Below are 71373 nucleotides of genomic sequence, written 5' to 3'. Positions count from 1 at the left end.
ACCCCCCGTCAACTCCCCCTCCCTTGAATTATTCAACACCCCACCCCTCAGCTCCACCCCCGGGGAGGGGAGTCCCCACCATACCACTCCTCCTGCTCCAGACCACGCCTCGTCCCCTGGTTCCCACGACCCCACTTCCAGTTCCCACGCTTTCGGTTCCGGGGGGGGGGAGCGTGGGAACCCCGATCCACCCCAGTCCCTACCTGCCTTCTCGGCCGCACCTGTCACCTGTACCCCGCGGCAGGGGGGTAGGCCCCTTGCACAGTGGTCCCCCATCCCCCAGCAGACCATCAAAGAGCTCTGCAAGGCCAAGAAGGGGTTCGGGATGGAAAGTGAATACTTCCGAGGCTTATTAAAAGCAACCCTCTCCTCCAAAAAATATGTCCCAGCAGACATACGAACTCTCTTCTCCTGTTTAATTACCCACGGAGAATTCCTCATCTGGGAGTCCAAGTGGAAGCGGGAGATCAGAGAGGTGTTACCTGACCTCTAGACCAATGCAGATAGCTCTAGGGATGAGGATGGGGCAATAATATCGCTAGACCACTTGTGCGGGGAGGGGGATTGGAAAATGGGGACCAAGCAGGCGGAAAAAATTCCCAGAGAGGCGCTGCAAGTCAGCACTAGGGCGGCAGAAAAGGCGTTTTTTAAGTTAAGACCCAACGGTACGGTTATTAACTTCTTGTCCCTAAAGCAGGAACCCCTAGAACCTTTTGTCGCGTTCGTGGATCGCTTGCATTACGCGATGGAGGCTCAGGTCCCGGACGAGAGGCTGCGAGAGGAGATGCTTGCCACAGTTGCGAGGCAGAACGCTAACGACGCGTGCCGGCAAGCAATCCTCAGTCTGCCCCTGGACCCTGAGCCTACCCTTCAAAGCATGCTACAAGTCTGTGCGAGGAAGGTGACAGTTCCTGCTAAAAACATTCCAGAGACTCCTAAACCACCAACAAAGAGAGTAGCCTTCGTTGAAGCCGTGACACCGCCAGCCACCCCTTCTCCAGATCGCCGCCCTACAGGAGCACCCCCGAGGGGACAACAGCACCATCAGGCCTGCAATCTATGTAGGCAGAAGGGACATTGGGCTTCCCAATGCCCGCTGAGGGACGAGTTTTTTAGGTTTAAACAGCAGCGACAAGAAAAGAGTGCCCCCAACTCGGGGGGAAAACAAAAAAACTGAGTCATCAGCGCAGTCCCTCCCTGCGCGAGGACATAAATATGGTGAGTTCTATAACATCAGAGGAGGGGAGAGACGACTACCTGCAATGCCCACCTGAAAACATTTCACTGGACTTGACACACCAGATTATGGCTGACAAACCAGCCTATATGAGAGAAGATGTGGATTTCATTCCCACTGCTTGGCTGGGTCGAGGCCCGAACCAGCCCAAGCCGATACTTAACATCGTATCTGGTTTCTCCCCATATAGGTTGGCCCTGACTGAGGCTCTGCACCTAAGGGACAGCGACTGGCACTCCATCGCTGTCGACACAGAAGACCCAGGAACCTGGAGGAACCTCCACAGTAAGTACATCATTCTTGGGGACACAAAATTCACGCCTCTCGAAGTCACTATTGCACCATCCCTGACATCCAGGAACACCGAGCGATTAGTGGTGTGGCTGCACTGCCCCCATCCTCCAGTCTTCCTTCCCAAGGGCCAAATCATCGCCCAAGCCATTCCAGCATCTGGGCCTCCGGCACACCCTGAAGATCTATGGAAGAAGTCAGCGAAGAAGAGCTACCAGGTGTGCCAGGCCCAGGTCATAGGGAAGGAAAGACCAAAGCTCTCCTGCTATATGCGGAAGGATGGGGAGTACAAACACCTAAGCGGTCTCCTGGATACAGGGGCAGACGTGACAGTCATTCCCGCACGGGATTGGCCGTCACGCTGGGAATTGCAAAACGTGGCGGGGAAAATTCAAGGTGTAGGGGGTTCTCAATTGGCAAAGCAATCAAAAAACATCGTAAAATTTGAGGGGCCGAACGGACAATCAGCCTATTTACGCCCGTTCGTATTAGATTACACGGAACCCTTATGGGGGAGAGACCTGATGGCCCAGTGGGGGGCCACAATTAACATCCCGACCCCCCAGGTTTTTCGGGCAACAGTCACTGAAGAGCGTCCTACCCAGAAACTTAATTGGCTCACAGATACACCAGTGTAGGTAGAGCAGTGGCCGCTCAATAAACAGAAATTAAAAGCGCTTCGGGAGCTCGTGAAGGAGCAACTCGCCAAAGGGAATATCCAGGAAACAACATCCCCCTAGAATTCCCCTGTCTTTGTCCTGAAAAAACCTGGCAAAGACGAGTGGCGCCTCCTTCATGACCTTCGCGCCATCAACAATATAATAGAAGACATGGGTCCTCTCCAGCCAGGGATGCCGTCCCCAACGATGTTACCAGAAAATTGGGAATTAGCTGTCATTGACATCAAAAATTGTTTTTTCCAAATTCCCCTACACCCTAATAACGCACCACAGTTCGCCTTCTCGGTTCCTTCCATCAACCGAGAAGCCCCAATAGAGAGATACCACTAGAAAGTTCTTCCCCAAGGCATGAAAGTCAGCCCAAGCATTTGCCAGTAGTACGTCTCTTCATTACTGTCCCCTGTGCGTGCAGCCACCGAGGGCGTGATCATCTAGCACTATATGGATGATATTCTTATTTGTGCCCCCAACAGCGATCTACTTACACACGCGCTTGAACTGACAACCAGTGCGTTGGTTGCTATAGGGTTCGAGCTGCGAGAAGATAAGATTCAAAAAATGCCACCTTAGAAATACCTGGGTTTGGAGATAAACAAGCGGACCATTGTTCCGCAGAAATTGGCCATAAAAAATTCAATTCAGACTCTAGCCGACGTGCAACAGCTGTGTGGGTCTTTAAATTGGGTGAGACCCTGGTTAAGTATTAACAACGAAGACCTAGCCCCTCTTTTCAATTTATTGAAAGGGGGGGAAGAGCCTAGTTCTCCCAGGGAACTCACTCCAGAGGCCAAAGCTGCTTTGCAGAAGGTTCAGGAGGCAATGTCTGCCAGGCAGGCCCACAGGTACGATCCGGGCCTGCCCTTCAGATTCATCATATTGGGCAGACTGCCACACCTCCACGGAGTCATCTTCCAATGGGCAGACACCCTAGGAAAGGGCAAGGATCAGGACAAAAGGGACCCACTCTCCATCATAGAGTGGGTATTCCTGAGTCATTCACGATCCAAAAGGTTGACACGGCCACAAGAGCTGGTGGCAGAGCTAATCCGCAAAGCGAGAACGCGGATTCGGGAGCTGGCGGAGTGTGACTTTGATCACATCTACATTCCTTTGAAATTGGAATCGGGCCAATTCACAAAGGCAATGTTGGAACACCTGCTGCAAGAGAATGAATCATTGCAGTTTGCACTGGACAGCTACACCGGAAAAATTTCTGTTTTGAGACCGGCCCACAAAATTTTCAATTCCGAAATCCAATTCACTCTGTCAACAAAACAAATTCAGAGCAAAAAACCCTTAAAGGCTCTAACAGTTTTTACAGACGCGTCCGGAGGGTCCCACAAGTCAGTAGTGACTTGGAAAGATCCTCAAACTCAGCAGTGGGAGGCAGATGTTGTTGAGGTGGAAGGATCCCCTCAAGTAGCTGAGTTGGCCGCAGTCGTTAGAGCTTTTGAGCGGTTCTCTGAACCTTTTAATTTGGTAACTGATTCGGCCTATGTAGCAGGTGTAGTGTCTAGAGCACAGGATGCAATCCTGCAAAGTGTCTCCAACGATGCCCTTAACAAGTTGCTCTCTAAGCTGATAAGGCTAGTCTCCCACCGAGAGCAACCGTTTTATGTGATGCATATCAGGTCACACACCGACCTGCCGGGGTTCTTGGCGGAGGGCAATCGGCGTGCCGATTCCCTCGCTGCCGCCCCCGCACAGCTGGCGCCGCTCCCGGACAAGTTCCAGCAAGCAAAGATCAGCCACCAGCTTTACCACCAGAATGTGCCTGGTCTGGTCCGGCAGTTCCATCTAACCCGGGACCAGGCCAAGGCCATTGTGGCCACATGCCCGTCCTGTAAGTCGCTCCCACTACCATCGGTGAGCGCAGGGGCTAACCCTAGGGGTCTGAAGTCCTGTGAGGTGTGGCAAATGGACGTTACTCACATCCCCTCCTTCGGGAGGATGAAGTACGTCCATGTCTCCGTGGACACCTTCTCTGGAGCAGTTTTCGCCTCTGCCCACACAGGGGAGAAGGCCAAGGAAATAGAGAAACACCTGATACAAGCCTTCTCCATGCTGGGCGTCCCAAAACAGATAAAAACAGACAATGCCCCCGGGTACACGTCCAAGGAATTCGCAGGCTTCCTGCAGCAATGGGGAATAGAACATAAAACTGGCATCGCCTATTCCCCGACAGGTCAAGCCGTGGTAGAGAGGACTCATCAAAGCATCAAAAGGATGCTTAAACAACAACAGCCGTCAGCTAAAAATGAGTCCCCCCAGGTTCAGTTAACGCAGGCCCTTTTTACCATCAATTTCTTAAACTGTTCCTTCGAGTGCCTCAACCCCCCCATCGCGAGGCACTTTAATTCCTACGAGCAGAGCAAGGTCAGGGAAAAGCCGCCAGTTCTCATTAAAGACCCTGAGACCTGGCGGCAGGAAGGACCCTATGACTTGGTCACCTGGGGACGGGGGTACGCTTGCGTATCCACGCCCTCAAGCCTGAGATGGGTCCCTTCCAAATTCGTCAGACCATATGTCCCTAAGACCCAGAAGAGAAAACCGGACAGTCCTCAAGTTGGGTACGCCGCCCTCCGACGGCGGAAAAGGTCCCCCTCACCTGGTCCCCCCTCTTCCCTCCCTGGCTCCTGGGATTCTCTGTTCCCCTTTGAGTTAGACCTCCCCTACCTCGACTATTAATTTCAGTTGCTTTCTAAAAAAACAGGACTTTTGCTGCTGCTGGGACTCATTGTGTTTATTACAGGCTTTAGCGTAGTGATGAACTAGAACCCTTGAACAAGGAAGGGTTCCAAGAAGAAAAACTTCCTGAAGAAAACAACATCTAGTTTCAAGATGAGCCCAGAAACTGTGCAGCCCCCGTTTAAAGACTTACTTTATCCTCTTCACCTTTCTTTCTTTTTAAACAAAAAAAAGGAGGAGATGTGGAGTTGCGTTATGTATATGTTTTATTATCCCTGTATTATGTATTGGTTTATTCCTTTGTACCCCCGTGTGCAACTTGGTTTATCCCCAGTTTTCCCGCCTTGTCCGCCCTTCCCGCCTTCCCAGTATCTATCCATCACCCTGAAAGAGGCATTTTACCCCCCCCGGGTGCCTTGTCTATCACTCGGTGCCCCTTCCCATCCATCCAGAAGCTTCTACTCAGGGCACCGGGTGATTGGGCGAGGACCTGGGGCTCCCTCCATATCCTTCCCCCATTGGACCCCACCATATCCCCCCATCCCGGAGCCACCCCCTATCCCTATCCCCATTGGTCGTTGGATACCCCTCCCTTACAGTTTATAAGCCAGTGCAAGCACCTTGTGCTTGTTCCTGTTGGCTGGCACCGTTCTAGGACATTTGGCCCCGTTGGGCTACAATAAACTCGGACTTAGCCCCCAGCAGGATCCGCTCTTCATTTACCACCGCGAGGCTTGCTAGCGCTGCTCGGGACCCACAAAGGCACTCTCCAAACCCCAGCTGGGAGCGGCGGAGGGTGCCTCCATCGCCCACTCTCGCCCCAGAGAAGAGCTAGCCGGGGCTGAGACAAAGGGAACCGGGGCGGGAGCGCGGCACCTAGGTCAATTAGACTCCTTTTCTTTCTTTTTGTTGGATTCTCCAGATTATCATATAAAGGGACTCCTAACCCTGGACCTGCTTCTTTCGGGAGTAAGAAAAAAGATGGTTTTATGATTCCTATTGTGCAGCTGCCCGTCCAATCTCCCGGTAACTGCGTGTAAGCTGCTTGCCCACAAATCCAAAAAAGGTTCCCTGGAGCTTTCCAGAAGCTTTCATCAGTTACGTGCGGAAGTTCCCAATATTTTGAGATGGAACGTATTCCCTGGAAGGGATTTGTCCCTTTTTCTGCGCATTCGAACAAACGATATCCCTCATGATATATGCATCCTCTTGCCCTTTTGTTTAGGCTCCAGTACCTGTTGGGTTCTTGGGGGACCCATCAAATGAGAAAAGGTGTTCCTTTTGTTATTAAATACCTTTTACAGGCTATCCTGCCCACCGGGGTGCGAAACTGGTTTCCTGTCCGTAGGATACATTCTTCTCCGATTATATCACCTTTTAATTCCCACTTTTCCTTCTTTCTATAGTCTGGTAACATCTGTTCTTCCCCTAGCAGATTAATTCCCAAAACCTCTCTTGGTTTGAGGCTTATGCCTTCCCAAGGCCACACATCTGACATTTGTGTGCTCCCACACACCCAGCACTTGGTGATGTTCAACTCCTTACTGATTCTTTCTATTAAATCAATAAATAGATTCTTATTACTTAAACCTTCCCACTCTGTGCTACTGGTTCTTATGTTTACTTTCTTTTCTTTGATGATATCTATTTCTCCTTTTGTTTTCTCCTTTCTTTCAAAGCATAGCCAGGTATCTTTCATGGGACACTCCCCCAGGAGTCTTTGCCTAAACGAGGCTGTGTTCCTAGTGATCCCATAGATCTTCCCTCCCTCTTGGCAGGTTTCCAATTGGGACTGATTGTAGCAGGAAGGACTTAGATTACTATGCACTCTGATTAGAGACTCTAGATTCTCCCCGTTATATAAAGGATGGTAACACTTAATACAGGAGTCTATTCCTCCCGTGCTATAGAGGCACATCATTATTATCATTAGCACCTTTAGGGTGGATTGACTCATTCCTCTCAGGAGTCCGGTAGGAGCCATTTTCCTCGACCTCCCCCGGTCTTGCCTCCTGGAATGATTTTTGGTTTTTGCTGTGCGGGGGAGCTGAATCTTAGAGTCTCTCTCCCTGCTTCCCTCCCGTCCTCCCTCTTTTTGGAATTTTGTTTCTCTCTTAAGGGGTGCTTGTCCCAGGAAAGATATATGATATACCTTTAAGGAAGTGGAGCTGTCTCTTGGGGGGTCTTGAGATATCAGTAACAATTAAACATATTAAGGAAACCTATACACTTTTTTGCTTATAACTATTTCAGTCTATAAAAATTATACTGGCAGCAGAAATTACTGATCTGGTTTCACTGTTATTAGTCCTTAGGCGTTTTTCTCAGTTTCACCTTTAAAGTTCCAGCGGGAAAAGCAGTCCAGGCTGGGGTGGTCCCTGCTGGATCGGCGTCTTCACTCGGGGGTTTCACAGGCCCTTTGACTCTCGAGATGTGTGTCCACCCTTTTTCCAGAGTTCTGATGGCTGTATGGGTGGTAAGCAGGACTTGATATGGTCCTTCGAATCGGGGAGTAAGAGGAGCATTATTCCATGATTTAATTAGGACCCAATCCCCAGGATTAATTTTGTGGGTGCATACATCTATAGGAGGGGTCTGAGGGAGATATCCTTTTTTCCTGAGTTGTTCTAGTGTTTTCACAATGGTTTCTAAGTACTTTCGGGAGGCTTCTTCCCCCTCCACATACTGAGCGGTGCTGTAAGGGGAGATTAAAAATGGGAGGCCAAATAACATTTCGTATGGAGACACCCCTAGATCTGCTCTAGGGCGGGTTCTTATTTGCAAGAGCGCCAGAGGGAGACACTGTACCCAATCTAGGCCCGTTTCTAGAACCACTTTTGTGAGGGTTGTTTTGATGGTTTTGTTCATCCTTTCGACTCTGCCGGAGCTTTGGGGGTGCCACGGGGTGTGTAACCTCCATTTAATGCCCAGAGCTTCGGTGACATTATGTAAAATGCGGGCTGTGAAGTGAGGGCCTTGGTCAGAATCGATGTTATTGATTAGCCCATATCGGGGGATAATGTTTTCTAGTAGAATTTTCACTACTGTCCCTGAGGTTTCATTTCGGGTGGGAAAAACTTCAGGCCAGTGGGTCAGATGATCTACAATTACTAGGAGATGTTTATACCCCCTTGCTGGAGGCATTTCCGTAAAATCAATTTGGACATTTTGGAATGGTCTCTCGGCTAATTCTCTCCCTCCTGGTACGGGTTTTCTCATTACTTTTTGATTAACTTTTTGGCACGTTACACACCCCTGAGTGACAGCTCTCGCAATGTCATACACCCCTATGCACACATAGTTTCTCAGGAAATGATCGCAGAGTCCCTGGGTTCCCCAATGGGTAAGTTGGTGCATCTCAGCTAAAAGTCTCCTAGCTAGGGCCTTACATATAAACTTTCTCCCATCTGGGAGACTCCACTCTCCTTGAGGTCCTTGTTGTAATTTTAAATCCTTCATAGCTTTCTGTTCCCGCTCAGTGAATATTAGTTCCTCCTGCAGAGTACGCCCTTCTCCGCTTGTTCCTGTCGTACTGGTTAGTTTTAGGACTTTAATTGATTCCTCTGGGCCTTGGGCCGCTCTTTTGGCAGCTAAATCTGCCGCCCGGTTCCCTCTCGCTTCTAGGGAATCACCCTTTTGATGCCCCTTCACATGGACTACTGCAATCTCTTCAGGTGTTTGCAACGCCTCTAGGAGGGATTGGATAATTTCCCTATGGGCTAAGTCCTTCCCTTTAGAGTTTAAATAGCCCCTTTCTTCCCAAATTTTGCCAAAGGTGTGGACTATACCAAAGGCATACTTAGAATCCGTGAAGATGGTTCCGCACTTTCTACCTAGGAGTTCTAATCCCCTCTTTAGAGCGTACACTTCACATAACTGTGCTGACCAATGCGCTGGCAATTTCCCTTCCTCTAGGACCTCTAGATCTTTTTCACCACACACTTGTATTATTGCATAGCCCGACATTCGTTTCCCGTTTGCAACCCGTGATGACCCGTCACTGAAATATATTTCTCCTCGTTCTAGAGGTGTTTCACTTAGATCTGCCCGAACCTTTGTCTGCAGACTAATGACATCTACACAATAATGTTCGAAGCCCGAGGCTGGCTCCCCTGACAAGAACTGGGCTGGATTTATTACCTTGGCGGTTGTTAATTCTAGATGGTCTGAACTCATTAATATAATTTCATACTTTAATATCCGGGCATCAGAGAGCCATTTATGTGCCCCTTGGCTAAGGGTACCCTTGATGTCATGGGGAGTATATACCTTAGTCTTTCCTTGGAATGTCAGTTTTTGGGCTTCTTCCACGATAAGGGCTGTGGCCGCAATGGCTTGAAGGCAGGTGGGCCATCCCCTGGCTACAGGATCTAGGAGTTTCGATAGGTAAGCAATGGGCTTCTTAGAGCCAGCCCATTCTTGGGCTAATACCCCATGCGCTATCCCTTCATCTGTATTAACAAAGAGATGGAATTCTCTCTTTAGGTCTGGCAATCCCAGGACCGGGGCCGAAATAAGTGCTTGTTTGAGCTCTTCTAGTCTTTCATCATCCTTCTCAGTCCATCCCAATGGGTCCGGGAGAACTAATTTCTCGTATAGGAATTTGACCTTTTGGGTGTAGCTGTCTATCCATAATTTACAATAGCCGAATAGACCTAATAATTTCCTGATGTCCCTTTTTGTTTTTGGGGCTGGAAGGGATACTATTCCCGATATTCTCTCAGGACTCAGTTTCTTGTACCCCGGTCCAATTATGTGTCCCAGGTATATTACTTGGGATTCCATGAATTGCAATTTGCTCCTTGATACCTTGAGCCCAATTTCTCCTAGATAATTTAATAATTTTATGCTGGTTCTTCGGACCCGCTCTTGGTCTTCTCCAGAGATTAGAAGGTCACCCACGTATTGGAGCACCTGTACTCCTTCCTCAGAGGTGAATGTTTCTAATATCTTTTCTAGAGTTTGCCCAAAGAGGTTAGGAGAATCACAGAAGCCCTGTGCCAATCTGGTCCACCTCAACTGCATCCTTCTATTTCCTTCGATGTTTTCCCATTGAAAGGCAAACCAATCTCGACACTCTGTGGCTAAAGGGCAGGCCCAGAAAGCATCCTTTAAATCTACAACCGTGAACCAGGCATGATTATAGGGGATCTTACTCAGAAGGGTATAAGGGTCTGGTACAGTGGGGTGTTTTGCGATGGTCCTTTTGTTAATTTCTCTGAGATCCTGCACCAACCGGTATTTCCCTTCCGCCTTCCGGATTGCCAGGATTGGGGTGTTGTGTGGTGACATACATGGCTCTAAAATTTCTTCTTCTAACAGGGATTGAATGATGGGCTCCAAACCCTTTCTATTTTCCATTGATAATGGATATTGTTTAACTTGCACCGGCGGTCCCTCAGTCATTTGTACCCTTAAAGGGGGAATGTCTAACTTTCCGTACTTCTCCGCCTCAGCCCAGACTTTTGGATTAATTTCTCTTAAATCTATTTCGGTCAGCTTGAACATTTTTACGATCATTTTGCCCCCTTGCGGAATAATTCCTATCCCTAGTTGGACTTGAAGGTCTCTCCCCAACAGGTTGGTGTTTAAATCTGGGAGGTAGACCAAGTCCACCTGGCTTATTCGAGAGTTCCCTTTAACAGGTACTTCTTCTAAAACGGGTGCTAAAAAGGGTCGGTTCTCTGCCCCCACGAGCTCACAGGTCTTATTCCCGATCTTTATTCCACATGGAACTTTATTGATACTAGATCGGTCTGCCCCAGTATCTACTAAAAATTCAAATTCCTGAAGATGGGGACCTACTTCTAAAGTTATCAAGGGCTCAATATGATGGTATTTAAGGTCCCCCAGTGCATAGAGCCCCTGACACCCCTAGTCTCCTCCTCTCAACACCCTCTCCAGAGCTTCCTGCTCTCTCATGATTTCCTCATCGCGGGCGGCCTTTTTGCACTCCCTCTTGATATGTCCATTTTCCCCACAGTAATAACATCTTAAATCTTCGGGTCGTCTAGGTTTTACACGTCCCTGCGCCGCAGGGACTTTGTGTCCTCCTGATGGATTCGAACTCCTCTCTTCTCCTGCTATTTCTTTCCTTATCCCCACATTCTCTCTCGCCACTGCCACCATCATACGTGCCTTGTTCCTTGTCCTCTCTTCCTCCCTACGCAAATATACCTTCAGAGCCTCCTTCAACAATTCATTAATCCCTTTCTCCTGCCAATCCTCCAACCTTTCTAATTTCCTTCTAATATCTGGCCATGCCTTGGACACAAATTGAACCTTCAGCAATACTTGGCCCTCCCGATTTTCTGGATCTATGTTAGAGTATTGTTGGAAACTTTTCTTCAATCTGCCTAACCAGGCAGCAGGGGTCTCATCTTTCTCCTGGCAGCAATCAAAGGCTAGCTTTGAATTAGTCCCTTTTGGCACGGCTTCTCTAACTCCTCGGATCATTAACGTCCGGTATTCTTCCATGCTTCTTCTGTCTTGCTCTCTATTTGGGTCCCAGCCCGGATCGTCTGCTGGTAATTTACGATCCGCAGGGATCCCTGTTCGGTTTTCTCTTTCCCAGATTTTCGTTGCCGCTGCCCGGATTAACTTCACCTCCTCGGGACTAAATAGTATTTTTAAAATGGAGGTGAGCTCCCCCCAGGTGTAAATATTGGGGCCCAGGAATTGATCGATTTGCTGGGATACCCCAACTGGGTCTTCTACCAGATTACTCAGTTCTTTTTTAAAACTCCTCACTTCTGAGGAGGTTAACGGTGCATTTACGTATCCTATTCCCCCAAGGACTCCCCCCATTGGGACTTCTCTTAGTGGGAATAGTTTGTCCGTCCGGGAGGCCCGAGATCGGGTATTACAATACGGGCCTTCATCTAAACTTTCTCTTATATTCTCCTGAGAGGACCGCGAGAATGATGGTGTCTTGGGTCCAGTTCCGTCCTGTACCACAGCCTGGGATTTCTCCCACTGGGGAGGAGGTCTAGGGACTACTCCTGGAGAGGGGGACTGCTCAGAGCGAGCTAGAGCACTTAGGGTATATGGGGGAGGGACTAGAGAAGTAAGTGGGGTTTGGTGCGGGGAAACTTGGTTCTGGCTCTCGGGAACCAGGGGGACAGAGGTTATAGGAGTAGTAGGGGGTGGAGGTAGAGAATGGGGAATCTGGGAAGGAGGAGATATTATAGGGATAAGGGTCAGAGCGAGGGGCGTCTGGGGTGCAGAGGGAGTCACCTGTGATGATGTAGTAGACGGTGACTGGAGGGGTTGGGATTGCGGGACTTGAGGAGGTGACAGGGGGATGGAGGTAGGGTTAGGAGGAGGTGGTAGGGGAATAGGATCTCGGGGTGGCGAGGGGGTTTCTGGAGCAAGAGGAGGAGGTAAGTGATCTAGAGGGTCCCAGGTTTTGCTTTTTCCCTCCCGTTCCTCCTCTGCTTCTTCCTTATTCTCTTTCAGTTTACATATTTTTGCTGGCTTCGTACCAGATCTTTCCCTTTTCCAGCAAGCTGCATACTCCAACTGCTCTCTATCTGGTTCGGGCTGTGTGCTTAATCTTTCTCTTAACTGTGCACACATCCACGCATCCGTCGACCCGAACCATGGCCATTCGATGTCTAGCCTTGGCCAAACCTCCATACAAAAATACACCATCCTGATCCTATCCAAATCCCGCGTCACCTCATTCTTCTCCCAATCATCTAACATCCTCCCGAGGGGGCTGTTCAGGGGAATGTTTTTAACCCTCTTTATCTTCTTTCCGCGGGAAAGCTCTTTACCGCCACACTGTCCCATTCCGAAAAAAACTTAACGTGCCCCTACCCGAACGTAGAACAACTGACGGGCAACACAAACCAAAACTAAACTTATTCCTCTTATAACTAAAATTCAACGAAAAAAGTCTACCTCCTGTGGCCTATCACTGACCGGTCCACAGAAACAAAAATCCGCAGTCCCCCTTTCCTCTTGGGTCCTGGCCTAGAGGCCGAGTCCTAGCGGAGTCCGCAGTCCCCCTTTCCTCTTGGGTCCTGGCCTAGAGGCCGAGTCCTCCTCGCACCTCTCTCAAGGCCCCCACCCCAGGGAACTGCCTGCCTACTCCCTCCTCGCACCTCTCTCAAAGCCCCCACCCCAGGGAACTGCCTGAACTTAACAAAACCTAGGGGTCCCTTCCCACGCCTTTTCCCTCAGGCTGGGTCCCAGCGGCTACCCCTAGGGTCGGGAGGCTTTTGGAGTGGGGTCCTAACGGGCTAATCCCCCCCACCAGTCCTCAACCCCCCTTCCCAGAAACCTGGAGCCCGATCCCAACGGGGTCAGCGCTACCCCCTTTCGGCCGCTCCCAGGTCCTGTCCTATGAGGCCGGGTCCTAGCGGAGGTCCCGGGGGCCTACCCTGGCCCCTACTCCCTCCCCGTACCTCGTGAGGCTCGGTCTTAGCGGGGGGCCCGGGGTCCTCCCTCCCTTCACCTCACTGCCACTCAGGGAAGCCGCCACCCGGCTAACCCTGAAGGGAGACGCCTCACTCGCCCCTCTGGGCCCTGGATCGGGCCTCTTGCGCTTCCCCCCGTTCCCGGCCGGCCCCCTCGCGGGAGTCCGGAACCGCGGTACTAGGAGGTCCCACTCGTTTCGGGGGTCCGAGCTGCCGGCCCCCGTCTCATTCACTCACACACTCGCTCGTCTCCCGTATCCCGCCGCCGGGGGGGCTTACCAACCCGGCGCTCTTCGGGCGTCGATTCTCCCCGTAGGCCGTCCTCCGTCGTCCGGATGTGGCCAGCGGTCCCATGAAGGTCCGAGGAGGATGGCCAGTCCTCTCCGGTTTCCGTAGGCGTGGCCGATCCCGGACGAGCCCCCAAAATTGTTAAAAATAAAGGGCCAGGAGACCTTGTGCTCCTTTCTGGACAGGCCTTTATTTAATAGGAAAGCCTATGGGGGTGGGAGTGCGGGGTTCGCGATGCCTCCACTGCTCCCAGACGAGTCTCGGGACGTATCCCGTGAGGGCGCAGACTCCGACCCTGACGGAATCGACAGGCTCGCTGACCCCTCCTCTGGGACGTCGACTCGTCTGGGAGCAGCGGAGGCGTCGCAAACCCTGCACCCCCACCCCCATAGGCTTTCCTATTAAATAAAGGCCTGTCAAGAAAGGAGCACAAGGTCTCCTGGCCCTTTATTTTTAACAAGTACAGAGCAGTACGGACCAGTACAGACCAGTATAGACCAGTACAGACCAGTACAGACCAGTACAGAGCAGTATAGATCAGTACAGACCAGTATAGACCAGTACAGACCAATACAGATCAGTACAGAAAAGTACAGAGCAGTACAGACCAGTATAGACCAGTATAGAGCAGTATAGACCAGTACAGACCAGTACAGACCAGTATAGACCAGTACAGACCAGTACAGACCAGTACAGACCAGTACAGAGCAGTATAGACCAGTGCAGAGCAGTACAGACCTGTACAGACCAGTACAGAGCAGTACGGACCAGTACAGACCAGTATAGACCAGTACAGACCAGTACAGCCCAGTATAGCCCAGCACTGCCCACTAGCAGCCTGTAGAGTCCAGTATAACTCAGTACAACTGGCACAGCCCACTATAGACCAATATAGTACAGTATAGCCCAGTATAAGAAAGTAGAACCCAGTACAGCCCAGTATTTTCCCCGAAGGAACCAAAACCAGCTGGTTCAGTCTGAGGAAGGGGAAGAGGAACCAAGAGCAGCACGTGGCAGCAGGGGGACGGCGCGGCAGGAGAAAAGAGGCTTGGGTGTCCCAGGGGCCCCCCAGACTCCGGGAGTCTGCACCGAGGCGGGGTGACCCAGCTGTGTGGACTCGTAGCCCTGCCAGCCCCTCGGGGACCCCTAAATCCGTCTGGGCAGGGGCCTCCCCCACCTACGTCACTGGGAGGTGGGTGGGGCAGTGGTGACAAAAAGCGATACCCCAAACTTCCCGTTTCTAACCCCAAAATCACCCAAAGCAGAGGCAGTGGCACAGTGGTAACTTGACGGGGAGCAGGGGGGTGGCCAAAATCCCTGGGGGCTGGGGGGCAAGGGGTCCTTGGGGTGTGTGGAGGTTCTTTGGCCCTAGGGGAGGTCCCTGGGCTCTGGTGGGGGTCCCTGGAGTGTGTCTGCCTGGGCTGTGGATGGGGGTTGGGGGGTCCTCTGTGCCCTTGGTTCCATGAGGATCTGGAGGATCACAAAGGATCCTTGGATCCACAGCGTGTTGAGGAATTTCTCATGGAACAAGGACATGCTATCCTTGATGCTGTTCCTTTGCAGGAGCTGGACAACCCTGGCCTGCAGATTACAGAGTTACTTTAGTTACTTTAAAGTACTTAGGACATCCTTGGAAAGAGAATAAGCCTTGTACAAACACAATAGCCAATGCTGGTTGCTGAGTAGTATATGAAAACTATCACATACTATAACCTGATCAGATGCTTGTAGAATAACAGCCAATCTATAAGTGAAAATAGCAAATAAATATTCATTGGTTACCATAACATAATTTCATATATTATGTTAAGCCATGAATGTTAATTTGCTATTGTATTATGTAAGGCGATAAAGGCATAAAACATGAAGAAAATAGACAATAAAGGAGGATGACATCAAGCCATATTGGTTTGGGTGTCATTACTCCAGCTGGTTTGCCGCGCTCCCGCCCCGGTTCCCTTTGTCTCAGCCCCGGCTAGCTCTTCTCTGGGGCGAGAGTGGGCGATGGAGGCACCCTCCGCCGCTCCCAGCTGGGGTTTGGAGAGTGCCTTTGTGGGTCCCGAGCAGCGCTAGCAAGCCTCGCGGTGGTAAATGAAGAGCGGATCCTGCTGGGGGCTAAGTCCGAGTTTATTGTAGCCCAACGGGGCCAAATGTCCTAGAACGGTGCCAGCCAACAGGAACAAGCACAAGGTGCTTGCACTGGCTTATAAACTGTAAGGGAGGGGTATCCAACGACCAATGGGGATAGGGATAGGGGGTGGCTCCGGGATGGGGGGATATGGTGGGGTCCAATGGGGGAAGGATATGGGGGGAGCCCCAGGTCCTCGCCCAATCACCCGGTGCCCTGAGTAGAAGCTTCTGGATGGATGGGAAGGGGCACCGAGTGATAGACAAGGCACCCGGGGGGGGTAAAATGCCTCTTTCAGGGTGATGGATAGATACTGGGAAGGCGGGAAGGGAGGACAAGGCGGGAAAACTGGGGATAAACCAAGTTGCACACGGGGGTACAAAGGAATAAACCAATACATAATACAGGGATAATAAAACATATACATAACGCAACTCCACACTGGTTCTCCATGGGACCCTCTTCAGATTGGCAGCAACAAGGGGTCTTGATTTTCATACCTACTAAACATGGATTAGGAGATGCTGGGGATCCATATCAACTGGGGATTGATGATATCAATCTGTAAATAAGAAAAGTATACAGGACAAAACAATTCCCTCTGTACCCTTTTCAGTATAGTGGGTTGACTTTGAATACACTTGTGCAATCTGTCTAATTAACCACTGAAGAATTGAAGACTTGAATTATTTCCATGGGCTTGTCATGTTTGGGTGTTTTGAAGAAATATGAATGAGCCTTTGCCACTGAATTTCTATACTGAAGAGCTCAAGAAAGAAGAGGCCTCTGGAGTAGTAAAGTTCATCACCAACCTCCAAGGTGCTGAGGATTCATCCCCATCAGAGCAGGAATGAGCAGAAATGGGCACAGCTTTGGGGCTGCCCCAGCTCTGGGATGGGCCCTGGGCCTGGAGCAGGAGCAGCTCTGGAGGGCCCCAGGGCCGGGGCTCTTGTGCTGGCCTGGGCAGATGGGATGGCAGGAGGGGCTGCAGAGCTCTCAGCACCTCAGGCAGAGGGGAGCAGGGCAGCCAGGGAGCTCCTTTGGCCTTGGCCAAGCCCCTTCCCCCATGGTGGGGCTGAGTCCTGGCTGAGCTGCAGCTGCTGCTGTGCCCTTGGCAGGGGCTGAGGCCGTGGGGCAGTGCCCAGAGCAGCCTGGGCTGAGCAGAGCTGTGGGGCCAGAGCCGGCTGGGCTGTGCTGGGGAGAGGCCCTTGGTGCTGCCCAGAGCTCAGGGCAGCTGGCAGAGCTGGCAGGGAGCTGGGCTGGGCTGGGAGAGCCTGGCACAGAAACCATCAGTGTCCATCTCAGCCTGGCTGAGTGGGCAGGGGCAGGACTCAGCCCAGGCCTTGTGGGGCAGAGCCAGCACCCGGGCAGGCACTGAAAACAGGCAAGAGCCCGAGAGAGGAGGCTGCTCTGTGCCCTTGGGGCATGGACAGAGCAGGGAGGGGCACACCTCAGCACACACCTCAGCTCTCTGATGGTCCCAGCACTGTGCTGGGCCCTGTTCCAGACTGGAGCAGAGCAGATGCTGATGGCACAGGAGCCCTGCGGGGCTGGCTGGGACCTGCAGCTTGCAAGGTGCTCTGCTCTCCCTCAGCTCCTCTCTGAGAGATCCAGTCCCAGCTCGGCACCTCAGGGCACAAGTGGCACTGCCTGGTCATGGGCACACAGCTGATATCTGCCTGGAAAGGGACACAGGTATTAGTACTTGTACATTTCATAATATAGAAACACGTTTTTATTATCTGGGTCGAGTAGTTTTAAGAAATGACAAAGCTTTCTACCAGGAAGAGAAATTTCCTGGATGTGTAATGATGGCATAATTAGAAGAAATACTGATATTTCCTCCATCTTGTGTCACCAATACTCTCTTTATTCTTTCCTCTCCCTCTTCCTTCAGGTGTTTCCAGCTCTCCTGTTGAAATGGCCATATCTAAAGACATCACTTCACGAGGTAGAACTATGTCCTTCCCATTGCTCCTCCTGCAGCTTTCCTCCTGAAGCTTCTCTACAGTCATTGAGCTGCAGGAAATTGCCCAATGTTTCTGAAGTTCAAATAAATATCATATTAGAGAACATCTCAATTGGTCTTATATCCATCACAGACTTATATTTTCTTATGTCTTTATCAAAAACTGTTCCTGTACAGAAATCCCTTATGCATGGGTAACATATCAGATGCTGCTGGGATATCACAAATAGCTGAGGGAAGAGCTGTGATGCTTATTAAACTGTTCAAATGTTCAACTTGTGTTTGTTGGCAAGAAACCTTTCTGTGCCTCTGAGTGTCACCATCCCTGAGCCCAAATGACACAAACCTGATGAGTTGTGGTTCCCACTGCAGGGGCTGCACTTGGACCTTGGCTCTGCACAGGAGAGCTCTTCATCCACTTTCCCTCTTTTCCTCCCTCTGGCCATGGAGGGAGCTCCTGATTTCAGCCTGTGGCTCGGGTGTGCAAAGAGCAAATCTGGGCAGAATCGGGGCAAGGAGGGTTGGGGGGACCTTGGGATCGGTGCTGGGCACAGAAGGTGTTTTCCACTGCTCTGAGACTGCCTGCTGTGCACAGTGGATTTAATAGCCAGCAGAGGAATGACTTTTGCACTTGATGGAGCTGTGCCTTCCCCAGGCTTTGTTGGCTGGCAAGAAATGAACATCCCTCTGTGTCTGGGGCAGCTCCTTCTCCAAGGAAAGCAGGTGGGAGTGGGAGCCAAGGAGCTGAAACCTGCAGGTGCAGCCTGGGCTGGAGGGAGCTCAGATTTGCACAAGGCTGCTCTGAGTGCCAGGGCTTGGATGGGGGAAATGGTGGGGTGGGGATAGGGACAGAGTCTGATGGATTGTCAGCCGTAAAGGCTCTTGATTTTCATATGAATTCAAACTGCATGAGGAGGTACTTGGATTCTGTGTCAAGTGCAGATTGCACATATCAATGTATTTACAGTAAAAAAAAAAAAAAAAAAAAAAAAAAAAATCCCAACTTAAACAGGACCTAAAATATCTTTTCTCATTGTCTTTATAAAAATAATATTTTGAACACACTTCTGAAATATCTTGTATTAACCACAAAGGATTTGAATACTTAAATTATTCCCAGAGGCTAGGCTTGTTAAGGTGTTCTGAATGTTAATGAGCCCTGGGCCACTGAATTCCTGAACTGAAGAGCTGAAGACTGAAGAAGCCTCTGGAGCAGTAAAATTCAGCAGCAGCCTCCAAGTTGCTGAGGATGTCAGCAGCCCCCACTGAGGCCATCCCTGCCCAGAGACCCTGGGGGAATAGGCAGGCAAGGAGAGCGTCCCTGGGGCTGGGGCAGCAGAACTCAGAGGCACCAGCAGCTCCATCTGGGAAATGGAGTGTGGGATGGGGTGTGAAAGCCCTGCCTGGGCTGTGCCAAGCAGGACAGACAAGCCTTGACCCCCATCCACTAAAAAAACTCTCTCACAGAGACATTTAATAGGAATTGCAATTATTTGTGTACTTTGAGTTGGATGTACTGGAGAAATACCAACAAGAGATTCTCAGGAGGTCAAAAGAGCAAAACAGCCTTTACTGGCAACTTTAGAAAATCAGAGAAAATTTGGCAAAATGTTTATTTTTATATTCAATGAACAAAAAAGCTTCTCAAAGCATTAACTTGGCCCATTCATATTGACAAACTGTTAGCTCGTTCAATTTTAAGTTAATCAAAATCCTCAAGAGGACAGAAATAGAAGTAGACATTGAGAGAAAGACAAATTAGATACAGAGAAGCACACACAGAGTTACCAACTCCTGGAATCCAGCAGTGTTGAGATGGAAATTCTAAGAGGAGGCAGAGCCAAAATGTGTGCTTGCCTTGTGGTCAGCCTTAAATACCCCTTGGTGTTACTGGGCCCTTCCCCCAGGTGGGACTTGGGGTCATTTGGTCACTCAAGAGCTGGGCTGGGGCTCCAGAGGTGGCTGTGGAGCATTGCCTGTGCTGTGCCAGGGACTGGCAGACACTGCTGGGCTGGGATAGAGGCTCTGGGGGGATTGGGGTTCCAGGGCAGGGCAAGGCTGGACCTGCCCATTCCTGCCCCCCACATGAAATGTTTCCAGACAACAATCTCCTTCAGTCTGTCGTAACAGGCAGTGTTGGAGGTGGAGCCCAAATTATTCCCATGGGCACCTGGATGAGGACCATTATTTTCCATAGGAAGGAAAGCCCAGAGCCCCAGTGTATGGAAGGCAGGTGAGAGCCTCACTAGGCCAAGGCCAGCCCAAATTGTCAGTAATGGCAAATTTTGCCTGGGAGCAGTCTTTGGAGATAGGGAATTTTGGAGGTGGAAGCCAATCTCAGCCATGTGCACCCTGAGAAGCAGGACAGTTCTTTCCCTTAGGAAAACACAGACCCTCTCCAGATGGAAAGTGACCTTCATTAAACTATTGCCCACCAGACTTGTCCTGGCAATATTCCAATGGGAGAAATCCCTTGATATTAGGAAATTTGGAGGTGAAATCCCAGTTATGGCCATGGGTGCTTGGAGGAGAAGGACAGTTCTTTTCCATAGGAAGGAAAGCACAGAGCCCCAGTGTTTCATTAGCAGAACAGAAGAGACCCTCAACATGCCCAAGTCAGCTGGATCAGTCAGGTGCCCCCTGGGAGGCCAAGCCAAGCCTGTTCCATGTTCCCTTCGTTTTATGGGGACCTGCAGTGTCATAATGCCCCCTGGGTTCCAGAATGTCCCGCAGTGTCACAATGGTCTCCATAGTTATACAAGCCCCACAATGTCACTTCACTTCTCTGTTCCATGAGGCCCACAATGGACCTAAGGTCCCCGGGGGTTTGTGGTGTCACAATGGTCTCCTTTGGATCCATAGTGTCACAATGGACACTGATGACACAAGGCCCTCCAGTGTCACCCTGGAGTTTTTTGTTCCATGCAGCCCTGCAGTGCCACAAAAGCCTCTTGGTTTCACGAGGCCCCACAGTGTCACAATGGTCCTCTTGGTTCTGTGGGGACGCCAGAGTCACAATGGTCTCACTGGTGTCATGAGGCCTCACAGTGTCACAATGCTTTGCTTATTCCATGGGGCCTCACCGTGTCCCAATGGTCTCCATGATCCCATGAGTCCCCTTAGTGTCACAATGGTCTCCTTGGTTCCATGGTGCCCCACAGTGTCACAATGGTCCCTTGGTCTCACAGGGCCCACAGTGTCACAATGGTCTCCTTGGTTCCATGGTGCCCCACAGTGTCACAATGGTCTCCTTGGTTCCATGGTGCCCCACAGTGTCACAATGGTCCCTTGGTCTCACAGGCCCCACAGTGTCACAATGGTCCCTTGGTTCCATGGTTCCTGTGCTGGTGCATTCCCCCCTCCCCTTCTCAGCCCGCCCTGCCAGCTGAGAAATGCTCGCTGGGCCTCGGCCTTGGCCAGCAGCCCCTGGGCTCAGCTCCTCTGGAGCTCATCACAAACACGCTCTGCTCCAGGCACTGCTGCTGCCCAGCCAGCTCCTGGCTGCTTCAGGAGCAGCCCTGGGAACTGTTTGTGTTCCCTCAGTGGCACAACATCCCTGTTCTCACCCTGCCAAAGAAAGCTGCTGATGCCAAGTGTGGCCAGGATGAAACATGGCTGGGACTGCAGCCCCTCTCTTGGGGCCCTACAAACAGTGCTCCAAAATGAGCCCTTGGAGCGCTCCTGAGCCAGCGACTCCCTCTGAGTGGGGCCTCTCCGAGCTGGGAACTCTCCCGTTTGCTGCACTCAGGGATCCCCAACAACGAGGGAGTCTGGGCCGATCCCCCCACTCCTCCAGGCTCAACCCTTCCTTGCTGGGGAGATGCCAAAGCATCCCCAGGGAGCATTTCCCTGCCCTCAGGGGAATTTCTCACGGGTGCCCTGCACTGACTCTCTGTGTCTGTGTGCACACAGGAGTGCCTGTGCTGGGGAAATGTGGCAGAAATGCTGCTCCCTGAGGGGTCTGAGTGCCTTGGATAGCTGAGCCAGTCAGGCCTGTAAGTGAGGTGAAATCACAAGGTCTAAGCTAAGTTAAATGCTGGTAAGAGTTGTTCTTTTGCCAAGTTCCAATGTTTAATATAAGTTATCATGTAAGTTGAATATTGTTAAATGCTATTCCTTTGCTAATTTGCAAATTCACGGGTTATTAATTAGGTTAAATACGCTTAACCTCTGTTCTTTTGCTAAATTGTGAAGTTGAAGGTATCAGTTTATGTGAAGGTATAGGTTACGTCCTCTTAAGTTTGAATACAGTAAAGCTTTTAGGCCATATTCCTTTCATCCTTGCCCTCACTGTCCTCGTGTCACACACACACAGGGACAGTTCTTGGTTCATTTCTGGTTTGATTGCCTGGATTTTGTCCGGTTTTGTTGTTGCTTTGTTTTCTTGCTGTGCCTGAAGTGTCCAGTCAGGAGCAGAGTGACTCTTGCCAAGGAACTTTGTGCTGCTGTCACTTTAATATTAAATCTGGTTTTTGCTGGGGATTTTTCAGCACTCTCAAGCCCTCGTTGATGCCAGGCTGAAGGAGCCCTGTCCCAGGCTCTGGCCCTGGGGGACACGGGGACGCTGCCGGGGGGGTCCCTGTCCCCCTGTCCCACCCCCCATGGCTCCAGCCCCCGTCCCTGTGTCAGGCTCTGGGGTCGATCTTGTGGAACATCCTCTGGGGGAGGCTGCGGCGCCAGGGGCGAGGGGGCCAGGGGGACAGGGGACCCCGCTGTGCACGAGCAGCGTTGGACTTCTCTGGGGGGACCTGTGAGGGGGGTTGGGGCAGAGTGACCTCCCCAGTGACTTCAGAGTGTCCCTGTGATGTCACTGAGTGCCTGTGATGTCACACAGGCCCTCTGATGTCATATTTCCCCTGTGATGTCACACAGCCCCTGTGATGTCTCACAGCCCGCTCTGAGATGTAACAGGCCACCTGTGATTTCACACAGATGCCCTGTCATGTCACAGCCTGCTGTTTGAGGTCCCAGTCTGCTCTGTGATGTCCCAAAATCTGTCCTGTGATGTCACATCCCAGCCTGTGATGTCACAGACACCCTGTGATGTCACAGCCAGCTCTCTGATGGCACAGCTACTTGTGTGATGTTATGCAGCCTCGCTGTGATGTCACAGCCTGCTCTGTGATTTCACAGTCAGCTCTGTGATGTCACAGCCCACTCTGTATTGTCTCAGGCTTCTCTGTGACATCACACAGCTGCTCTGAGATGTCACAAAGCCCTTATCTACGATGGCAGTGTCTTCTCTGTGGCCTCACAGCCAGTCTGTGATGTCACACAGCCAGCCTGTAATGGCACAGCTGACTTTGTGACATCACAACCTCCTCTGTGATGTCACAGCCTGCTCTATGATGTCACAGCCTGCTCTGTGATGGCAGAACTCACTTATCAAGTCACACAGCACCTCTGTGTGCTCACAGACCCACCCTGTGATGTCACAACACCTTCTGTGATGTAACACAGCCACCCTATAATGTCACAGCACACACTCTGACCTCACAGCCTGCTCTGGGATGCCATAAAAGCATCCTGTGATGTCCCATCCTGCTTTCTGATGTCACATAATAGACCTGTGATATCACTCTTGACTATATGATGTCACAACCTGGTCTGTGATGTCAAACAATCACAGAATCACAGAATTAGTGGGTTGGAAGAGACCTTTAAGGTCATAAGTCCAACCCACACACTAACACCGCCTTAGCAAAACTATGGCACTGAGTGCAACATCCAGTCTTTTTTTTAAACACATTTCATGATGATGACTCCACCACCTCCCTGGACAGACTATTCCAGTACTTTATCACCCCTTCCATAAAAAACTTTTTCCTAATATCCAACCTAAATTTTCCTTGGTGTAGCTTAGGACTGTGTCCTCTTGTTCAGTCACTTGCTGTGAGGAGAAAGAGACCGACACCCACCTGACTGCAACCACCTTTCAGGGAGTGTAGACAGTGATAAGGTCACCTCTGAGTGTCCTCTTCTCCAGGCTAAACAACCCCAGCTCCCTCAGTTGTTCCTCACAGGACTTGTGTTCCAGACCCCTCACCAGCCTTGGTGCCCTTCTCTGGACATGCTCCAGCCCCTCCATGTCCTCCCCAAACTGGGCGTCCCAGAACTGGACACAGCACTTGAGGAACAGTGCCAGGACAGGGGAGGAATGCCAAGTACACCAGTGCCAAGTACAGGGGAAGAATGACCTCCCTGCTCCTGCTGGCCACACCATTCCTGACCCAGGCCAGGAGCCATTGGCCTTCTTGGCCTTCTGGGCACACTGCTGGCTCATGTCCAGCCTGCTGTCGACCAGTGCCCCCAGGTCCCTTTCTGCCTGGGCACTGTCCAGCCACACCATCCCCAGCCTACAGCAGTGCAGGGGTTGTTGTGGCCAAAGTGCAGGACTTGGCACATGGATTGATTAAACTTCATCTTGTTGGACTTTGCCCATCCATCCAACCATTCCAGGCCTCCCTGCAGAGCCCTCCTACCCTCCAGCAGATCCACACTCACATCCAGCTTGGTGTCATCTGCAAAGATGTCCTTGGTTCCAAGGGGCCCCTGAGTGTCACAATGTCCCTTTGGTTACACCAGGCCCTACACTGTCACACTGGTCTCCTTGGTTCCATGGGGCCTCAAAATGTGACAATGGACTCCTTGGTTCCATGGGATTTCTCAGTGCCACAATGTTCTCATTGGTGCTGCAGTTTCACAGGGGCCCCTTGGTTCCATGGGGCCCCAGGGTGCCACAAAGGCCCCATGGTCACATGAGGTCCCACACTGTCACAATGCTCTCTGTGGTTCCACAAGTTCCCTCAGTGTCACAATTGACTCCTTGTTTCCACGAGGCCACACAGTGTCACCATGGCCTCTGTGGTTCCACCAGGACCCAGTGTCACGGGGACTCCCTGGTCCCATTGGGCCCCAGAGCACCACAATGGAGCCCTGGTTCAATGGGGCTGCACAGTGTCACCTTGGTCCTCTTAGTTCCACGAGGCCCTGCAGTGTCACAATGGCCCCAGAGTGTCCCAATCATCACAGAATGACATAATCAAATAGGCTGGAAAAGACCTTTGGAATCATCAAGTCTAACCAATGCCCTAATACCGCCTTGTTACCCAGACCATGCCACTGAATGCCACTGGAGAGGGACAGTGACTCTGCCACCTCCCCCCTGGCCTGCCCATTCCAATGCCCACTCACCCTTTCTGTGAAGAACTTCTTCCCCTTGCCCAGCCTAAACCTCCCTTGCTGCAGCATAAGGCTGTGTCTTCTTGTCCTGCCCTCCAGCAGATCCACACTCACACCCAGCTTGGTGTCACCTGCAAATTTGGGGATGGTGGGCTCGATCCCCTCACCCAGATCATCGGTGAAGATGTTAAACAGGACTGGGCCCAACACAGATCCCTGGGCGACAGCACCAGAGACTGGACACCAGCTGGGTGCAGCACCATCCCCACCCCTCTCTGGGCCCAGCTTCCAGCCAGCTCTTCCATCTTCCAGCCAGGAGGGAACCTGCCCAAGCCGTGGGCTGCAGCTTTTCCAGGGAATGCTGTCAGAGACAGTGTCCAAGGCTTTGCTGAAGTCCAGATGGACACATCCACAGCCTTTCCCCATGCCATGGTGGGTCACCTGGTTATAAAAGGAGATCAGGTTGCTCAGGCAGGACCTGCCCCTCTTAAATTCACGCTGGCTGGCTCTGACCCCTCGGCCATCCTGTGGGTTCCCTGTGGTGGCTTTCAAGGTGATCTGTTCCATAACCTTCCCAGACACCGAGGTCAGGCTGACAGGCCTGGAGCTCCCCACATCCTCCTTCCAGCCCTTCTTGGGGATGGGCTCACACTGGCACCTCCAGTGCTCTGGGACCTCCCTGCTGAGCCAGCACTGATGGTAAATGATGGGGAGCAGCTTGGGGAGCTCATCCACCAGCCCCCTCATCCCTCTAGGATGGATCCCATCTGATCCCATACACCTGTGAGCATCTGAGTGGCTCAGCAGGACCCCAGCTGCTTCCTCCTGGATTACAGGGGGCTGTTCTTCTCCCTGTCCCCATCTACCAGCTCAGGAGAGCTCTTGTCCTGAGAACAGCCTATCCTAAGATTGAAAATTAAAAGAAACAAGATGTTAAGGAGCTTGGCCTATTCCTTATCTTTAGCTACTATATTTTCCACTGCATCCAATAAAGAGTGGAGGTTCTCATTATCCCATAAATTGCAACTGAGTTATTTGTAGAAAAGTTTTCTAATATTTTTCACAGAAGTGGCCAGGTTAATCTATTATTGAGATTTCACCTCTTTCCTCTTTTTTCCTGCATGACCTAACAACATCCTTAAACGCTTGCTAAGTTGCCTGACCTTCTGTCCAAAGTTGATGCACCCTCTTCTTTCCCCTGAGTTCCCACAAAAGCTCCATGGGCAGTCAGGGCAGTCATTTTCCTCACCAGCTCATCTTTTGCCACACTGGGACAGTCTGCTCCTTCCCCCTTAAGATTACTTTCTCAAAATGTGCCCTTTGTTCCTGACCCCTTTGTTTTTAAGGGCTTTTTCCCTTAAAAATATCGGTACCTGATTTGGTACTCCTCAAGTCAGCATCCTAAATAGGCCAAAGACTGCCCTACCTAATTCCAGTGTGGAAGTTTTGTTGCTGTCCCTCCTTGTGTCACAGATCATTGAAAACTTGATTATTTCATGGTCCCTGTGCCCCAAGCAGCCTCCAACCCCCACATCTGCCACCAGCCCTTCTCTGTTTGTGAGCAGCAGGAGACAGAGATTTCCTTGGGAGTGGAGTGTTACAAAAATTTGGTAAAACAGAAAACTCCTTAACACCAGTGCAGCATTAAGAAGCAGCATTCTTTATTCAGCCGGATGCACGGGGGATAGCTCCTCCCAAAGCCGAGCTTGCTGAGTACAGGAAAGTTTCTGTTCATGTTCTATATTTTGCACACATATTCATTGATTGTCCTGGACTAAACACACATCTGATAATCATTTTTCCAGAATCATTAACATATTTCCCCTCCCCATTACCCATGCTGTCTTCTGTCCCGGGGATCTTCCCTGGTGGTCCCTGGTGGTCGTGGACCCCAATGTTCCCGTGGGCCTGGCTGAGCTGGCAGGACACTGAGGCTGGTGAACTTCCAGTTCCCCTTCTCCCACAGTTGGCATTGTGTGGTTTCCATAGGCCTGGGGAGTTGGAGAACAAGCTCCAGTTGTCAGCTCACCTGGTGGAGACAATTCATCATCTGGTGACATGAGGTCACAGAGTGGACTGTGACATCACAGAGTGGACATCAAGCAACTACAGCATCATTGACTGTCTCTGTGACATCAGATAAGAGGCTGTGACATAACAGCAGACTATGATATCACAGAGTGACATCAGAGACCAGCTGTGTGACATTAGAGATCTGGCTGTGACATCTCAGAGCAGGCTGAGACATCCCAGAGGGGCTTTGTGACATCCCAGGAGGGCTCTGTGAGGTCACTGGGTTGGTCACTCCGCCCCAGCCCCCCCTCACAGTTTCTCCCAACAAGTCCAATGCTGTTCATGCCCAGCGGAGTCCCTGTTCCCCAGTATCCCCCCGGTCCCCCTGGAGCCACAGCCTCCACCCAAGGATGTTCCACAGGATCCACCCCAGAGCCTGACATGGGGACAAGGGGCCAGGGCTGTTTGACCAGGACATCAAGTACGTGGATTATCCAAGTCCCTGTGGCCGGAGTTGAGTTCCCCAGGGCAGGAAAGATGTCTGGCAGCTGGAGCAGGGCTAGGGAAGGGCCTCCAAGGTGGGGCTGGAGCCCTTGGGCTGTGAGCAGAGGCTGAGGGAGCTGGGCTTGTCCAGCCTGGAGCAGGGAAGGCTGAGGGGCTCCTCATCCCAGCCTGGCAATGCCAGCAAGGAGGAGATGGAGAACACAGAGCCAGGCTCTTCACCGGGGGCCTGGTGGGAGACAAAAGCCAATGGGTGGAAGGGGAAACAGGGAAGATCAGCCAGGACAGGAGAAGATTAAATGAGTCAGTTGGTTTCAGCATTTCCTCAACACCAAAAGCATCCTGACCTCCCTTCTCCATTCACCACTGACAGCTTTGCAAATCAGGAATTGTTTGAGCTCTTTTGCCCCCACTCCAGGATGAGCATCCTGATGCAAGAACTTAACTGTGTTTATATCTATCAGAGAACCATGTAAGTCTAAAATCAGCTTTAGTATGGAAATCACTTGTGGATGGTGGACTCATCAGATGCTGCTGGGATGTTGCACATAGCTCAGGGAAGAGCGTGTTTGTTATTAAATTGTGTTCTGTTCAACCATGGTCTGTTTGCCATGAAGAGAAACTTTCTGTGCCTCTGAGTCTCACCAGTTCCTGACCCCAAAGGACACAAACCTGATAAGTTGTGGTTCCCACTCCAGTCGTGGCACTTGGAGCTCCCTCCATCCCCAGAGCAGAGCTCCCTTGTCCCAGAAAGTCCCTGGCAATGCAGGGATGAAGGAAACAGGACAGGCTGTAGGGATCAGGGGCAGGGCACGGCCAGGGATTTTGGGGTGGTTGTGAGCCCAGGGCAGGACCCGGCCCTTGACCTTGGTGAACCTCATCCCACTGTCCTGGGCCCATGGCTCCAGCCTGTCCAGATCCCTCTGCAGAGCTTCCTGCCCTCCAGCACAGCCACACTCCACCCAGCCTGGGCTCACCTGGAACTGACTGAGGGTGCCCTCGATGGCCTTGTCCAGATCAGCAATAAAGAGATTTCACTGACCTGGCCCCAGCCCTGATCCCTGGGGACACCCCTGGATGTGACTCCATTCCTCAGCTGCTCTGAGTGCCAGGGGGTGGATGAGGGAAATGGTGGGGAGGGGGTAGGGACAAAGTGTGATTGATTGTCAGCCATGAAGGATCTTTGTCGCTGTTGAGGCAGGACGGGAATTAAGAGGCTCTGACTCAGAAGGCTGTTGAGAGTAAACTCCGGTTAATTCAAAATGCACTGCTCTTTTATACAGAGCTCCGCAAGGACCAAATCCATTGGTTCTGAAGTGAAAACAACCCACCACCATTGGTGCAGTGTGGAGAGTTTTGTGGATGAATGGCTTCGTGAGAAAGGACATGACTACGTGCAGTTAGTGAAGCAGTAGCTGAAAATTGCACAGTGCAGCAATAGCAGATGTAGCAACAATATCTTATGTCCTTGGGTAAGCTGGTTCCCAACAGTAGAATGGTCAGCAAAAAGATAAATGTAAGGGAAAACAAAGCAAGCTTAGAAAGCCCCAAAGGCAGGGTTGACCTGTTTTTGATACACCAATGATGAGCCTAAGTTTTGCAATATGCATGAGCTTCATTATAACGGGTATAACTGTACATGCGTGCTTGTAATAAACTGAGACTTGTTGACATTATAGAATGGACTTGTCTCCTTTCATTTTTTCTACACCACAGCATCACCATGGTCTTATTGGATACGCAATCTCTCTATGGACCATTGGTTCCATGCAGCCCTGCTGTGTCACAGTGGTTCCTTGGTTCCATGAAGCCCCACTGCATAGCAATGGAATCTTGGTTCTGTGAGGTTCTGTGCGGTCACAATGGTGTCCCTGATTCTGGAGACCCTTGGTTCCACAAGGTTCCATGATGTCACAATGGTCTCCCTGCTTCCAGACTGTAACAATGGACCCTTGGTTCCACGAGGTTCCATGATGTCACAATGATCTCCTTGGTTCCACACTGTAACAATGGACCCTTGGTTTCATGAGATTCCATGATGTCACAATGATCTCCTTGATCCAGACTGTAACAAGAGACCCTCGGTTCCACGAGGTTCCATGATGTCACAATGGTCTCCATGGTCCCAGACTGTAACAACAGACCCTTGGTTCCACAAGGTTCCACATTGTCACAATGGTCTCCTTGGTTCTGGACTGTAACAATGGACCCTTGGTTCCATGAGTTTCCTAATGCCACAATGGTCTCCATGGCTCTGGAGTATAACAATGAACCCTTGCTTCTACAGTGTTCCACGATATCACAATTCTCTTTTGTTCTGGTCTGTAACAATGGACCCTTGGTTCCACGAGGTTCCACAATGTCACAATGCTCTCCTTGGTTCTGGACTGTAACAATGGAACCCTGGTTCCATGAGATTCCATGATGTCACAATGATCTACTTGGGTCCACTAGGTTCTATGGTGTCACAATGGTCTCCGTGGCTCTGGATTCTAACAATGGATCCTTGGTTCTATGAGATTCCATGATGTCACAATGATCTCCTTGGTTCCATGAGGCCTTGCTTTGTCACAATGGACCCATGGTTCCATGAGCTTCCGTAGTGTCACCATGGTCTCCTCGGATCTGCGTTGTCACAATGGACAACTGGTTCCATGGGACCCTGCTGTGTCACAATAAACTCTTAGTGCCATCAGGTTTTCTAGGGTCACAATGGTCTCCCCGGTTCAACGACACCTTGCAGTGTCACAATGGCTGCCTGGTTCCCTGAGCTTCCATAGTGTCAGCCATAGTCTCCTTGTTTCTGCAGTGTCACAATGGACCCTTGGTTCCATGAGCTTCCTAAATGTCACTGGTCTCCTTGGTTCCATGTGGCCCTGCTGTGTCACAATGGTCCCATGAGTCCATGTCCCTTGGTTCCATGAGTTTCTCTACTGTCAGCAATGGTTCCTCTCCTCCAATGCGGGACCATTGTGTCACAATGGACCCTGGGTTCCATGAAGTTCTTCAGCATCACAATGGCCCTTTGGATCCATGAGGTTCCTTCGTGTCACCACGGTCTCTGTGGATCCACATTGTCATAATGGACAATTCCTCCCATGCAGTCCCACTGTGTCGCAGTGACCCCTTGTTTCCATGAGGCCCCACTTTGTCACCATGGACCCTTGGTTCCATAGGTTTTTTTCTCTAACAATGGACTCCTTGGTTCTGTGAGTTACCCTGCATTTTACAGAGGTTTCTTTGCTTGCCACAAGGCCTGGCTGTGCCTCAATGCACCCTTGGTTCCATGAGGATCTGGAGGATCACAAAGGATCCTTGGATCCACAGCGTGTTGAGGAGTTTCTCATGGAACAAGGACATGCTATCCTTGATGCTGTTCCTTTGCAGGAGCTGGACAACCCTGGCCTGCAGATTACAGAGTTACTTTAGTTACTTTAAAGTACTTAGGACATTCTTGGAAAGACAATAGGCCTTGCACAAACACAATAGCCAATGCTGGGTGCTGAGTAGTACATGAAAACTGGCACATACTATAACCTGATCAGATGCTTGTAGAATAACAGCCAATCAATAAGTGACAATAGCAAATAAATATTCATTGGTTAACATAATATGATTACATTTATTATGTTAACCAATGAATGTTAATTTGCTATTGTATTATGTAAGGCAATAAAGGCATAAAATAAGACATGAAAAAATTAGACAATAAAGGAGGATGACATCAAGCCATATTGGTTTGGGTGTCATTACTCCAGCTGGCTCTCTGTGGGACCCTCTTCAGATTGTCAGCAACAAGGGATCTTGATTTTCATACCTAGTAAAAATGGATTAGGAGATGCTGGGGATCCATATCAACTGGGGTTTGATGATATCAATCTATAAATAGGAAAAGTAAACAGGACAAAACAATTCCCTCTGCACTGTTTTCAATATAGTGGCTTGACTTTGAATACACTTCTGCAATCTGTCTAATTAACCACTGAAGAATTGAAGACTTGAATTATTTCCATGGGCTTGTTTTGTTTGGGTGTTTGGAAGAAATATGAATGAGCCTTTGTCACTGAATTTCTACACTGAAGAGCTCAAGAAAGAAGAGGCCTCTGGAGTAGTAAAGTTCATCACCAACCTCCAAGGTGCTGAGGATTCATCCCCATTAGAGCAGCAATGAGCAGAAATGGGCTCAGCTTTGGGGCTACCCCAGCTCTGGGATGGGCCCTGGGCCTGGAGCAGGAGCAGCTCTGGAGGGCCCCAGGGCCGGGGCTCTTGTGCTGGCCTGGGCAGATGGGATGGCAGGAGGGGCTGCAGAGCTCTCAGCACCTCAGGCAGAGGGGAGCAGGGCAGCCAGGGAGCTCCTTTGGCCTTGGCCAGGCCCCTTCCCCCATGGTGGGGCTGAGTCCTGGCTGAGCTGCAGCTGCTGCTGTGCCCTTGGCAGGGGCTGAGGCCGTGGGGCAGTGCCCAGAGCAGCCTGGGCTGAGCAGAGCTGTGGGGCCAGAGCCGGCTGGGCTGTGCTGGGGAGAGGCCCTTGGTGCTGCCCAGAGCTCAGGGCAGCTGGCAGAGCTAGCAGGGAGCTGGGCTGGGCTGGGAGAGCCTGGCACAGAAACCATCAGTGTCCATCTCAGCCTGGCTGAGCAGGCAGGGGCCAAGGACAGCAGAACATGGTCGGCAAGTTCTCTGTGTGGGAGATGAGCTGGTGAGTCCTTGAGCCCTCCCAAGCGCTGGGGCTGCACCTCCAGCTCCAGAGATGTGACAGATGGGAGCAGAGACAAATCATTCCTGCTGCATTCTTCATTGTGTTTGCTTGTACAGGTGACCTGGATCCATATGTAGACGAGCTGTTTTGTGTCTGAAAACACTGGTAAAGTAAGAAGAATACTATTTTTTAGCTGAAAATAATATTTCATGCATAACACACAATGAGAAAGAAAAGACACATATGATCAGAAGAGCATCTGAGTTTTTCAGAGGACAAGAGGCTCATTGATGTTGCAGCAGTCAAACCTCTTCAAATACTTTCCTCAAGGCTTCCTTGAAACGGGAGGTGACCACCAGAGGCCAAGGCCAGCCAGAGCTGTCTGTCCTGGCAGATTTTGTCTGGGAGAACCCTTGCAAATCGGGAATTTTGGAGGAAAAGTGTCAATTTTGGCCATGGTTGCCTGTGCAGAAGGGATGGTACTTTTCCACAGGAAGAAAAGCACAGATCCCCAGTGTTTGAAGCAAGGTGAGAGCCAGCTCTCAGGAAGACAAGGTCAAAAAGACTTGTTTGTAATGGCAGCTTTTGATGGGAGCAATCCCTGGATATTGGGAATTTTGAGGGGAAAATCCCATTTTGGCCATGGGTGCTTGAATGTGAAGGGCAGTTCTTTTCCATTGGAAAGAAAGCCCAGAGCCCTTGGCTCCATGAGGCTCTGATGTGCCACAGAGGCCCTTTGGTTTCACAAGGCCTAAAAATGTAGAAATGGTCTCCATGGTTCCATGAGGCCCTGCTGGGTCACAACAGACCATTGGTTTCACTGAGCCCCACAGTGTCACTATGGTCCCTTTGGCTCCAAGAGGCCCTGAAGTGCCACAGTGGCCCTTTGGTTTCACAGGCCTCAAAGTGTCAAAATGGCCTCCATGGTTCCATGAGGCCCTGCTGTGTCACAAGGGACCTTTGGTTCCATGATGCCCCAGATTGTCACAATGGCATCCTTTGTCCCGTGGAGTCAGAATGGACCCTTCATCCCATGGACCCCGACAGTGTTCACTGTAGTCCCCTTGATTCCACGAGGGCCTGCCATGCTCTAATGGTCTCTGTGTTCCAGTGGGTCCCAAAGTGTCAGGATAGTCTCCATTGTTCCATGAGGCCACGCAATGTCACTGTGCTCCCCTTGGTTCCACAGAGCCCCACAGTGGAACAATGGACTCTTGGTTCCATGAGGTTCCTCAGTCACAATGGTCTCCCTGGATCTGCAGTGTCACAGTGGCCCCTTGGCTCCGTGTGGCCACGCTGTGTCACAATGGCTCATGGTTCCATGAGGCCACACAGTTTAACAAGGGACCCTTGGTTCCACGAGGCCTTGCTGTGTCAGAGTGTCCCCTTGGTTCCCAGAGGTTTCTCAGTGTCACAATGATCTCCTTGGATCTGCACTATCACAATGGACCACTGGTTCAATGTGGCCCCAATGTGCCAAAATGGATTTTGGTTCCATGGGGTTCTGCGGTGTCACCATGGACCCTTTGTTCCATGAGTTTGGGCAGTGTCACAGGTGAGTCCTGGGTTCTGTGAGGCCCCGCTGGCACCAAATCTTGGAAATATCACCATGAGGCTCCTTAACACTAATTTGCTATTTCAGAGGGTATAATTTATTCAGGCCTGAGGCCTAGTGAGGGCTAACTCCTGATCTGATGCAGACATGTAATTTTACCAGTGTATTGCTCATATACAGTTCCTAAATGCTAATTATGATTTACCCATTTCCATTAAACCCACCCCAAGTTCCCAGATTCAGTCCTTGTTTTCTCTGTCACTGCACCCTTGAGCCAGATATCTTATCTTCCAGCCATCCCTGCTGGGAAAGCAGCCCCTGAATGCCTTGTTCCTGTGCTGGAAGTTCACAGGCAGGGTAAAAATGGAATTAACCCTTTGGGTATCAGCCCAAGGCTTTGTGTGGCCAGGCAGGGGCAGCAGGAGGCAGAGCTGCCAGCAAAGGAAGGGGCCAGCGAGGTGGGGCAGCCGGGGGTGACAACAGCCTGCAGGGACAGAGGCACAGGGCAGGGACACCGTGGGACAGCCTGGGCTGCAGAGGGCTCAGGGATGTGCAGCAGCTGCAAGGCCCTGACAGAGCCAACCTGTGCAGCCCTTTGGCCGTGGCTGCTGGCCCTGGGCCTGAGCCACGAGGGGACAAGTGACCCTTGCAGCCCTGGGGCCTCAGTGCCTCCTTGTCCCTGCTCAGCAGCCTGGCAGGGCCGCCCCATGGTCCTGCCCTTGGCATTACACATCCCCACATGCCAGTGCCCATCCCGGGAAGAGCCCTGAGCAATGAGGAAGGGACAGGATCTGCCTTGCCAGGGGCTGGGGCTCAGGCTTGGGCCCTTTGCATTCCTGAAACACATCCAGGTTTGCTCAGCACCAGAGACACCTTTCCCTTGCCTGTCCCAGCTGTCATCACTGCCTCCAGTGTTCTGCTCTGACTGGAACCTGGGGACACTTTCTCAGTCCTGTCCCTCAATGGGATCCATTAAAACTTCAAGAAGCTCTGAAGTTTTAATTTTGAGTTCTTGAGAAGTTTTTTGAAGACACATTCAGGGACTGAGTCTAATGTAAACAACACCAAAGCCTTGAGAGGGTCATTAAAATTTTCCTATTCCAGTTGTGGAGAAAGATTTCAAAGTGCTTGTAAGAAATACACATTCCTATTTTAAAGGGTGTATTTTATTACATTTCTCTTTAGATCAGAGGTGATTGCAGCATTCTGTGTTTGATATTGACCCAGGGTCTCCCCTCAGGAGCTCTGGCCTGCTCAGAGAAGCTGTGCCCTGAGCTCTGGCCCAGCGTGGACAACCTTGCTCCACATTGCCCCAGCCCATCCTGTCTGTCCTCACTCACCTGGGACCTGCTGTGCCTGCAGAGCTGGCTGCACCCAGCCTAAGAGGGGCTTTCCCTTTTTCTATGTTTGAAGCAATCTAAAACTCCTGAGTTTCCCCATGAAAACAGACACCCTCCTCAGGTGTGTGCCAGCCCAAGGTGCCACCAAAACCATCCAGACCGGCCCTCGACCAGCTGTGAGGGTGGATCATCAGCCCCAGCTGCACTGGGCACTGCAAGGAGCTGTGGCCATGGGCACTGCACTGACCCCACTGCTGGGTTTGGCTGCCACGGCAGCCCTGAGAAATTAAAACTGTCCTTGGAAACACTAGGGAGGACTGGGACATACTGGGGAACACTGGGAATGCTGTGGGAGACACTGGGACATACTGGGAGTGATACTGTGGGGATCTGGGACAGCCTGGGAACATGAGGAATGCTGAGGGGGAATCTGGGTGGACTGGGATGGACTGCGGGGGTACACTGGGACACACTGGTACATACTGGGTGTGAAACAGGGAGTGAAACTGGGGGATACTGGGACAAACAGAGAACATTGTGGGGAAGACTGGGCAACACTGGGGCATATTGTAGATGACATGGGAGGAACTGGGAGGGCCTGGGAATGAACTCAGGTGTATTGGGAGGGACTGGGCTGTGCTGGGAGGGACTGGAGGGGCACTGGTGCTCTACTGGGCTGTACTGGGGATGAACTGGGCTGTACTGGGAGGGACTGGAGGGGCACTGGGACTGTACTGGGCTGTACTGGAAGGGACTGGAGGGGTTCAAGGGGCTGTTCCCGTCCCCTCCCATTGGCCGAGGCTCCCGCCCATCACAGCATCCAACCAATCAGCGCCAGGGATCGTGGCTTTGGGGGCGGTGCCTACAGTCAGCGCCATCTTTCCTTTTGCCTACATCTCCCATCATGCCCAGCAAGCCAATAGAGCCTCATTGGGGCCGGGACTACAACGCCCGTCATGCCCCGCGCTCCACAGAACCCCGGTACCGCCCCCATTTGTCCCGTAAGTGCCCCCCAGACCCTCCGGGATCACCAAGTGCCCCTCAGCGCCCATTCGGGACCCCCCAAAAGCGTCCTAGGATCCCCTGAGTGCTCCCAGCCCCACAGATGCCCGGTACAGCCACTTCTGGGAATTCCTCTCCTCTCATCCCCCGCGGCCCCAGAGCCCCTCAGAACACAGTTCCGCGCCTAAAATTCCTGCTGCGCCCTGCGCTCTAAGGAACCCGGTTAAATCTCCCCAAGCTCCCCCCGAGTGCTCCAGAGCCCCCGAGGACCTCACGTCGTGGCTCGGACGCAAAAGTGTCCCCCGACTGCATTCCCGGTCCGCAAACACCGCGTCCGAGGCACTTCCGGGACTACAGCTCCCATCATGCTCCGCGGCGCACGCCCAGCACTGTTCCAACCGTGCCTTCATCTCCCGTCATGCCCCGCGCCCCAGCGAGAGCCGCTGTCACCGAGCCTGGAACTCCCGTGATGCTCCGCGGTCCCGTTACACTCCATTGTACCCGCGCCTACAACTCCCGTCAGCCCCCGCGCCCAGCGAGCCCCGCCCGAGCCCCCCTGGTCTCCCCCGGACCCCGAAGGGCCCCAAATTCCCCTCCCTGACCTCCAGGGCCCCCCTGGACCCCCGAGTGCTCCCCCGGACCCCGAACTGCCCCTCAGGATCCCTGAGTGCCCCTCCAAGTGCCCGCCCGGCTCCCCCAGGTGTCCTCCAGACCCTCAAGTTCTCTCTGAATTCCCTCCCCAGACACAAAACTGCCCCAAATGTGCCCCAGAAATGTCTCCATGGACCCCAAAGTGGCCCCTTTTACCCTGTCTGAGAAAATAATACAAAAAACGACAAAAAGCTTAAAAACAGGAGTTATAGCGCAGAGGGCAAAATCAATAGCTGAAAGTGGTCAATGAATTAATGAAGGGAATTGTGATACTTAGAACCCATGACCAAAAAATTTTTTGTTTCCTAAAACATATACATTTTTTGTATAAATTTTAAAAATTACGTGTTAAAGATACAGAATAATATTATTAGACATAAGAAAAAACAATTATAACTGTATTTATTAATTAACCTTTATTTATAAAGAAAAATGCACAATTTTTTAATGCTTTGGGCTGTCAGTCTTAAGCAGGCCCTGTCAGACATGGTGAGGCTGGTGGTGAGGAGCAGCTTGTCCAAACAGGGTCAGCCCTCAAGGAGCTCATTCTTCTCCATGCCCAGCCCTGCTAAGGAGCCATTGAGCATCAAGATCACCTGGGAAATGATTCTATCAACTCTTCTCTGAACAGAAAAATAAAAGAATATTCATGTGATGAAAAAATAAAAATCAGGAGGTGGACTTTGAAGTTTCCCTCCTGAACAGAACAGCAAACTGCACAATCCCTGGAGACTTGAAGACAATGGAAGGAAGACAAAGAGCTCCTGAGGGCTTTCTGTATTTTAAGGATCCCCAGGGTGGATGTGGGGCTGGGTCCAGGAGCCTCAGGCACTGAGAGAAGGATGAAGAAGCTGCTGAAGGAGTCAGAAGCAAAACTCCAAGTTGCTCGGAGAATCCCTGGTCCCCAGTGAGGGCAGGGACTGCCAAAGGCTCCCCAGGCACTGGAGAGAGCAGATCCTGGAGGCCAGGACTGCAGGGAGCCCAAGGCTCAGAGCAGGGAACTGCAATGCTGAGCAAGGCCTGGGCTGGCTGGGGGAAGCAGAAAGGCCAAGCCCTGAGCCCAGCCTGGCACAGCAGGGCCTGTCCCTCACGGGTGGCTCGGGGCTGTTTGTGGGGCAGGGGGATGTGAGGGGCAGCAAGGACAAATGCCATAAACCTGCAGCCCCTGCAGCCTCCTCAGGGAGGGCGAGGGAGAATGTGAAAAATGCCAATCACTTGGTTTTTAAAATTTTAAAAGTTTAATACTAATAAAATGGTTATAAAAATAATAATAATACAATTACAGTAATAAAGTTTAGAGTTAGGACAATTACAAGACAATAAAAAGCAAAGAATTATGGATGTCCAGGTGCTCTCAGACACTAAATCGCAAAAAGCATGCCTTGTGAACAAAGGAATAATGTTACAAGCAACAGCCTGTTGCATATTCATATATCTCATCCATGATGCATAAATTCCTTGCAAATTAAGAACATTTCTGCTTTTTGTCAACTTCTTCTCCTTAATCCTGTTGGTTCCACAAAGATGGAGAGAAGGTGGAAGAATGTTTGTCTTTTCTGATAAGGAGGCTGTGACTTTTTATGGGCCCCCTTCGCTGACATCTCTGTGTGAGGAGTTTCTTGATTATCTCATCTTCCTGCTTGAGCTTTTAACAAATCCTATATCACAGAGTTTCTATTTTAACATTATGTTGTAACCTAAAGCTACATTTAACTCACTATGTAAGAAATTAATACAGCATAACTTTCTAACATGACACATATAATATTCATTGTAACATTTGCGAAAAGCCAATCATAAAATATGCATTTTTCACAGAGAAGCAAAGTGCAGCCCCTCACAGGGAAGTTCCTTCTGTGGGGCTCCCGAGGCGCTGCCCGAGCCCAGGGACAAAGGCCTGGGTGCCTCTGGCCCTGCCAGCCCTGCCCAGCCCTGCCCATCTGTCCTGGGGCTGTGCCCCTGTGCGCGCTGCTCCTGTGCCCTGGCCGGCTGCACTCGCCCATCTCGCTGTGCCCCAGCATTTCTCACCCAGCGTTTCTGTGCCCTCCCTGGGCTGCCTGCACCCAGCGCTGCCGGCTCCTGGCACACAGAGCCGGCCCATGACCCAGCCCCATGCTGGGACACCTCCAGCACCAAAATTCTACCCTGGCAGGGACTTTTCTTCCTCCTCAGCTCCAGGCTGAACCTTCCAAGCTGTGCTTTGGGCAGGTTTCCTTCTCTTCCCACTGCCAAGGAAAGCTCTGTCTCCTGCTGGTAACAGACAGGGAAGGGCTGGTGGGAGATGTGGTGGTCAGAGACTGTTTGGGGCACAGGGGCCAGGAAATTACTGAGTTTTTAAATACTCTGTGAAAGGAGGGCCATCAATAAATCTTCTACCCTGGAGTTACAGAGAGCAGACTTTGGCCTATTCAGGATTGATTTGGGGAGTACCAAATCAGGTACTGATGTTTTAAAAGGAAACAGCCCTTAAAAACCAAGGATTCCAGGAAGGATGGACACAGTTCAAGAAAGAAATGTTGAAGGAGCAGCAACAGCTTGTCCCTCTGTGCCAAAAAGTGAGCTAGCAAGGAAAAAAAATGGCCTGGCAGGTCATGGAGCTTTTTCCAGGAACTCAGGGGAAAAATTAGGGTGCATCACCTTGGGAGGGAGGACCAGGAAACTCAGGACATGCTTAAGAATGTTATTAGGTCATGCAGAAAGCAAAATAGAGAGGTAAAAGCTCAATTACAACTTAGCCAGGCCACTTATGTGAAGGAGAATAAAAATGTTTTTATAAATACATTAATGGCAAAAGGAGCGGTAAAGACAACCTCCATTTGGTGGGTCAAAAAAAAGGTTCCATGAGGCCTCTGGGTGCCACAATGAATTCCTTGGTGCTGCAGTGTCATGATGGAGCCCTGGTGACACAAGATCCTGCAGTGTCACCAGGGACCCTTGGCTCCATGGGCACCACAGTGTGACAATTGTTCCCTCAATTCCCAGAGTCCTTGCAGTGGAGCAATGGCCCCTTGATTCCATTGTCCCCAGGCTCTCCTGCTGGGGAAAGCAACTGAGTGATGAAGCATTTGCTGCATCTGAACACTGAGGTCCATCTTGCCCCCTCTTTTCCTTATTGCCATTGTTCCAACTGCACATTTCTCAGAGGATAACCAGGGATTTTGGGACAAAACCACATTTTTTTGATTGGGAATGTCCCTGGGGATCCCCATTACACCAGGGTGAGGTCGCTCTAGAGCAGCTTCTCTCTCTCCTGGCAACCTTTTTCCTCCTCCCCAACCTCCTCCTTCTCTGCCTCCTCCTCCTTCTTGTTACCTTCATCCCCACTGTTCAGAGCATAATTCCAAGAGAAAAGCCAGTGATTTTGGGGCAGAAAACTGCTTTTCTGAGAGGGAACCTCCACAGTGGTTCTGGTCCTGTCAGGGCACCCTTCCTCCCTGTCCTCCTCCTCCTGCCCCGCACTGAGGGCACACCTGAGCTTTGCCCAGAAGAGGGGCCGCGCAGGGAGCTCGGAGGGCCAGTGCAGGTGTGTGTGCCGCAGCAGCACACGGCGCATGCGGTGGAAGGCCGAGAGCTCGGCCTCGGGGATGTCCTCGAGGAAGATGAGGACGAGGACATCGCGCAGCTCATCAAAGAGGCGATAGCTGGCCATCTGGATCTCCAGTGAGTACCACTCGCTGCGCAGGTACCCGCGGCTCACCACGCACACCGTGTGCTGGCTGTTGTACACAGCGTCCACGATGTTGTCCACTATGGCGCGGCCGGGGTGAAAGTCACGGTGGTGCAGGCAGAGCCACAGGGCTCCGCGCTCCAGCTCAGGCACCAACTCCTCCAGCACCCACCGCTCATCCCCAGAGTTGTAGGACACAAAGGTGTCGTAGGTGTAGCGCCGCTGCTCCCGCCACCAGTGCCCACGTGCCCACGCGTGCAGCGGGAACAGCTGGTAGCGCAACCGCCAGTACCCACGGTGGTACAGCAGTGGCAGCACTAGCAGCAGCAGCACGGCTGGTGCTGTCCCTGCAAACAGGTACCGCCCCATGTCCAGGTAGCACACGCGTGTGTCAAAGGAGTGCAGGTACGTGGAGGCCCCACCTGTCTCACCACAGGTGTAGTTATACAGGTAGACCACCTGTTAGAGGGAATGCCGCGGGAGACAAGACTCATGATATCATGATCATCAAGTCTCAGTTTATTGTGACAGATTACACAGTTTATGTATGTTCGTTAATTAGCTCATACATATTGCAAAAGCCAAGCTCATGATTGGTTGCTATGTGACTTGTACTATTATCTTAAAAGTATCTTTATGATCGATACATGCCTGTCCATCTGGCCTTGCAGTTAGAACAGCTTAGTACTCCTTTGTTCTTCTCTATCTACTTTTACATACCAAGCAGTTTCAATATCCTGCTTTCTGCACACCATCTACTCTTCAGGGCCATGCAAACTTTGCAGCAGTCACGTAGCCCTCCCTATTTGGATTAATTTTACAGTATCATGTCCCTTGTCGTTCAACCATTCCTCTGTCAGGCTCTCTTCATCTCCCCCGTTTTCCTTTTGTACAAGAAGGTGTGCATTCAGCATTTTCTGCAAAAGCTGCTGCATCAAGCCTTGTAAGCAAGTAAACACACAGGGCAAAACAAACAGAAGTATCACAATTATGCTTAGAACTATTATGCCGTATTTGATAATGTCTCTTAACTATGGTCCAATCCCCAATCCTTTTAGCTATCTTTCTAAACCTAATCTATCCTCTACCTTTAACTGTTGAGTTAGCTCAGTCAATTTTCGTATTTGCTTATGGATAGATGTAGAGTGATCAGATAAGTTCATACAGCACATTCCTTCAAATTCTTCACAACTATGACCTTGGGCTAGAAGAAGTAAATTAGTGGCAGCTGCTCTGTTTTGCAGAACTGCATGACAGATACTACCTATATTTGTGGAAAGCTCACTTAATATTTTAGATGAAATATTAATTTATTTTTCTGTCCAGTAGGCTAGGATTTTTAATTGTGTGAGAGCTTGCACTGAAGCAACTCGTGGGGTGAAAAATGAGGTTAGTATTACAGAAGTGCACCCCACTTCATATTTCTCATGGTTTTGATTGTTCTGTTTAACATGAAAGGAACAAACTTAATTCTAAATACAAACTATATTTATGATAAACTTAATGTTATGCTTTTGATTATCTAATTGATTGTCCCTCTTTTTCTTTTGCCATTGAAAAGCAATGGTAAAATGAACAGAAAAATCACAGGCATTACTAAAACTCATTAAAACTTAGTAAAAAAAGTCTATAACATAATTAAAAACACACTTATGAAAAAACCCAAAGTCTACAATCTTCTGTGGGTGAAACACAAATCTTTGCACAATCCACTTTTGCTGTGCATCCTCTGATTTACTTGTGGAGAGATTAGTGTTCTCTTGAAATTGATAAGTTTAACATTCTTCAATGAAATCTATCCAGATTCTGCACCTGCTAAAACACAAACAAACTCAACACTCCCCACAGGGACTGGAGGGTCCTCTCTCAATTCTGTTTCCTAAAATTTGCATGAAGAAATGGAAATATCAACATCTTTATAATAAACATGAAAAAACATCAAGAACAAAACAATGCATATAGTAAAGAAACTAACAACAAATAAAAATCAATCAGATAATACACAATTAATATTACATATAAAATCACAGTTACCAAGTGCTACACTATCAAATTGTCATCCCAGAGTCTGCAGCAGCTGATAAACCTTAAAACAACAGAGATTTGGATAAAACATGTCCGGATCATGTCTCTCCAAAACTCCCTTTGAGGCTCAGCTGCCCTATATGGTCAAATTGTCAAGCCAAAAGGACTTGAATACTTTTTGATGCAGAAAACACCTGGGTCAATCACACCATCCACGTAGAGCCAGAGCTTGGCCAGAGCTCAAACTCTAATTGGAGGATATGTTTTAACACATTATAAAACAAAAGTCCTAGAAATAACAGTTATAAGTAAAAAACCTTATTATTAAAACTTTATCAAACTATCAAATAATTGAACCTGTCTAAAATCTCTTTCAAGACAAAAATTCTCTAAATACAACAAACCCTTTCTTCAGAAATCTGAAAATTTGAAGTCTGAAATCTTGAACTAAAATTTGGACAATGAATTTTTAAAGGAAGATGAATTGCAGCTGCATAAAAGATTGGATAAAGAAAACACATGAGTAGTTAAAAAATCAAAAACACAGGATCCTGAAAAAATATCTTGTAATCAATCACCTAAAGAGACAATAAAACATATGAAAACTGACTGTAAATACTATAACAACACCTTAATACCTTAATACCTTAATAATAATTCTTATCACAAAAATCAGACAACTCACATTTTATGATTAACCTATTAACAGGAAATGTTTAAAATAGTTTAAGCAAATCCTTTTAAAGCACTCATATAACATTAGTAACAATCACTACTTATCATTACTTACAAAAACTTAACAATCACTATTTATCGTATTATCTATAAAACTTAAAAATCACTATTACTTATATTATTATCTATAAAAACCCAAAGACGGAGATTACAAACTCAATACTAAAATTCCATCAGATGACATTTTCTCAACTCTTTGTTTTCAGAGACATTTTTGGTAATTAAATCATTACTAACATTTCTATCTTTATACAGTGATTTTTATCTATATCATATTTGAAATAACATTGATTCACATAATGTTCATCCTTCTTGGTATCTTGGAAAACACTCAGTCCTGCTGTACTTTTTCATTACGTCTCTGACTCTTGTAAGAAATTGGGAAGATGCTGTTGAAATTTTTGCTGTAGTGTTGCGATCCCGCCATCGGCGGCGCTGCTGCTCTCGGCGTTGTCGCTGCCATGGCAACCAGGACTGTGCCGCCATCTCCGCCGCCATTGCTGGGCGCTGCGGGGAGATGAGGGGCGGCGCCGCCTCGCTCCCGTCCTTGTTGTGTCACCTTGTGGATGGGAGAAGAGACACCCCCGCCACGGCCGCGCCCCGCCTGCTCCGGCTCCAGCGCGGCCGAGCCCCCAGGAACGCCCCTCTCCCCCCTTGCGCTGTTGCTCGGCAGCAAGGAGCCTTCCGTCTCTCGGCTGATGTCCGCTCCGCCCCGGGCTCGCCTCCGGCTCGGTGCTGGCCGGCCCCGCTCTGTCTGGCCCCGCGCCTGCTCCGTTCTACCTGATTCCCGTTCACAAAAAGTGAATTTGGGATCCCAGTCCCGTTGCCATAAAGCAATTTGGATCTCAATTTCCAGCACCTCAATGCTACTAGTGTCTATGGGAGGTACAGGCATTTCAGAAGCAGAGATGGGAATGGGAAAATTTGTGAGAACCGGAGGGTTTGGCTCACTGGAGAGAAGCGAGGATTTACATTCCTTATTTTTCTCCAGAGCTGTCCGTATCATTTCCACCGCCCTCTATTCTGCCTGACACATTAACAATTCGTTATCAACCACTCTCCAAAGTTTACTCATTTTCTTGCCCGGTTTATCCTCATCTAACACTAATTCCCACAACTTATCCCTATATCTTCTCCATTCTGAAAGTTTATGAACACTATGGGGGTTAACGAAAAAGCCGTAAGACTCAGCATGATGCAATAGCGAAGGGAGATCCTTATCTAAGTCAATCCCCCTAATCTGCCTTTTTATAAGAGAAGCACTAAATAAATCATATGCTGCTTGCCTTTCCATGATTACGTCGGTACCGTTGCTGGCTCCTTCAGGCTTCGGCAGCACGTATCGGCTGAGCCCGCCGCTGCGGTCACTCAGGGCGCGGAGCAGAGCGTTTCGCCTCTTCTCTTTATTTTCGCCGTCCTTCCAGCTGCAGGACCCGAACCCCAACGCAGCACCTCTCTCGCCTTAGGCTCGGATCAGGTCCCTGCTTTCGGGCGCCAGTTGTTAGAGGGAATGCCGCGGGAGACAAGACTCATGATATCATGATCATCAAGTCTCAGTTTATTGTGACAGATTACACAGTTTATGTATGTTCGTTAATTAGCTCATACATATTGCAAAAGCCAAGCTCATGATTGGTTGCTATGTGACTTGTACTATTATCTTAAAAGTATCTTTATGATCGATACATGCCTGTCCATCTGGCCTTGCAGTTAGAACAGCTTAGTACTCCTTTGTTCTTCTCTATCTACTTTTACATACCAAGCAGTTTCAATATCCTGCTTTCTGCACACCATCTACTCTTCAGGGCCATGCAAACTTTGCAGCAGTCACGTAGCCCTCCCTATTTGGATTAATTTTACAGTATCATGTCCCTTGTCGTTCAACCATTCCTCTGTCAGGCTCTCTTCAACCACCTGCACGGGCCCACCTTCCAGCCAGGCAGGCAGCCAGGCATTGGCACAGCTGCAACTCAGCGGGCACTTGCGCAGGTCCAGATAGCGCAGGGCGGGGAGGCGGGTGGCCAGAGTCACATCCAATGTACGCAGCTCGTTCTTGGCCAGGTGCAGCTCCTGCAGTCGTGTTAGGTTGCCGAAGACCTCGGGGCCAAGGCTGCGCAGTCCTGCACTCTCCAGGTTCAGGCTGCGCAGCTGGCTCAGGTTCTTGAAGACGCCGGCAGGCAGGTGGCCCATCCCGCCATTGCTGTCAGCCAGCGTCAGGTTCCGCAGCTGTGCCAGGTCATCGAAGGCATCGTCAGGGATGGCCGAGAGTGAGTTCTGTGCCAGAGAGAGTGAGCGCAAGGCACCGAGGCCCTGGAAGAAACGTTGTGGGACTACACGCATCCCATATGGCTGCTGTGCCTGCAGATTCAGGTCATAGAGGTTATGCAGGTAGCGGAAAGGCGGCAGCTGCCGCAGATGTCGGCTCAGGTAGTGCAGCGCGTTGGCACGCAGGTCCAGCACACCCAGCATCAGCTGCACCGGCTGGAACGCGGCCGCTCTCACCTCCAGCAGCCGGTTGTGGTCCAGGTAAAGTCGGCAAAGCCGCGGGAGGCCCTGGAATGCCTTGGCTGCCAAGTGCTGCAGGTTGTTCCCACCCAGGTCAAGCGTCTGCAGCTGGTCAAGCCCCTTGAAGGCGCCAGGGAAGAGCACGGCCACGCGGTTGTTGCGCAGGTTGAGGTCTCCCAGCTGGTGCAGGTCAGCAAAGGAGCCGGGCAGGAGGTCAGTGAGCAGGTTGTTGTCAAGGCGTAGGTGCCGCAGGTCGTGGAGTCCACGCAGCGCTGTGCGGTCCAGCCGTGCCAGCCCGTTCACATCCAGCCGCAGCTGCCGCAGCGCCGGTGCATTGTCAAAAGCACCCGCACCAGCCACCAGGATGCGGTTGAAGCGCAGGGACACGTTGTGCAGCTGCCGCAGAACTGGGGACCCGTTGCACGATGGCAGCCACTGCAGCAAGTTGTGCTCAGCCACCAGCTCGCTCAGCTCTGCGCGCTGTGCCTGGTTCAGCAGCCGCCCTACACAGCCCAGGTGCCGCAGCCGGTTGCCAGATAAATCCAGGGCACCCAGCACCGGACACTCAGCCAGAGCCCCATCGGGCATTGCTGTGAGCCCCATGCGCTGCAGCTGCAGCCTCTGCAGCTGCTGTCCTCTCAGCTGCTGGCACAGGTATTCCAGGCCGCTCGTGCCTACCTGTAGCCCTGACACGTCCACCTGGTGCGGGTAGATTCCAGGCACACGCAGCAGCTGCACTACGTCCAGCGGGTTCCCAGCCAGGTGCAGGTATGTCAGGTTGCTCAGGCACAGGTGAGCGAGTGGTGCAGGGTCTGAAATGTTGTTGTAGGACAGGTCAAGCTCACGCAGCCCTGAGGGCATCACCCCAGGGGTGGCCCCTGAAAGAGCTCCCAGGGAGTTGTTGCAGAGGTGCAAGACCCTCAGCGTGGGTGGCAGCCCCGGGCCCAGTGTCGACAGCATGTTTACACACAGGTCGAGCAGGTCTAGGTGCGTCAGATTCCCCACAGCCATGGCCACGGGCTCCAGTGCTTGGAGCCGGCCATCCCGCAGCCAGAGCGTGGTGAGTGCGGCCAGTGGCTGGAAAGCTCCAGGGGCCACTTTCTGTAGCGGATTGTGGTCCAGCCGCAGCGTGCTCAGATTTCCCAGCCCAGAGAACACACCCGTGGCCAGCACTGACACCTTGTTGTGGGCCAGGTCTAGGTGCACCAGTGCTGACAGCCCCCAGAAAGCCCCTGGGGCCAGGCGTTCCAGCTGGTTGTGGGTCAGATCAAGGGTGTAGAGCTGCGGCAGGTGGGCAAAGGCACCAGGGGGCACCTGGTGCAAGATATTGACAGAGAGGTTGAGGAATGTGGCAGTGGAAGGGAGGTCGCCCACTGCAGCCCCCACGGTGCTCAGGAAGCGCTGGATGCAGTGGAACAGACCAGGGTCCCGCGGTGCCTGGATGCAGTTGCGGAAGCCATAGGGAGAGACCCCTGCAGGCACCACCACCAGTGTCACCAGTGTCACCAGCAGCGGGGTGCACATCCTGACTCACCCTGCAGAGATCCTGGATGCAGTGGGAGAGAGAGGAGGAGGAAGCATATCCTTGGTACCACAGAGACCACGCTCAAGGCCCAGAGACCACACTTGGGGACTCAGGGATCCCCACCACCCTAGGGATCCCCTTGTGAACCAGAGACCCCACCAGCATCCCAAAGACCCAACTCAGGGCCCAGGGACCCCCGATCCACACCCCAGAGACCCAAACAGAACACCGGGACTCCCACTCTGTGTCCAAGGACTCCTCATCCCCACCCCAGGGAATCACATACATACTCCAGGGACTCCCGTCAGGGCCCAGAGGACCCCCCCACCCCCATCCACAACCCAGGCAGACACACTCCAGGGACCCCCACCAGAGCCCAGGGACCTCCCCTAGGGCCAAAGAACCTCCACACACCCCAAGGACCCCTTGCCCCCCACGGATTTTGGGCACCCCCCTGCTCCCCGTCAAGTTCCCACCGTGCCACTGCCTCTGCTTTGGGTGATTTTGGGGTTAGAAATGGGAAGTTTGGGGTATCGCTTTTTGTCACCACTGCCCCAACCACCTCCCAGTGACGTTGGTGGGGGAGGCCCCTGCCCAGACGGATTTAGGGGTCCCCAAGGGGCTGGCAGGGCTACGAGTCTACACAGCAGGGTCACCCCGCCTCGGTGCAGACTCCCGGAGTCTGGGGGGCCCCTGGGACACCCAAGCCTCTTAGCCCAGGCCGCGCCGTCCCCCTGCTGCCACGTGCTGCTCTTGGTTCCTCTTCCCCTTCCTCAGACTGAACCAGCTGGTTTTGGTTCCTTCGGGGAAAATACTGGGCTGTACTGGGTTCTACTTTCTTATACTGGGCTATACTGTACTATATTGGTCTACAGTGGGCTGTGCCAGTTGTACTGAGTTATCCTGGACTCTAAAGGCTGCTAGTGGGCTGTACTGGGCTGTACTGGGCTGTATGGGTCTGTACTGGGCTGTACTGGGCAGTACTGGCCTGTACTGGGCTGTAATGGTCTGTACTGGGCTGTACTGGTCTGTACTGGTCTGTACTGAGCTCTAATGGGCTCTACTGGTCTGTATTGGTCTTTACTGGGTTGTACTGGTCTGTACTGGTCTGTACTGGTCTGTACTGGTCTATACTGCTCTGTACTGGTCTAGACTGGTCTTTACTGGTCTGTACTGGTCTGTACTGCTCTGTACTGTTCTGTGTTATAAGTTGAGGTGAATAATTTGATTCAGCCTGTTAAGATCAATTAATAATTTTATTAATTACAGCAAGCGATAGCAAGCAAAACAGCGCTGGGTTCAGCTGTGAGCCTGGCTCCGCCAAAAGCTGACAACCTTTCCTTCTCTTCAGTCCCTTTTTATCTTGCATGAGTGGGGGTGATGAGTCTCGTTCCACCGTGGTTATCAGTCCCAGGAACAATGGGTTTCACAAGTGGGGTGGTGTGTCTCCTTCCACTGCGGTTTATCAGTTTCAGCAACAATGGGTTTCCACTGCGGTTATCAGTTCCAGCCAGTCCTGCAAAATCTTTCACAATCTTTGTTTGTGGTTACCAGTCAAGCCTGCAAATTCCATGTCCCGACTTCCCCCCCTTTTATCCTAATTTCATACTTTTGATGAACAAACAAGTCAATGCAGTTTCTCACAGTCCCCCATTCCATATTTTATCATTTTGTTCATCAAATAGTTTTATTTCTTGGTGGGCTAGAATCAAAGTCTCTTCTACTTCAGGATCTCTAGGGATAGTTTCATATTTGGCTTTGATTAGCATCAGGTGTGCTGCTTCCGATCTTCTTTTTACTATTTCAATTACCTTGTTGAATATACATGGGCCAAATGTTAATCCTAACACTAATAATATTAAAGGACCCGCAATTGTAGATAGCAAGGTAGTTAACCAAGGGGAGTGATTAAACCAGGTCTCATACCAGCTCTGCTGGGCCTCCCTTTCCCTTTTCCTTTTCTCAAGTCCTGCTTTCAGTTTTGTCATAGTGTCTCCTACCACCCCAGTGTGATCTGCATACACACAACATTCTTCCCGGAGGGCCACACACAGTCCTCCCTGTTGTAAGAATAGAAGATCTAGTCCTCTTCTATTCTGCAGAACTACTTCCGATAAGGACCTTACTGACTTTTCCAATGCTGATATTGATTGTTCTATACGTTCCAAATCTTCGTCTACAGCAATCCTCAGGGAATTAAACTCCTTTGTTTGTTTTACTAGGGAGGCTACTCCCGTACCGATACCTGCTCCCCCTGCAAGCATTAAAAGTGAGACTGTAAGTGTGGTCAAAGGCTCTCGTTTTTGTATGTGGTGTTCTGGGATGTTTTGTACATTATACATATATTCGTTGGGGTGATAGATAATTTTGGGAATCACAGCCACCTGTATACAATAGTCAGAGGTTTCGTCAAATATTTCTAAGGAAATACAGGGGGTGAATCCTCCTTTTGAGCAGATCCACTTGGTGTTTTTAGCGGGAACTAGCCATTTAGCTGGAGTATCTTCCCGTTTAGCTTTAGTAACAGTCTCAGTGTGGGTACTCTGCCAATACATCGTCCCCTCCCCGTTATTGAAGCCAAAGTCATTCCTTTACCCCGGGAATCTTTCCAATTACATTGCGGGGGATTGCTACCATTAAGACATCTCGCCTTTTCAGATATCCTTACAGCTTCGTAAAATGGAGGCCTAACATCAAAGCAGAGCCAACAGCGTTCTGTTAATTCTGGCTGAGTAGCATTTAAGACTTTATATACTCCCTCCATTAATTTCCAGAGAGTGTTAAACCGGGAATCCCCACTTGGCGGTGTTGTAGGAGTTGTAGTTTGGTTATCCGTTATCAGGTTCCTAGCTGTTAAATCCCCAACTATTACAACTATTACTGCTGGTACAGGCCCTTTCTTTATGGTAAATACGCTCCCTCTGTCTTTTCCAGGTTCCCAATACCGAAAGCCCCATGATCTTCCTACCATCCATCCTGGGTCTGTGGGCTCAGTTATGTTTAAATGCACAAATTGGCAACTCCCTTTCCACCCGCCCAAGAAGGCGCCACTAGAATCCTTTTGTGGAGGGGTACACCCATAGGGTCCCCATGATACTTTAAGAAATTTATCTCCTGCTGCTTGCCAGTCTGAGGCTATTGTTTCACACCCCCAGTACCCACAGAAATATTCTCCAGGGTAATTGCAATACCCCTTTCATGGGTTCGATGCTGGACACATGTAAAATCCTGCGGTATTAAAACAGGGCTCTACAGGGGCTAGTTCACATAACTGTGGGATAAAACTAGGGGGTCCGGATGTTATCTGACTCCGAATTACCCTGCCATCTATTCCGGTTAGCGTCCACTTAAAGGGCTGGTGCAGAGCCGGGGAACCCTCCCCTTTATGTATGATACAAAGCATTAAAATACTTATAATCTGCCAATAAGGGTGGGGTCCTGACCTTGTTTTTACTGCATAATATCCTGTTTTCCCTTTTTGGGTTTGTTGCCTTTTTGGTGTTTCAGAGGTAATCAGACGGGTCGTCCAGGGGAACCTAGTACTCGGTTGGCAATAGTTGGAGCATTTCAGCATTATTCCATTGCGGGGGGACCTGGCTTTTTCCCCTCTGCCTCACTCGCCGACCCAGTTGCTTCGAGCCGCGAGGTGAACCATCTTCTCGGCAGCAGCGGTACTCGCCTGGGCGTCCCTTCCCCTGCTCCTGCCTAACCTTGTACTGATCCCAATTTTTATCCTTGACCGAGGGTGGGTTGCACGGGACCCCCTTTAGTTCCCTCCGACAACACCCTTTTATAATTTGGGCAACAAATGGAGTGGGTTCGTTAGTATGGAAACAAAAGTTTCCTGGATGCACTCGTTTTGTGTATATTTTCCACCAATCCTCAGACTCGAAACGAACCCACTGATTTTCCAATTCCCCTAATTTTAACACAATTTTGGTTAACTTTCGTTCAGCCTTATAGCATTCTGTACAGACCCCAGTTGGCGGCCTCCCCTTTTGGCAATGGACCCACCACCGTTCTTGGCAAACTTTACATGCAAAGCACACAAAAGGATAACAATCACAATCTACCTTATTACAAATTATCAAATAATCACTAACAAGCAGGTAATCATATCCCTTTTGTTCCCCTTTGTGATCAACTTGAATGGTACACACAGAGTTCATCGGTTTTTCTTAATGGTAACCTTCAATTCCCCAGGCAGGCTGGTCACTTTCCACTGGTCATCTGTGGTGATCGGACCTTTAACTCGACTGGCATGTGTCCACCCCTTCTCGGCTGTCCGTATCGCAGTTCCTGTGGTAAGCAGAACAACAAAGGGGCCTTCCCAACGTGGGGTTAAAGAATTTTCTTTCCAGGATTTAATAAGCACATTGTCCCCTGGTTTGATTTTATGTATTGTAATGTCTAAAGGTGGCCTCTGTGTCAACATCCATTTTTCCCTCAATTCCTGCCTTCGGCTCATAATTTGTATGATATAATGCTTAATCTGGGAATCCTTCAAGCATGGATGGTCTGTAGGGGCTTCCATATCATAAGGCATTCCAAATAACATTTCAAATGGGGAGATTCCTACATCAGTTCGGGGTTGAGTTCGAATATTTAATAAAGCCAGAGGCAAACATTTTACCCATGACATCTTGGTTTCTAACATCAACTTCGTCAGTTGTTTTTTTATTTCCCCGTTCATCCTTTCCACTCTCCCCAAGCTCTGTGGATGCCAAGGAGTGTGATATTTCCACTGGGTTCCTAAGGCCGTTAAAACATCTTTTGCGATTTTAGAAGTGAAATGAGGTCCCCTATCTGAGTCTAAATATTCAATTAATCCATATCGGGGAATAATTTGTTCTAGTAACACTTTTACTACGGTATTTGAGGTGGCTCGGGCAGTAGGATAGGCTTCCACGTAATGGGTCAAATGGTCTACCAGTACCAATAAATATTTATACCTCCCCACTTTTGGTAATTCTGTAAAATCTACTTGTATGTGTGAGAAGGGTCTTTGTGCTAGCTCCCTGCCGCCCATTGGTCTTTCTCTCAGTTGTTGTTTATTCACTTTTTGACAAGTTAAACACTGTTGAGTTACCTGTTTTGCAAGGTTATAGACTCCTATACACATATATTTTATAGCAAATTGATCAACCAAGGCTTGTGTACCCCAGTGGGTTTTCTCATGGATTGCTTGTAGGACCCTCATTGCCATCCCTTTTGGGAGTACTTCCCGCCCGTCGGGCAATACCCATTTGCCTTCCTCTTTTTCTCTTATCCCCATCTGGCCTAATTTCTCCTTTTCTTGCACAGTGAAGTCTAGTATGTAATCAATAGGTCCATGAAACCAGCAATGTTTCTTTCGAGGGGTATCACAGGCACATTTTATTGAGTCTATCCCATAGTATTTCCAGCAAACCCAACACGGTGGATCTTCTAAGTCAGCTCCACAAGTGGAGCAATCCTCTCTCCTTGTGACAAGCCCTGTCCATGGCTTTAAATTCATCAGGGCCGCTCGTTTCGCTTCCTGGTCCGCCAAATTGTTTCCTCGTATTGAATTTCCAATCCCTGCTTGATGTCCTTTTACATGGACAATGGCTATTTTCTCTGGCCCTCTCAAAGCTTGTAATACCTGCCGAATCAATTCTTTATGTACCAGCCCCTTTCCCGGTGAGTTCATAAGTCCCCTTTCTTCCCAGATTTTTCCAAAAGTATGAACTACTCCATAGGCATATTTAGAATCAGTGAAAATAGTCCCACTTTTTCCTTCCAATAATTTTAGAGCCCTAAGCACCGCATATAATTCGCATGCTTGGGCTGACCAGCTGGGGCTAAGGAGACCCGATTCTGCTGTCTTAAATGTTTTCCCATCTATTATAGCATACCCGGATTTCCTTTTCCCTTCCAGAACTCGAGAGGACCCATCTACATACAATCGAGTCCCTTCTTCTAGCTCTTCTTCCTCAAGATCCGGCCTTATTTTTGTTTGTTCCTCTATTTGTTGAAGGCAATCATGTGTTAGTTCTGTAATTGGTTCTCCATATAAAAACTGGGCCGGGTTTTGCAGGCTCGTTGTTTCTATACTTAACTTAGGAGAAGAGACTAGGATGCCTTCATACCTTAGAAGTCTGGCATCCATTATCCATTTATCAGCCTTCTGTTACAAAACTCCACAAATGTTATGGGGAGATATGACTTTTAGCTCACTTCCAAAGGTTATCTTCCCAGCTTCCTCTACCAGGAGAGCAGCAGCCACTATAGCCTGTAAGCATGTGGGCCACCCCCGGCTAACGGGATCCAGGAGTTTGGAGAGGTATGCTACTGGTTTCTTTTTCCCAGCCCAATCCTGAGCTAATACACCATATGCTACTCCCTCATTTGCACAAATAAATAAGTAAAATGATCTCTTCAAATCTGGAATGCTAAGGACTGGAGCATTGACTAGTTCAGTTTTTAATGCTTCTAATTGATCTTCATCATTGGTGCTCCATTTCAATAACCCATCATTAGTTAATTTTTCATATAAAAATTTGACTTTTCCACTAAAATTTTCGATCCATTGTCGGCAATACCCGAAGAGTCCCAGTAACTGTCGGACTTGTCTTTTGTTCTGTGGGGCCTGTAGGGAAAGTATTCCTTGGATTCTATCAGTGTCCAATTTCTTGGTTCCCCTTGTTAACCAGTGCCCAAGATATTTGACCTCTTCTTCTACAAACTGCAATTTTGGCTTAGAGACTTTAAGTCCCTTAAGGCTTAAATAATTTAGGAGGAGTTTTATACTTTCTTCCCTTACCTTTTTTTCCTCTTTCCCTGCAATTAATAAATCATCCACATATTGTAGTAACACCATCCCTTCCCCTAAAGAATAACCTTCCAGTACTTGTTCCAAAGCTTGTCCAAACAGATTTGGGGATTCTGTAAATCCCTGGGGAAGGACTGTCCACCTCAATTGTTGTTTTCTATGTGTATCTGGATCCTCCCATTCAAAAGCAAAATAATCTCTAGAAGTTTCCTTAAGGGGACAAGCCCAGAAGGCATCTTTGAGATCTATTACACTATACCACTGGTTTTCTGGGCCAAGTTGACTTAATAAAAGGGTATGTGGGTTAGCTACCACGGGGAACCTTTCAACGGTTCTTTTGTTAATTTCCCGTAAATCATGTACTAACCTATAACTACCATTGGGTTTCTTTACTGGTAAAATGGGGGTATTAAAAGGGGACATACATGGTTCTAAAAGTCCCTTTTCTAAAAGCCTTTCTATTTCCGGTTTCAGTCCTTGCCTCCCCTCCTTAGATATAGGATATTGCCTAATTCTGACAGGTATCTCTGGGTTCCTAATAGTTACTTCAAAGGGTTCAATATTCAATTTTCCTACACTATCAGGGGTATACCACACCTCTGGATTAATCTTTTTCTCATCCTCAGCCCGGAGAGAACACAATTTTACTGTCAGTTCTCCCTCACTAATCTCTATCCCTATCCCCAATTCAATCATCAAATCCCTTCCCAGTAAATTATAATCTGCTTCTGGTACTAATAAAAATGACCCAATTCCTAATTTGGAGTTACTTTCTAAGAGTACATCCTTGATTATAGGTACTCCAAAGGGTTCCCCTTTTGCTCCAATCACCTGTATGATTTCAGATGAAATCTTACACCCTAGGGGAAGGGTCTGGACGGTCGATCTTTCTGCCCCTGAGTCCACAAGGAACTCATATTCTTGCTGCTGGGGACCTATTTTTAATTTTACCAGGGGCTCTGTTCTTTCTCTTGTCCCCAGCAGATAGAGCCCCTGACACCCCTAATCTTCCTTAAACTGCTTTTCATCAGCCATCCTTTGTCGACATTCCTGTTTCATATGTCCCTTTTTCCCACAGTAAAAACAAACAATCCTATCTCCTCCACCTTGTCTTCCTTCATGCACCTGTTGACCTGCTCCCTTCAAACCTCCTGGGTGACCACCACCCCTCCTTTGGGGAGATTGCCTCTGTCCTTCCCTTACAGCTGCTAACATAATCTTAGACTGCTTCTTGTAGTTCTCATCCTCCCTCCTAACATAAACCTTTTGAGCCTCCCGCAGTAACTCATCCAGCCCCCTTGCTTGCCACCCTTCTAACTTTTCCAACTTCTTTCGAATATCCACCCACGAATTTACCACAAAATGAACTTTCAACAATGTCTCTCCTTCAGGAGTGTTAGGGTCCACCCCTGAATATAACTGAAAGGCTTTTCTCAGCCTCTCCAACCACTCAGTTGGATCTCCATCCTTCTTTTGTTGTTCCTTGAATGCCTTTTGTACATTCCGTCCACGAGGGACAGCTTTCCTTATTCCCTGTATTATTATATTTCGCAAATCGCCCATATGGGTACGGTGTAACGCGTCTTGATTATTCCACTGGGGATTATGTAGGGGCCATTTAATATCTGCTAATGGTCCCTGTTGATGTTCATCATCCCAGATTCTCATGCCCATTTCTCTAATCATTCTTCTTTCTTCTGCAGAAAACAAAATCCCTAACATGGATTGCATCTCCTCCCAAGTATAAATATTAGGTCCCAAAAATTGATCCAACCGCTCTGCCACCCCTAAAGGATCTTCTAACAGATGTCCCATTTCCTTTTTAAATTCCCTAACATTCCCTGAGTTTAATGGAACAGATATATATACTATTCCCAGAATCTGGGCAGGCTGTCCTGGTTGCGCAGCATTCGGGTTAGGCACCATTCCCATTCCATGCTCTCTAAGGGGAAATATACCCAATTCTTGCTTTCCCTTTTGTCAGGTCTGGCTTCGGGTTACTCGTCGAGAACCCTCAGGGATATTTTCCTCCAACCTTTCACCTTCCGGTCCCTCATCCTCCGATAATTCTTGGGTGGGTGCCGAGGGACCCGGGTGGTCGATTAGTGAAGGTTCCAGGTGGGGGGGTATAAAAGTTGTGGCGGTGGAGGTGGCAATGGAAGAGGTGGGGGTGGTGGCGGTATGTATGGAGGGGGAATGCCTGGAGGTAATTCAATTTCTTTTGACCTCTTTTTCTTCCTCTCGGTATTGAGAGCAAATAATTTTGCCCTTGTCTCTCCTCCAGAGGGCTGCATATTCACTTTCTTCTAGATTAAAGGGTTCTTTTGAATTAACGTAAATATTTAAGGCCTGACAGATCCAATCCTCAGAAGACCCAAATACTGGCCAATATAACTGATCCCCTCTTATTTGTTTCCCCCCCACAAACTTCCATGCAGTAATGAGCCATTTTCACTTTATCTTTTCCCTTCCTAGAAGGAAAGGCATTCCAATATTTAATCATTAAGCCTAATGGACTATCCTCTGAAATATGGGGAAGTTTTACAGGGATTCCCCCACCCATGGGTTCAGCAGGCTTGCTTTTCCTCTGACCCATCTTCTGGAGTGCCTTCTCTCACACACACACTTGCTTCCCCCAATTCGTGGCCCAGTCCGTCGCCAGATATGGGAACCGCACTACTATGAGGTCCGCACTTGCTTGGGGAGTCCGAGCTGCCGGCCCCCCTCTCATACACCACACTCGGCACACTCCAGGATCTCCAACCCCCGACCAGGCGGTCCCATTCTCCCAGAACAGGCCTCCTCCGGACACCAGGTCCTTCGCAAAATACTTACACCATTCGGTGTCTTCGCCCGGGGCTTCGTGCACAAAGATTAAGGGGGTAGCCGGCAGTTCCTTGCTTGCTATCGGATTTTAGGTTCGTTGGTCAGAGTCCGTGGAGGAGTGTCCCCGTAAGGCCACTGTTAAAGCAAAGGCAGTGGGGCGCCTCCTTAGGACACCTCCTCTCCACGTGTTCCGATCCGAGTCACGGCACCAAATTTGTTATAAGTTGAGCGAATAATTCGATTCAGCCTGTTAAGATCAATTAATAATTTTATTAATTACAGCAAGCGATAGCAAGCAAAACAGTGCTGGGTTCAGCTGTGAGCCTGGCTCCGCCAAAAGCTGACAACCTTTCCTTCTCTTCAGTCCCTTTTTATCTTGCATAAGTGGGGGTGATGAGTCTCGTTCCACCGTGGTTATCAGTCCCAGGAACAATGGGTTTCACAAGTAGGGTGGTGTGTCTCCTTCCACTGCGGTTTATCAGTTTCAGCAACAATGGGTTTCCACTGTGGTTATCAGTTCCAGCCAGTCCTGCAAAATCTTTCACAATCTTTGTTTGTGGTTACCAGTCAAGCCTGCAAATTCCATGTCCCGACTTCCCCCCCTTTTATCCTAATTTCATACTTTTGATGAACAAACAAGTCAATGCAGTTTCTCACACTCTGTACCAGTCTATACTGGTCTATACTGCTCTGTACTGATCTATACTGCTCTGTACTGGTCTACACTGGTCTGTACTGGTCTATACTGGTCTGTACTGGTCCGTACTGGTCTGTACTGCTCTGTACTGGTCTGTACTGGTCTGTACTGGTCTGCACTGGTCTGTACTAGTCTGCACTGGTCTGTACTGGTCTGTACTGGTCTATACTGGTGTGCACTGGTCTGTACAGGTCTGTACTGGTCTGTACTGGTCTGTACTGGTCTATACTGGACCGTACTGGTCTGTACTGGTCTATACTGGACTGTACTGGGCTGTACTGGTCTGTACTGGTCTGTACTGGTCTATACTGGTCTGTACTGGTCTGTACTGGGACAGAGTCGCGGCCCCGCTGCGGCGCAGGGGGCGTGGCCTGATCTGGGGGCGTGGCCTGCCCAATGACGTCACCCGGGCGGGCCTGCAGGGGCGGGGCCCGCGCAGCAGCGGGGCTGGGCGGGGCCTGCGGGAGGGGCGGGGCCGAGGCTGAGGGCGGGGCCCTGTCGGGAACGGGGGCGCCGGGAGAGTGGGGGTCCGTCAGAACGGGGGGCGCATTTCGGCCGGGGGGTTACGGGCGGGCTCGGGGGACTGGGGGGCTGCAGGGACCGGGGTGCACGGGGCAATGATGGGGGGCGGGCGGGCGGGGCTGCAGGGACTGCGCTGTGCCGGGGCTGCAGCTTCCGCACCGACCCGAGCGCTGGTGGTGCGGAGTCCTCAGCGAACGCGGGGCAAGCACCCCACATCTGAGCCCAGGAAGGCCTCGGCCCCCCGGGCCATGGGCTGGAGCTGGAGTACGAGATGGTGCCGAGCACCGGGGATTCCTGCCGGGCGTGGCACCTCTCGGCTGATGAGTTCGGTGCGGCCGCGGCCAGGGAAAGGTCGTGCAAGGGGGACTGGTGTGCATCGAGATCGGGGGGTATATTGGGGGTTATGGGGGTCTGAGGAGGCTTATTGGGCTCTGGAGGGGATGAGGGATTGGTGTACATCAGGGTCTGGGGCTACATGGGGAGTTATGGTGGTCTGGGGGGCTGCAGGGATTGGGGCACTTTGAGATGGCGATGTATATGAGGGTCTGGAGGACTGTTTGGGGTTTGAGGGGGTTGGAAGGATTGGGGTGCATCAGTATGGGGGATATATTTGAGGTTATTGAGGTGAGAGGAAGCTGAAGGGGTTGGGGTACATGGGGGATTGTGGTGGGGCTGCAATGCAGGGGTCATCTGTGGATACCCTGGTGGGTATTGGGGGCTTCATGGAGTGAAGCCCTTCTCACCCTGCCCCCCACCTTCCCCAGGTGTTCTGGAGACAGACATCACCCTCGTCCCCATCATCATCCTCACGTTACTCATCAGTGAGCAGCTGGGGGAGATCTGAGCTTCAAGGGGGCCTGGGGGAGGCAGTGCTCTGAGAGATCCTGTGCTCACCCCTCCAGTCCCCCCAGACCTGTCTAGGGTGGCAGCTGCTCCACACCACCTGAAGAGGTTCATGGTGGCTGCCAGCATGGAGCATGAAGGGGGAGCCTGTGGGGCTATGGGCAGGTTTGTGGGGTCCAGCAGCAGCTGCAGGGACTGGAGAGCATCGGGCTCTGGGGAAGTTACATTGGGATTTGGGGGATCTTCAGAGACTGGGAGGTTCAAGGTCCAAGTGGCATATTGATATTTGATGGGGCTGGGGGTTCTGGGTGGGTTTGGGGGCCTTTCCCAGCAAAGTATAGGGGGTATGGGGGAGCACAGGGGCACTTTGAAGTCATGGGAGTTAATGAGGGGCTTGGGGGAGTACAGGAGGTGTAGGGGTGCACAGACCCTCATGTCGGGGATATGATGAAGGGAGGTGCCCAGCCCTCCCCATACCCCCATGCTGGCTGCTTCCTCCACCCCATCAGCTTCCTCATCTTCCTCCTTGTGCTCATCCTGCTGGGCAAGTGCTTTTCCATCACAGGTACCACGGAGGGTATGGGGAGGTGACTGGGGAGCACGGGGGCAGCTGTGGGTCACTATGGGGCAGTCAGGGGTCCCTATAGAACATTTGCAGGGTGTCTGTGGGGTAGTTTGGGGGTCTCTATGGGGCACCCAGAGGGTTGGTGCTTTCAGAGACCTCATTAGACTGGGGAACTCCATCCAGCTCTCCATGAACGTCACCCTGTACAGTGTCACCCATATCACACTGCTCACCTACAAGGCCCAGGTGAGACCCCTACACCCACCTGTATTTTTGCTGTATATAGAGGGTTTGTGGGTTATTTGGGGGGTATTTTGGGATGCAGGGGCAGTTCTTTGCCCACAAGGAGGTACATTTTGGGGGGCAGTTCTTTGACCACCATGAAGTGCTTTATAATTGAGGTTCAGGTGAGACCCATGTGCCCAGCTGTATTTGGGGAATATGGGAGGCATTTGAAGGGATATGGGGTATTTGGATGGTGTTTGCTTTGTGAAGTTTGTCTTTGGGGGGAGAGGCAGTTTTTTGACCCTGGTCAGGTGATGTACCCCTACAAGTCACCTGTGGGGCACAGGCTCATTGTGCTGCAGTTCAGGGCCTTCAGCTGGTTGTGCAGTGCCATTTCCATCACTGTCACCATTGTCCTTGAGCACCGCTACTTCTACCTGCCCTTCCTGGGGGCTTATGCCCTCTGGTGCCTCCTGGGGTACCTGGAGGACACCTGAGGTCTCTCACACAAGGGTCTCTCAAGGGGGTCTCATGAGGGTCTCACAGGGGTGTCACAAGGTTCAGTCTCATAGAAGTCTCAAAGTGTTCTTGCAGTCAGAAAACTCTTTAAGGAAAAATGCCACTCAGTTTCCACTTGGCAAGTCCTCAGGTAGAATTGAAGGGCTGATGTTACTTCAGACCCTCTGGAAGGGACCTCCAGGTCATATTTACAAGAGGCGAGCAACAAGTACCATGATCAGAGCTGGAGGGGCCCTGGCTCCAGCCAGGTGTGGGAAAAGGACAATGGGGTCTGTTGGATTGTGTGGATCCATGGCCTGGCACAGCAGAGCCACAGGAGCACAAGGCCTTAGTTGACATGGGTGGATAATGTACCCTGATGCCATCATGCAGGGGCAGAATCCATCTCTGTTTCTGGGATGACAGGGGGTCCCAACAGGGACTATACTGGGGGCTGAAGTGCTCCTGACTGGGCATGAGTGGCAGAAAAATGCAGTTGTTAATGGCCTAGAGGCTCCGTGTATCCTTGGCATATGTCACCTCAGGAGAGGTATTTCAAAAACCCAAAAGGACACCGCCGGGCTTTGGGAGAGCTTCTGTGGATAAAGAAGAACTTTAGACAGCTGAATCTCTTGTTTGGTCTTTCAGAGGACCCTTCTGCTGTGGGACTGCTGAGGGTTGAAGAACAGCAGGTACTGATGGCCAGCCCAGCAGTGTCCCATCGGCAACATGGCACCAAGTGGAACTTCAGGAAGCTGTCCATGAGCTGATCCGGGCGCTGGAGAGCTGGGCGTGCTCAGCAAGACTCGCTCACCCCTCAATAGCCCCACATGGCCCCTGCCTGAGTCCCGTGGAGAGTGGACACTGGCAGCGGACTGTCACGGCCTGAATGAAGTCCCACCATCACTGAGTGCTGCCATGCTGGACGTGTTGGAACTTCAGCGTGAGCTGGAGTCCAAGGCAGCAAAGTGGTGCCACAGAAGAGAAAGCTTTTGAGAAAGAGGATAAGATAATTCAGATCCTCCTGAAGGCTGGTTTTGCCATAAAACAGGGTAATGTCAAGTGACCTGCCCAAGAAATTCAGTTTTTAGAAGTAAAATAGCAAGATGGACATTGTCAGATTCCAGCGGATGTGGTCAACAAAATAGCAGCCATATCCCCACTGACCCATAGGAAGGAAACACAGGCTTTCCTGGCACTGTGGTATTTTGGAATGTGCATATTCCAGGTTACAGTCAGATTGTAAACCCTCTCTATCATATGACAGACATCGAAGAAGATTGATTTCAAGTGGGGTCCTTCACAGCAACAAGCTTTTGAACAAATTAAAGAGGAGATTCTTCCTTACAGTAGCCGTTGGAGCAGTCAGGAGAGGACAAGGTGTGGAAAAAATGCTCCACACTGCAGCCAGGGAGAATGGTCCACCCTGGAGCCTCCAGCAGAAGGGACCTGGGGAAGTTGGAGGACCACCCTATGGTTCTTGAGTCTGGGATACAAAGGATCTGAGGCCAGCTATACCCATACAGCACTCTGCAGCTTATGAGGAGGTTCCATCTGTTTCAGAAGGGACTGGCACTGAAGCACAGTTCCCACTGGCACCTGACTGCCAGTGCTGGGACGGGATGTTCAAAGGGAATGATATCTTGGAAGTCATTACAAACTGGCCCTGTGGCAAAATTTTCAGATTATCATCAGAAGGGGAAGAGGTGAAGGTGGCACATGCTAGGGAGGCCCTGACTACCAGGAAATGAAAAGCGTCACTCTCTCTTTCCTGATGGTTCCTGCCATATTGTAGGGATGCATCAAAAATGGAAAGCTGCTGTGTGGAGTCCTACTCCATTAACCCCTTTGCCTCCTAAGAGATAAAAAAAAGGGAAAACAATACAAAAAGGTGACTGTCACTAGGCTATACTCGCCACCTTGGTGTGTCAGAAAAAACTCTTCAGAGGAGGTTTCGCTGATTAGACTGGTCCTCAAAGCTTCGAGGGTTGTCGGCCACCCCCAGAGAAATCCCCCAGAAAATTGGGGTTTTTCTCTCTGATAGTGATTTAGAATCCAGAGGAGATCCAATGGAGACACTTCCAAAAGGCTCAGTAAAGCCTCAAGGTCAGGGCCTAGTTGTGCATCAATTGAAAATGTGGGTGTTAGAGTAGTGGTTGCTGCTGCCTATAATCTGTCTCCTGTGGAAAAGCAAGTTGAGATAACCTTCAGGCAATGCAGTCAGACCCTCACTTAGCACCCACCACAGCTGGCTCAGTGACAGAGGCAAGAAAGGCTCATTTTGCTCTTTTTGCAGGGTTTTATTCCAGTGGAGGATATCACATGTGGCTGAAGGGAGCTCAGCGAGATAAAAGAGGGGGACCACGTGGAAGAGACAGCTTGAGAAGGGGAAGGGGTGGGGGACAGGGCTAAGGGCTGGGCAGAGGGGTTTGGTCTCCAGGGAAAGGGGGGTGGCCACCAGGGCTACCGATCCTGTGAGGGGACAGGGAAAGGAGAAACCAGGGGAAGTTGCACAGGGGAAGTTGACACAGAGGCCCAAATGCGAGACTGCTTTTCCCCCCAGGAGGACTGGCTCTGTGGTGAGCAGTTACTGCTGTTGCCAAGGCTGAGGACTTGGGAGTGAGGTGGGAGAGTTCATGGGATGCTACATGCTACATGGCAACTTACGGAAGCCACTGAAGGACAAGGTGGCTCCAGGCACGTTACAGAGCTTAAAGCCTAAAGCCGTCTAGCTAGCTTTGGACATGGCTGAATGAGAGAAATGGCCAACTCTACCTCAGCTCTGACTCATGGATGGTGGCAAGTGCTCTGTGGGGTGGCTGGAACAATGGAAAAAGGACAATTGGCAGCACAAGGGAAACCCATTGGAGCTGCTGGGCTGGGGCAGGACATCACTGCCCAGGGGACAAGCTGGTTGTGAAAGTCCCTCCTGTGGGTGCTCACGTACCCAGGAGTCGGGCACTGATGAGCATCACAGCAATGGACAAGGGGATGGGGCTGCCAGGATTAAAGTGTCCCAGGTGGGTCTGGACTGGCCACACAAGGCTGAGTTATTTCTGACTCAGTGGACCCACGATGCCTCAGGTAGCCAGTGTTTCAGGGGCAGATGAGAGGCTGTCCGGGCGAAGTAAAGACCTTCCTGTCCTGGAACATTTTGTGTGGGAGCAATCCGTGGATGGATCCAAATTTTGAGCTTAGCGCCAAATTTAGGAGGTTGGGCTCAGAAAGTGAATGAAAGCACATTTCCTTGGGAGGAGAAACACCTAGTCTTACTGTTAGTGCTGCAGATGATTGTTGGCCCAGGAAAGGAAAAGGCAAACAAGACCTATCTCTCCAGACACCTATTCTGTTGGAGAAATCCTTGGACATATTCGTTAGTAGAGATGGTTTCCAAATTCCTCATATGTGCTCCTGAAAGGGAATGACAATATTTTTCCTTGGAAAATAAAGCACTAGTCACAGTGTTTTAGGATGAAAACGTTTTGCTGGCCTTCACCTCCACCTGGCAGATGATCATCTGCAGCACCGTCAGTCAGACAAGGTGTTTCCCTTCACAAGAATAGGTGCTGTCATTCACGTTGAAGAACCTAGCTGCAGCATTTGGAGCTGAGTTCCAGTATTGCATAAATCTAGGGCTCTAGACATTGCTCTCACACCAAACAGACTAGGGCAGGAAACTCTCACTGGCATTTTTCTCCCCTCTCCAGTTTATAATCTGAGGCTAACTGCTTTCCTTCCCACGTAAAAGCACTGTCATTCCATTTCAGGAGTCAAAACTTTTGTAAACCACCTCCAATATCAAATATGTCCAAGGATTGCTGCCAAACAAAGACTCCAGGACAGAAAGGTTTTGCTGACTTGTCTCTCTACTAGGCAATGATCATCTGTGGCACCAACATTAGGACTGGGAGTTTCATTTTCTAGGAAAGGTACTGTCATTCACTTGGAGGGCCTGGGTTCTGACATTTGGATTCAAGCTCCAATATTGAATGTCTAAGCATTGCTGCCACACAAAGCATGTGAGAACAGAAAGCTGTTGCTGGCTTTTACCTTTACTTTGCAGTCATGTGAACACCACCAGCAGGACTATGTGTTTGCCTTCCCAAAGAAAGGTACTGTCATTCATGTCCAGGAGCACAGTTACAGCATTTGGAGCCACATGCCAATACTAAATACTTCCAGTGGATGTCTAACAGAAGAGGATCCAGAGCAGAAAGGTCTTTGTGCCTTTACCTCCCCTGAGAAGCATATCTGCGCTAGAAACAGTGGGTTAGGTCCTTTCCTTCCCATAGAAAATCACTTTATTCCTCTTCAGGAGTCCACCATCTTACTTTGGATACAACTTTCCAACATGACATATATCCAAGGATTGCTCTCACACAATATGTGCCAGGTCAGAAAATTATTACTGAATTCTACCTCCCTGGGCAGCATGTAATCTGCACATTGAACCCTAGGCCTAGGGGCTTTCCTTCCCCTGTAAAAGTGTTTCAATCATCTTTAAGGAGCTCATCCACTGAAATCTGGATACCACCTCCAGCACTGAAAACATCCAAGGATTGCTCCCACACAAAATGTGGACAGACAGTGTGTTAGCATTCAGGAACACACATAATCACGGGATATGATCATCTGCAGGTGCTTTTATTGAGAACTCTGGCAATCAGGGGTACAGACCCAAATCTGACTCAGACATAGATTTCGAGCTGAATGTATTTTATATTCTATCGTTATATAACCTACATATTAATTATTAAACTTATATTGTTCCACTGTATACATTGAAATGAGTTTCTTGTGATCTTTCTGAGGCCCCTGACCACGGTTTCTCATGATTATTCTTACGATAAACAGTAATTATATTTAATTACTAAACAATCATCACATCTAACAGTCATATCATTTATCATGTACTAGCTACACAGGTGCAGTTCTAGCAAGGTACAAATCCTTCATGTACCTAGGACATTTATTTTTTTTTTCAGGGCCTACAAAGCTTAATTTTCCTTTTAACCCTAAATCCCCTTGATTTTAAAACCCTTTTACTATCAAGATCAATGAAAGCTTTCTGATCTGGCAGCTTTTGTATGAGAGTCATCTCTGGGCACATAAAATATGGGAGGTGGTATCCACATTTGAATAATCGCTTCTGGATGAGAATGAGAGTTCTTTTCTGTAGGAAGGAAAGCACGTGGCCCCAGTGTTTGTGATGCTGATGAGAGGCTGCACAGGGGAGCCAGGGAACGCCAGCCAAGACCTCTCTATCGTGGCACCTTTTTGGTGGGATCCATCCTTGGACATAATAATGGAAGTGTTACCTAATTTGGGTAATGGGTAAAATCCCTGGTCATACTCAATTAATTGCACTTACAACTGACAAGCATGTGTGGTGTAGAATGCATGTACTAAGTTACCTTACTTCCTAGCTTAAATAAAGAAGTAATTCTACCCTGTGGGTTGAACTTGTTAATTTAAACTTGTTAAATTTGTTTCCTGCTGGCAGGGATTGCTCCTGCAATAAGTATAAGCTGTCCTTCGATGGTTAACTTGATCTTCAGTGGGGGTGTGCTGGAATTGTTACCGATACCATTCCTGGTTAGAAACAGTATGTGTCTCCTGGACAGGTTACCCCTTAGTGGCTCAAGTTGTTTAATCACTCAGAATAATGACAAAAGTCCTTTTCCCAACTCAGAATCCCTCTGTTCCATCTCTTTTAATGCGGTTGAGTTGAATGGTGAATATTTCTTTGGTCTTTCATGGTGCTAGGCCTTGATATCCTTCAGGAGGAATCTCAACCTCTATTTTATGAAATGCTTGCCCACTGCTGTTGCTGCTTCCAGTGTTTTCAGCGGGGTCTTCTGCAATGGCAATGTCAACAGCAAACACTGGCTAAACACTGGCAAGTTCTATGAGACTGGAGTGTGTTAAAATGATCACTGTCCACTGTCTCAGACAGGAGAGATAGAAGTGGGACTGAGTGGTAGTTCCTTTCTTCTCTTAACCTGTCACCACCCCATCAATGCCCAGGCACATGGGTGCTTATATTGTGGCTGTTAGGTTTACAGCATTGGCTACGTCAGCTGTTAGTGGGGACAAACTGATCAGAACTTCCGAAATTCCACTTCTCCCTGCAGCAGAAATCCAGCACGGGGATACTAGCAGTGCTTGGACCAGGGGTGCAGGTGCCACATGGAGTCAGCACAGTCTCTGGACTCCTTTTATGCTTTGGGCCAATGTTCAAACATTAACGTTGAGTCCCTGCCATCAGGCAGACAACAGATTTGATTGTTCACAATATCAGATTTGACTTTTCAAAACACCGCAATATTGTCATTGTGATCCTTGATTGCAAAGCAAGTAGCCAATATCCACATCTCATGCAGGACCTATAAATTAACCTTAGCAGCTTGGTAGATAATATTTGCTCCTTTTACTAAAGTAATTTTGACACTTGGCATCCGGGTCATACACCCAGCTTCTCGGCATCCTGCTTTGTTAGTGCTGAATGCTGTGTTCCTGTATCTGTTAGAAATGTAATTAGTCATTGGCAAGAGCCAGTGTGAATGTGGATGTGTGGGTCATTAGTACGTATGTATTGATGGGGTTTGTATTGATGTATTGATAGAGATTAGTACATATGTATTGATGGGGTTTGTATTGATGTATTGATAGGGATTAGTACATATGTATTGATGGGGTTTTGTATTGATGTATTGATAGGGATTAGTACATATGTATTGATGGGGTTCCACTTACTGCATTTCAGTCTCACTTGGCTTGTGCCTGGGATGCTTCTGCCAGTCAGCTACCTGAATGGACTCTGCACAACACAGGGGGAATTGGGAGCTTGCTTAAGCATCACCTTTACCATTTCTTTCAGTTTTCATATTTTCTCCTTTTCCTCCTGGAAATGTTTCTGCAAATGTTCAATTCAGTAACGGGGATAAATCAGGTTACCTCTCAGGTCTAGTTTCTCTCTTCTATACTTTTCCCTATTCAAATTCTCAAATAATTGTCTTTCCTTACACTCTGCTGAAGAAATTTGGGTCCTGAGATGATCTTTCTCAGTCATAAGTTTGTCCACTTGGATTCTCAGTTTTTCTCCAGTCTCCATCTCAGAAGCCAGTGGTGACTTTGATACCTCATTTTTTGTGTGAGTCTTATTTTTGGTGAGCCTCCTTAACTGCAGCCGGCAGCCCCCAACTCGCTGAGGATGGCAAAAGTTGTTTCTGAGACTCCAATTAACAACATTAGCCTGTGGGGCCATAGTAATTATAGGTCTCTCAGGAGTTCCAACTCCCACATCAGCATTTTATCCTGCTTGTGGCAAGGGAGTGCTGATATGCAGATGAAAATTGCAACTTTACAATTTTAATAAAGATTTGTTGGGAAATGGTAATTTTTTTTTTTTTTTTCTAGGGCTGGGCACACATCAGGATTTCCCTTGCTGCAGGGATCTCTCTTTAAAGGGCATGAGCGCCCCTTGGGGATTCTCGATCTTTTCTTTATCTTGCACTAATTTACATATATATATAGAATCTTAGAATAGGTTCATGCATATTCATTCTGTTGATTTTGCCTTACAATTTACAGTTGGCCCTTTGTACAGAGAACTCTCTAATTCCTTTGTCTCTTTTTTCAGACTTCTTTTTCTCTTAGTTTTAGAGTTCAAGGGGCCCCTCTTATCTCTTCACCTTGGAGATTACATTCTTTTCTCCTTGGCTGGGACAGTTTTACAAGCACAGCAAAGTTAACAGACTAAACAGCATATTTCACTCATGTTAGCAAGCCACTATGCAGTACACTTCACCTAAAGCCAGATGGATTTTCTACCCTGTTAAATCTTACTCTGTTTCAGTGTGATTTTCCTTTTCCCCTAGCACTATATCCTCCAGAACAGTAGTGGATTTATTTATTTTATTTATCACTTTATTTTTTTTTATTTAATTTATCAATTTATTTAAGTTATTTTTTACTTATTTATTTAATCATTTAATTTAATTTATTTATTTTATTTATTTATTTTTTATTACTTTAAGTTATTTTATTTATTTATTTATTTTATTTATCACTTTAAGTTATTTATTTTATTTATTTATTTATTTATTTTATTTATCACTTCTCGAGAAATCCCTTTCTGCATTCCATCGTGCACTGGGACCCCGGTGCTCCCTTTTGGGCACTCCACTTCCTTGCTGCCATTCCAATCTCCTGATTGTTGCTCTCTTTACTGACTGTTCAGTAAAGAAAAAATAATTAAAAAATCCTTCTGATGTCAAATGTACATAGTAAATCACTAAGGGGCACTTACTAATTCAAAAATTTACATTAAGTAAAAGAATTTCCTTATCATCTTAAGGAAAGGGGGGAATGAGACAGAGCGAACAGTGTAGAAATCCATTTGGATTTAAGTAAAATGTGCCACTTTGAGCTTGCTAAATGTGCTGTTTAGTCTAATAACTGCAGCACTTGCAAAACTACCCTGGCTAAAGAAAATTAATGCAAATTTCCACACTAAAAGATAAGAGGTAAGAAAGACTCCTCAGACCTTAAAACAAACAAAGCAAAGTGACCAAGAGTTCTTTTTGTACTTTCTGACAAAAACCTGAGTATAACTAGCTATAAGTATAATGTGAAATCAGCAGAGGTGAGGGCTCCTGGGCGCCGGGGTCCCCATGGCAGGGGGCTCAGCTGTCTCTGTATACACAGATGCAGGCAGATAATCACGAAAAGCTGCTCTCACCTGGAATGAGCAAGGACCATGGAATCATAACATTTTAGAGGGACAGAAATCAGACACTTTGCAGACTTTAGAACTTCTAGCTATTGTTTGTGCATTTTGTCGATGGATGCATGACCCTATAAATGTTGTGTCTGATTCCTTGTATGCAGTTGGAGTAGCACAGCGTATTGAAGATCCATTGCTGCGAGAAGTACAGAATCAATGCCTGATTCCACTTTCTGCACAATTCCAATCAGCTATTAGACAAAGATCTTCTCCATATGCTGTTTTTCACATCAGGAGTCACAAGTAGATGGAAGGATTAGGGGAGGGCAATGCTTGTGCTGATCAGCTGGTATCAGTGACTGTACCCATGGAGAATTCTACAAAAGCATGCAATGCTCATGCCTCATTTCATCAGAATGCAAAAGGGCAACGACGTTGCTTTGATATTACCATGGAGGAAGCCCGAGGAATTGTCAGAGCATGTCCAGACTGTAGTCATCACAATGGACCAGGTCTTGGCCTGGGGGTAAATCCCCGAGGTCCAGGCCCCACTGAGTTGTGGCAAATGGACGTGACTCATGTGAATGAATTTGGGCATTTACGTTATGTCCATGTGGTCATTGACACCTACAGTCACTTCATTTGGGCCTCCCCACAAGCTGGAGAGAAAGCAATTCATGTTATTCAACATTTAACACTGTGCTTTGCTATCTTAGGGGTACCTAGAGTTATTAAAACAGATAATGGTCCTGCATAAGTAGGGAAGAAAGTTAATTGCTTTTGGCAGCAATGGGGTGTTAAGCATATTACAGGAATACCACACTCTCCCACAGGACAAGCTATAGTAGAAAGGGAAAACCAAACTCTAAAACAGTATCTTGCAAAATTTAAGATAATTACTGATCCTCAGGAAAGATTGGGAAAAGCATTGTTTACTTTAAATCATCTTTGTATATTTGGTGTTCATGATATGCCACCTGCCTAGGTACATGGGATACTTGCAAAACAAGGTGTTGATAAGCCAATGACTGTAATGCATAGGCATCCTGCTACAGGGATATGGTCAGGACCAGCACCTGTAAATGATATGGGTAGAGGTCATATGTGTGTGTCTACACCTACAGGACCCTTGTGGGTTCCCAGTAAGTGGACACGTCCTGTTTCAACACGGCTGCCAACACCTCTGCCGAAGACCGAAGACTCCACAGACGACGACTTCGGCTTGAGCCTATTCTACAAGAAATAAATTATGCTTTAAGGAACAAAATTATACTTTTGACTCTGATACTGTCAATTTTGTTGCAAGTTAATGCTTAGGCTCCTGCACAACCAAGAACAAACAGATGGGTTACTTTAGCTAAGCTGACAAATCGGAGTGCTGTCTGTCTCTATCCTCACCTGGAAATCCATTCTCTACCTGTCTGGTAGGGATACCTGTTGACAATTGGCCTTGCCCTCAGAACACACCATCTTGTAAGGTGACAAATCCCAAAAATAATGTGGATAATTGGGATTCTTGGGTTCCTTACCTTCCCCCGCTCCTCTTGAACCACAAGAGTTAGAGCTTTTGGGATCAATTCAAGCTGATGCATGCATTGTTTTTAATTGGACTGGTATGGAGCAACAAAATCCTGACAAGTATCCGGTATCAGTAAATTCCAGTCTCCCAATATATAGAAATTCTTCCTATTGGTGTAATTACACTTCAGCACATGTTTCAGTTTCTTCCAGTTCTCCACTGCAGCTACCTGCTGGGTACTTTCTCATCTGTGGAGATTGTGCCTGGTCTGGTATCCCTTCTAAACTCAAAAGAGGTCCTCGCAAAATTGGTTGACTGTCTCTACTGACACCTACTATGTCCATGATATTACAGATGTACCGACAACATAGACAAAAAAGGATGACCCATGCATTTCAGAGCAATTGTAGGGATGATGCTAAGTTTTGGTCCACAGAAGCAACTGTTACTTCTTCTATATTTGTCCCTGGAGCAGAAGCAGCTAGATCACTTACATTGTTAAACAGACTAGGTTGTTGTCTTGCCAACATCTGCTGCATTATCTAGTCTCTTGTTGGATGTAGATTCTATTTGGCATGCTACTTTACAGAATCGTGCTGCTATTGACTTTTTACTATTGGCTCAGGGACATGGCTGTGAAGATTCTGAGGGAATGTGCTGCATGAATCTGTCTGATCATTCTAAGTCGATACATAAGCAGATTAGTGAATTGCACAGGCTTACTGCTCAGTTACAACAACAACATGGCTTTGGGTTAGATGACTGGATAAAATCATTAGGTCTAGGACCATGGTTTTGCTCTATCATTCAATATCTGATTATGCTTGGTTTAGTGATTTTGCTGATTATATGCTTGCTATATTTGTGCTTGCCTTCAGAGAGCTATGCACCAAATTGCCTCATCAGTCACTGATCAGGCAATGTTGGTGCAAGAGAAAAAGAGGGGAATTGTTGGAGAATGGTTGCAGGAGAGGGGTCATGGATCAATGGAACAGTTATTCATTGATACCTCTCTCTAAGACCCCAGAATCAGAATCAGCCTGTGTCTGGCCTGGGAGC

At 49.3% G+C, this 71373-nt stretch overlaps 1 protein-coding gene and 2 long non-coding RNA genes across 3 annotated transcripts; 1 reads left to right on the top strand and 2 right to left on the bottom strand.

Moving 5' to 3' along the window:
* Positions 1-26523: 26523 nt before the first annotated feature.
* LOC144248003 (uncharacterized) lies at positions 26524-36376 on the bottom strand. Its single transcript, XR_013341415.2, has 2 exons — positions 36261-36376; positions 26524-26915 (listed from the first exon to the last, which is right to left on the bottom strand). It is a non-coding gene; the product is annotated as an uncharacterized LOC144248003 (long non-coding RNA).
* On the top strand, positions 35744-38115 carry LOC146764530 (uncharacterized). Its single transcript, XR_014950728.1, has 2 exons — positions 35744-35989; positions 37106-38115. It is a non-coding gene; the product is annotated as an uncharacterized LOC146764530 (long non-coding RNA).
* A 131-nt stretch (positions 38116-38246) lies between these two features.
* Positions 38247-47790, bottom strand: LOC144247975 (uncharacterized). The gene is made up of 2 exons (XM_085564403.1): positions 44983-47790; positions 38247-40767 (listed from the first exon to the last, which is right to left on the bottom strand). The coding sequence occupies exons 1-2, from the start codon at positions 47095-47097 to the stop codon at positions 39871-39873; spliced, it is 3012 nt and encodes a 1003-aa protein (XP_085420529.1). The 5' UTR covers positions 47098-47790; the 3' UTR covers positions 38247-39870.
* Positions 47791-71373: the final 23583 nt, after the last annotated feature.

The sequence above is a fragment of the Lonchura striata genome, chromosome 33 (genome assembly GCF_050655825.1).
Source record: "Lonchura striata isolate lonStrDom1 chromosome 33, ASM5065582v1, whole genome shotgun sequence".
Classification (NCBI taxonomy): domain Eukaryota; kingdom Metazoa; phylum Chordata; class Aves; order Passeriformes; family Estrildidae; genus Lonchura; species Lonchura striata.
Note: the sequence above shows the minus strand (reverse complement) of the source record. Positions and strands in the feature narration are given on the sequence as shown.

Coding starts and splice junctions, on each gene's coding strand:
- LOC144247975 (XM_085564403.1), bottom strand. CDS start 47,097: ATGTGCACCCCGCTGCTGGTGACACTGGTGACACTGGTGGTGGTGCCT. Junction 40,768..44,982: donor TGGAAGGTGGGCCCGTGCAG/GTGGTTGAAGAG, acceptor TCCCTCTAACAG/GTGGTCTACCTGTATAACTA.